Raw genomic sequence first — 72,089 nt, forward strand, 5'->3', positions numbered from 1 at the left:
CTCTTCTCAATTATTTGACCTTATGACCTCTAACGGGTCCACCTTTTATGTATAAAGAAAATGAATATACATCATCCCAATTTAATTTGGTAGGTATGATCTTTCTAGATGATCATATCTAATGAAGATTAAATCTATTAAAACTTCATGCAAAATAGCTTGAAGTAAATCCTTGAAATCTGCCTCCATGTGGACAACCCCTCTACAGATTGTGTCCATCTTAAGATAGATGGTTCATTGTAAATATTATTGTAAAAGTTGATTACAAATAACGATAGTAATTAACCTAGTTAATTATAATAAAATTCAACGTATCAGCTACTACAGATATCTGCATATGATATTCTTTACTTGATATCACAATATATGTTATCTAGACAACAAAAAAATATGTTTGATAGTGATGACATATATTGATAACAGATAATTCATGGTAGTATACAGCTTGATTTTGATATCAGATATTGGTAAATAGATAATGGCAATTGATACTAACATCATTAAGCGGATACAATTTTGTTTCGATATCCATTATCATATACCATTTAGAAGTGTCACTGAATGAGAATGATTAAAATTTAAAATTGATAATATAAAAATAACAGTTAACTTTTATATTATTAATATTGTTAATTTGAAACTATTAGTTGTCTCGGATCAGTTTTTGAAATATAATACACTAAAAATAAGGGTGATAGTTGTATTAGTCAATAGAAGTATTCGTGGCCGGCAAGCCAATCACACATTCCATATCTCGTTCCATATTCATTAATAGAATGCATTCAGTATAGTGCACTAGTGATGCTTATAATGAAGTATATGAATACATGATCAGACTTAACAAATTATAATGAGATCATAATATTGAGATCACAAGTCTTTAAGCATGTATTGTAAACATTCAGAATCGAATGATACCAAAGAAGGACATCGAAGTGTCCGGAAATAATAACACTATCTAGCCTCACTCAAATGATATGGCCAGTATCATATCCATTAGTGTGGATCCACTAAGGATGAATAATAGGTGTTCTTTAGGGGAAAGAGTTCATTGAATTGATTCGTAAATATACATGAATGCTACTATACCAAACTGTCGATCAAGTTGATTCATGTCACACTTGTGTAAGTGGTTCTCAGACCTAAGACACCCAAGTCATCTTCTGGACGAACGATTATACTTTCGTTATGACCTATGAGTTCCTAATCAAGGAATTCTAAACAATCTTAGTTACGGTGCATCAAGAAGTTTACTACGATGATTGAATAGTTAAGATGGGATCGTCCACCCTCTGTTGCGTTCTAGGGCTTCGACATAGATAAAAACTCAGACCATTCACAGTGGAATAATTTAAACAAAATTGTAATGGCATCAACAAAAAACATGAAATGAATAACCTCAGCACAGATTGCATTCGTGATTCCTTCAATCCTCGAGCGAGTCATGTGGAGTTGTTCACGTGTTCAGCCTCTAGATGTATACGTGCAATCCTTCTAAAATTGAATCTCCTCCTTCGATTGGACAAGCTTGTTTCACCCTCTTTTATTGTTTTTACGCCGTCCCGATTGCATCAAGAATGAAGAGGAGCTGTACGAGGAAGGGAGAAGAAAGGAAAGGCCTCTAAACAATTTTGGCATGGGTGAATTTCATTCAGGTCCTTCATCTATTTATATTAAGTGGATTATTTCATAAAAGCCCCTGATAGAACCAAAATGTGGCATGCAATCATACACACTCTAAGGTCATTTTGGGATCATTTGATGTCTATTATTGCCAACTTTACAAGAATTTGCATCACGCGCACTAAATAGAGCAAGTGATAAAACCATGCATTTTTAATGTAGTTTTCACATAATGTATGAGAGCAAAAATTTCTTATTAAAAATATGTTTACAACATTGCTAATTATTATGAGATTAATGCTCTATCTAGTATGTCAACGTATATTTTTTCAGGTAATAAGTCAAAGTTGAAGAAGAAAATAGGAGGGATAGATAAAGGAACAAAGTACATACACATAATATACATATAATGTATATAAAAATATATAGTAAAAAACGTGTAGTGGCCAGAAGAAGGGAGTAGGAGCCGGTGGCACTCAAGCCAGCCGCTGGACAGTGAGTGCACAACTGCTTCAGCTGACCAGTAGCCGGCAAACACCACCAAACCAATAGCCCAACATCAGGCCCACACGAGCCCGAGGGAGTTATCTTAGAGAGGGAAGTAATTTATTTTCAATTTTTACTTCTCTCTAAAATTTTAATAAACTAAAATTTTCTTGAATTTTCCGATATGAAATCTTATCCCATAGTTTATTAGCTCTACATCGGGCTGGGCCGATGACCGACAAAATGATTGCAGCCCAACGGGCCGCGATCTTATGAAATTTGAGAAGGAAGTGTGACTGGGCTTCAATTATTTAAGATCTCATCTGTCTGATCTTTTTAAAGAAGATTGGATGGTGAGATCTGCTTTGGCTATTTAATATTTTTTTCTTTCCATTTACAAGTCTCTCATTGGTTGTCATGAATGAGAAGGATGATTGGACCGCACAAAAAATGAATCATGACCAAAGCAAAGCACTAATGGGGCAGTTGAGGAGGCACTGATGTGATGAGGATGTGGGTACACAATGATGAGGCGCTGGTGCAATTTAATTGCAGCTGTTGGACATATTATAATAGAAAATCTGACAACTAGGGGCTGACCCGTCGACGCCATCATTGGACGATAGTTTTTGGTTTTTTTTTTTTGGCGAGGAAAATCGAGGCCATCAAACGACCTAGGAGGACCCTTAAGGACGTCCTAGTGCCTTGAACCGCCGAGGAGGTCCCTCCCAAGCCATTAAAATGGCTCGAAGGCCCCTAATTGTTCATCTCCCGACCAAGAACCTCAGCGGCGGCGGAGATCCCATCTGGCGGTAGTGAGAGCAGGAGGGGCATGACAACCCTTTGACCACTCTTAGAGCTCCGGGTGGCACTGAGGGAAGTATGGAGTAGCCTGGATTTGCACCAGGATGAAGGAGAAGAACAAGGGAGACCGTGCACCGAAGCTAGATGTAAACAATCGGTGCCACCACCCTTGTTCGTCGAATGAGGACAATTCAGGTGCATTATTTTGTGGTTGAGTCCTATGTGTTACTATACTCTGGACACATAATTTTTAGTTCAATACAGATAGTGATCAAGTTTTCGATGAAATTTGGCATCGTGGCCTCTTTGAGGCATTTTATCAAACAGATGCTATGCATTGTGGGACTTTCTCAAATTTTCTAAAGTTATTATTGCTTTCACTTTATAAAAATCAAATAAAAAATTATAAATCCACCATGTATTTTGGTATCTATCAGGTATTTTGTCGAACACCTCGAGGGTGTTCGACAGAACTACTCCTTGACTTTCAATATTCTAAGATAAAAAAATATATATAAAAAATATAAAAACATATTAAAATAGATATATTAACTATATTATAAATAATACAGCTATATAAGCCATATTCTGCAACCATAGGTGACCCTATAGTAGTATATATACTCTTAAGTACTCTTACTAGTGCCTTTATCTACTCCTTATTTCTTCTATTTCTATAACATTTCTTCTCTCTCTTTTATTCTTCCTCTTACTCCTCATTATAATAACTATCTTTATTAATTAACTCTTTAAATCTTACTCAGAATAACATTACTCTTCACTAAATACTTAAAACTCAATACTCATTATTAATATTGTTCGCATGTTGCCCTCTGGGTCTATGCATCAGTCTAGTTACGACTCCACGGCCCAATAAGCTTTATTGGCCTTCTAAATTTAGTTAACTATAATTTCGAATTGATTAACCCAATCGATAGGTTGAGTCTCCAACCCATGGGCCATCAATCGATACCTTGTGCTCTAGACAATATAAAGGAGTGAGTATCAACTCACTCCTGGAACTTGTTCATCATTTGTTACCATGTACATATTGTCCATCATCCAATTGATATTCCTAGGATGACTTAGGGTATTGATGCATTCATAAATTATCGGAGAACTTTTCTCCGATGATGTTTACTACCTTGGTAACGGACTTCATCGCATCCTCTTCCTTGAGGTATCTCCTCTTATAACAGGGGCACATGATCTCATGTTGACCAGTCAATTGTCTTCATGAACTTCTTGATGCACCTAAACTAAGAGTGATTAGAATCTCATGATTCGGAACTCATAGGTCATACACAAAGTACAACTATCTGTCCATAAGCTGTTTTTGTATCTTAGGTCTAAGGACCATTTACACAACCATGATGTGAATCAAGCTGATTACCATTCAAGGATCTGTATGGATCAACTAGGTGAACTCTTTCCACTAAATATCACCTACCTTATATCCTTAGTATCTCATCATATGCGCGACCAGTCATTCTTATCACATGAGTGAGGCTATTATCCTTCAGATATGACTATTTAGAACATATGCTTAAAGACTAGTGGCCTCCAAATTACTTCAATCTCATCATAATTCACTAAGTCTGATCATATATTCATGGACTTCATTATAAGTATAACACATGCAATATAATGAACATATTATACTAATGAAGATGGAACATGACATGCAATGTGTGATTGGCTTGTCGACCACATAAATTTCTATCACCCTCGGTATGAGAGATGACATCTCAAAAGAGACACAGTGATGAAGTTGATGAAGGCAAATTGTGTGTTAACTTTTAATGTCATTGCAATTTTAATTTTATTAAAATAAAATAAATTTGATAAAAGATGTAAACTCACTCAAATGTATAGTGGGAGTGAGATCGTCTCCACATGGACTGGCTTTTAGAGATGTATTTAATAATTGATTTAGTAGATAATAAGTAATAATAATAGGGATAATAAGTATAAGAAGAAATGAGTAAGTTCAGGGAATAATAGGTGAATAAGAGAATTAGATAGGAAAGAATATCAGATATTGTATATATATATCAAATCACCTATAGTTGTAGAGAATACCTTATACATAGTTATAATATTTATTATATAATTAATATATCTATTTTATATACTAATATATATATTATATTTTTTATAAAGAATTTTTGGATGTACAAGGGGTGATTTATTCAAACACCTTGGAGATGTTCGACCAAATTCCCGAAAGGATATCAACATATGATATATATATATATATATTTATGTATTTTTTATATGATTTTTATGAGCAAAAATAGGAGAAATAGAGGTAATTATGTCAATACCTGAGAGGAGTTCCACAAAATGCCTCTGTGAGTTCGAGATTGGAGCAGGTAAGTACGTTTAGATTTTTTATAATGTTGATTGAAAAGAACTTATATAAATTGATAAATGCCTTGAATGTGCACAAGGCGCTCATTAAAATGCCTCATTGAGGCTGCGGTGAAGAAAACACAAAAAACCTCGATCAATCTCTAATTATGAATGAAATCAAGCATCTAGGATAAATGAAAACATAGATCTCAACCAAAGAAACTCATAAAAGAAACTGAATCACCCTGACTCGATGAGAAAGGGTGGTCATGTCGATCGCCGCCACCTAGCTTTGGTGTGCAGTCTCCTTTCCTTATCTCCTCCATCCTTGCACGAATCTAGGGTGCTCGAGACTTTCTTCGATATCGTTTGGAGCTCCAAGAACAGTAGAAGGGGTGTCACACCCCTCCTTCTGATCTTGCCACCGTCAGATGGGTCCTCCGCCGCAGCTGAATCTCAGTCAAAGGATAACAGAATTGAGCCTCAAAATCATTCTTTAAAGGGTCGAGAGAGGTTCTCTCAACCCATCAAAGGGACAGGCTTGATCGAATGGCCCTCTAGGGGCTGTTGGACCGGCCTGCGGTCCCCTTGTCAGCGACCTCCGTCGGTTGGCTGATGAGGATGAGGGGGGGGGGGGAGAAGATGGACATGATTGCCCCCTGGTCGTCTGACCCCGATTCAACAGCTGCAATGTGGACCCATTCTTAATAGTGTACCTTGCCCCTTCCATGTCATCATCCCTATCAGCAAGCCCCGTCCACTGCCTCGTCACCACTCTTTCTTTGATCTGTCCAACAAGGGGTCCGGCAATCCTCGTCACTCACAGTAGGCAATAGGGAAGCCTGAAAAAGGAATAAAAACAGATTAAATAAGACAAGATAGATCTCACTGTCTGATCCTCTTAAAGAAGATTGGACGGATGAGATACCCCACTGTTTAAAATAAGCCCAAAATGACGTGAGCTTCGATCCAGGTCGACTCAAAGCACAGTCATGATTTCACTTTAAATGTCATGAGAATGGAGCCCGCTAGGCCACAATCACTTTTGTTGCTCATTGGCCTAGCCTTATACGTGTCTGAAAGAAATAGGGAAACATAATCCCATATTGGAGAAATCAGAAATAACACATGCTATATAATTCATATTTTCCCTCTTACTTTTGAAATTGATTCACTCTGGTGTGTGTGGACATACTTCTCCATTGTCCTTAGGGGGGCCTACTTTTGGGCCATTGGTGTATTAGTTGGGCCTTCTGCCGAAAGCGACACCCCTTTGCTGGCTGCGGGTGGGCATGAGCGACCTGCCTTCACCTGCCTATGGTTGGCTTGGACGCTGCTACGATGGGCTCGGGCCTAGCAGTCCACAATAAAAAAATTTATTTTATTTATGTAAAATTTCTTGCTTTCTCATTCTCTCTTTTATTTTCTTCTTGAATCGTGATTCCACCCCTGAAAAAATATAGATAGCATACTGATGGCGCATGCCATCAAGGGTCATCAACGACATCGTCCAAGCCACCCGCCATCGTCGTCGAGGACCGGGTTAAATAAATGCTCGATTATCCCATTTGATTTTCGTTGTTTTCCTAGTCGTGTCTCGTGTTTTCTTCTCGTTCGTCACATTTTCTTAGCACGGCAATGTGCCCCGTGTTCGTGTTTTCACTGTAAGTGAAGGGATCCTCAATCTTTTGGATCCCCTCATTGCCCCTTGTCTTGCCCTTTCTCTTCTTGTTTTATTTAGTTTCATTTTATGCCCTTTTATCCTATAATGAAGGGGCCCATTATATAAGGGTCCCCTTAATGGACTCTTTTCTTCCCACACCTTTTGACCCAATTTGGGGGCCCATTGACCTCTCCCCTTTATAAGGGAAGAGAGGGCGCCCTAGACATTTCAGACCAGGAAGTTTAAAGGAATGGTGTTTTTCTCGTTGACGCTTGGTCTCCCTTCCTCTTCAAGAGAAGATGAAAGGGGAAGGAGGAAGAGGGAGCAGTGGGGAAGAAAGAGGGCTTGGGGGTGGGAAATCAAATTTCCTCCTGCCCCTAATCTTCAACTTGCTCGTGAAAACGTTGCATCTCCTCCATGGGGTGGATGATTCTCACGATCAAGGCCTTTTTCCACTCCCAACGCGCGACTGTAGAGGAGAAGATGGAGCGTCTCCAGTCAATCCTGGTCCACCGGACGCGGCATCGCACATCACAAGGGGGGTGGTAAGCTGACGGTTCCCCCCGCAGGTCCACTACTAGGCGCACCCAACTACTAGTGGGCGCTCGGGAAAACTGTCGTGAACGACAGGATTCCATCGGCAGATTTATCAACCCATCATGGTCGAATTCCGTGCCTGTGTGTGAGGGTTGACTTGATCAACACTCATGTTCTAGAAGCTTTCAGAATGATCTAGAATTCTCTGGACTCTTCTAGAATATTCTAGATGCTTCTACAACCTCATCGAGTCCTCTAATCCATCCTAGAAGCTAATGGATCTTTCTAGAAGCTTGTGGGTCTTTCTAGGTGTTCTAGAAAGATGTGGAAACCTTCTAGAGAGGGAGGTTTTTAGAAGCTTCCAAGGAGCTCTATAAAATGAGGTGTCTTCCTCATCATGGGGTGAATTCTGAAGGAATTCTTGAGAGCATCATGTGATCATCCTTGGAGGATTGATGACTCTAAACATGTCATAAACTTATTAAAGATTCACTGGCATCAAAGTCTCATTTGCATACATTTAGTCCACATTTGTCATATTTTATGTGCCTTATTTTCATGCTTACTAACCCCACTTGATTCTCTGAATCAAGTGGATTAGATCTCACTTATGTGATTAATGAGTTCAGATGTGGATCAAACACAAAGGAGAAAGCATTTGACCAAGAGAAGCTGGCAAAATTTACAAGGAAGAAAAGCCCTAAAAAAACTCCAAGAAGCACAAAAAAGAGAGAAACCTATAAATAGCCTCTTGAGAGAGCATTTTAGGTTGTCCAGAATTTCTGTCTCAACAGGTTAGGGCTTGGAGAAGGAGAGTTCTGCACCCTCTAAGAGCTGATAAGTATTGGAGCTGGAGAGAAGGAGCAAGCTGAGGAGTAGCTTGGGCTAGATGACCTACACCTCGCCGCAAGGGTCGTGACACAAGGTGGAGTGATTTCCCAAGCTTCAGTGACTGTGTAATTCTCTCTCTATCAGACAGTCTAGGTTGGGTTGGAAGACACACACCAGTGGTCTTCCAACAGTTCCAACTGATATTGTTCTTCGTTTTAGGTTGATTTCAGGTTTATTGTTTGTTCAAATCGATTCTCTTCTCTTTTTCCCTCAAATCTACTATTTTCCCATCGCATCTAGCTCGAATTTTACATCCATAGCAGCAGTCAAGGCCGCTCACAGCAAGGCTGCGCACAGCCAAGGCCGCCCGCAACCAAGGCCGCACGCAGCAAGGCTGCGCACAGCCCGCACCGCGCGCAGGCCACACCCGCGCACAGTAGGTGCCACGCACAGGCCACGCCCGCGCACAGCAGGTGCCGCGCCCGCGCATAGCAGACGCTGCGCGCAAGGCAGCTGCGCGCAGGCCACACCCGCGCGCAGGCACGCTCGCGTGCAGGTACACTGCATGCGCGCTCGTGCCGCACACAGACGCACCCGCAGGCACATCTACACGCAGCTAAGGCCGCGGGCAGAAGTCACTACAAGTGCGCCTGCTGAGTGTTTGTGAAATTGCCCCAAAGGACAGGCGTGAGTCTGTAAGTAAAGAAACTCTTTACTGAAGATTCTGCTAAATTGATCCTATTAAAGAACATCCTGTAGACGTCAACTGAAGATAATTTAACTGATTGTTGAGACCGAATACAGAGATCTGATAGCATAGATTGAACTAAAAAGAATTATTACTTTCTTATCTGCTCCCTATGGATCGACACCTTACTCGCCCTATAGCTCAAATCCTCACACGATTAACCAGTTAAAAACCACATAATTTGAACTTATCAAGGATTCAAGCTTAGCTAATTGCAGAGTTGAAGAAGAGTTAGGGACAAAGCATCTTGCAAAGAGGCTTTTGGAAGAAGGTGACACCATTGGAGTATCTTTTTATTGGTTAGTCCCTTTGGAGAACTTGTTCTCTTTTCTCCTTTTGTACTTGCTATTTTGGACCACTGTTGTGAACACTTATCATCCTGTTCAAGAAGGTTATTTTCTCCAAATCAGTGTGTGGGTTTTGTTTACTCTCATCCCTATATTCTTGGTGGATTCTTGAGTTACTTGGATACATACTTAAGGCTCCATTAAGATAAGATCCTCAACAGTGTGAGCCTCAGTTAACTTGGTGGATCTCCCGGCAGAGTTGAGGGGTAATTCGATCCAGCAAACCCCCCCCCCTTGAGTCCCACTGTGAATGGCCAAATTGTCGGATTTGGGAATCATAGAAGGCCCGCCGAATCAGTCGAGGATGAGCAGGACCACAGACAGATCGGTCGAACTCGATTGGCAACTCCATACCTGTGGAAAAAGGCCGTTATTGACGATCCCAACTAGGGGAAACACCGCCGCCCCTCCACCGCGGTCTGCTCACCGCCTCTCTGCCAAGTCGCACGGACCTCCGATAGTAGCTTGTCTCCACATCCCAGGTTGAATTGGGAATCTTCGCGCGCCAACTGCTCGAATGGCGACCGTTAGGACGGGGACTCCCGTCACCCTGGACACTCACCTCCAACTCTCGCATCCACCGCCGTGGATCAATCTACTGGCACCGACGTGTCAGAACCATCGCTCGCAATACTTTTTTGAACCCACACATGCTTGCCCGACCATAAGGGTGTGCCCGATTTAGGAACACGCCTGAGATGGTTTGTCGCGGCCCCTACCGTATTCCCTCTTCCTCCGACCTTTACCAGGAGTTCCAACATCTTTGTTTGCTCGTCGAGCCGCCGTTCGCTCTCCGACGTCTCTCCGCTCCACCCGCTCTGAATTGTCGCCGACTGTCAACTAACTCTGCACCTCGAGCCACGTCAATGAGGTACGTCGTCCTCTCCCGTCACTCATTTATTTACCGCTTGCAGTTTACTTTCGTCTTGACTCCACCGCGCTCAGGCTAGGTAGGTGAGAGGGGCAAATTGAGAGAAAACTATGACATTTTGAGTGTCTTACCGGTACAGATGAGACCGTCCGTTATGTTCGAGCCCTACGGATAGATTTCGTTGGGCTGTAGACGCCTTCGTCACTCTGACGAGGTTTGAGAGGCCACCGTCGCCATTACCCGGCGACCCTGTCCACGCTTGGAGCTCGGCGCCTCCCTCGAGTCGGAGCCTGCACGCACGATACGTAGGACATTCATTCACGCATCGTAGTTATATCGACCCGTTAGGGTTCATCCGTCGGACGACGACACCGTCGACGTTCGCAACCATCATCCCTTATCGGTACCGAACCATCATACTCGGTGCCAACCAGACGACGTCCCCGACGATATCCGACATCACATACTAAAAAAGAGCATTAAGCTCATAGATATTAACAGTGTTTTAGATATATTTTTACCAAGAAATACTTGGGCTTGTAAAATATATAAAAAATGCATTGTTTTATCACTTGCTCTATTTAGTGTATGAAATGCAAATTCTTGTAAAGTTGAAGATAACACATAAGATGTACCCAACATGACTTTAAAATATCTATGATTGCATGGCACGTTTTTGGTCTATCAGAAGTCCTTTACCAAAGTAGTGAAATGTCGAAGAAAAGTTCTCCGATAATCGTTGATAGTTGACAATACCCAAAGTCATCCTAGGAATGCCAAGTGGATGAGGGACAATATATACACGATAATCAATGGTGGACAGGTTCCATGAGAGAGTTGAGATACACTCTTGTGTCATCTAAAGCAGAAGGCGTAGCTTGTCACCCCACGGGCTAGAGACTCGACCTATCAACTAGGTTAAATTGATTCGACATTAATGAATCTATATGATGATAAAATTAATCTAATTTGGAAAGACAATAAATGTTATTGGGGCACTAGAATTATTAACTAGTCTGATACATGGGCCTAGGGGGGTCATACACAAATAGTTTTTTGGATATAGGAAAACATACTTAAAACTTGGGGATTTTTATAAAAACATACCCACTTAGTATGAATAGGGTAAGGCTCTAATGAAATTCACCAAGACCATAATTTTTCAAGGGTCTTCCTCTTTTTTTCCCTTATCCCCATAGCTCCTCTCCATTCTCGATGTGATCGGGATAGCATAACAACGATGACAAAGCGTACATGGAGCTTGTTATGGTGAAGGAGGATCTTCGACATATCAAGGATCACATAGATACATCTAGAGGCTATACACATGAGCATGTTCACACAACTTGTTCGAGGATCCAAGGAAGCATGGATATGATCCATGCCCAGGTGATTCAATTCATAGTTTTTTTTATGACGTTGTGATTCCATTATAACTCTTGCACTACAAGGAATCATTGTGTTTCATCCACGTCAAGGCCGTAGAACCTAATATCAATTATATGTGACCTTATTTATTAGTGTCAATAAAACATGTAATTAATGAAAACATTTTTATCAAGGAAAGTTTTCCCTTTGAAGTAAAAAGTTTAAGATGAAATGAAGTATGATGATATGACTAGGATATAAGGAACAAGGTTCTAGAATAAGGATGTGTTTCGAAGAGATTTAATGATCAAGTGTTTTTTTGGGAGAGATAATAGAACTAGAATCCTTGGAAGGTGGGACCGAGGTCACAAAGTGCTTAATTCAATGAGCCATTTGTTACATCGCGTGTTTCCCTCACTGAATGGGTCAGCTACTAGGAGGACAATGCATTTGACTTCACATTAGATCATGGCAACCATTGTCGGTGAGAAGTTGTAATTGCTACAAAATATTCTATCAGCCCACCTGATGGAGTTTGTCTCAATTCCACAATGAACCATTCTTCCATGCCAAATCGATGTGGAGCTTGATTATTAAAACTACTAGAGCCAAGTCAAAGAGGCCTCCAAGGATGTGAAATTTTACTTTGACATTAATATATGCCCTTTGCTCTCTAGAAATTTAGTTATCCCTCTCATTTTACCTCAAAAATTGCAGAAAAGTAGTATATTCTTCCAAACTTATTAAAATACCAAGATATATCATGTAATTGGCGATTTATCATGCAAAGAAAATTGAAAGCACTTTTAGAGCCCCATTTTTCATGTTCTCCACTTAATAATATCAAGAAAAATAAAGAAAACCAATTAAAATCTAAAAAATTCAAGATAATATACTGAAGACAAATTTATTTTGTTTTTACTATGATAGCATGCAATAATAATCATTTTAGTGAAAATAAGATGCAATATGTATCAAATTAATACTGTAACTGCATGTTATCAGTAGCACCCCATAATCGATTCTATAATTCAGATACCCCTCCTAATATTTGATATCGTCATTCAGGACTGTCTTGTGTTTTACCGGAAATCTGATGTTGGGATGGATATCTGAGGGCAAACACTGTTGTGTTATCCCAAGGGAACGCCTCAGCCACCCTAGATGATGGTTCTTGGCTTGAGTATTTTTTTAGATTTTTTTAAAAATAGATTCTATAATTACTATTAAGTTTGAACATTATTTTTCTTATAGATTATCTTGTTTATAATGTAGGAGGCATGCATCTTTCCAACCTCATAGCATAATGAGACTTTGTGTTATCTGTTCTAATGCATTCCGTTCTGCCCCACCATAACCATGTCCACATGAAAATCAATAAAATGTCACCTAATTATTTTAGTATTTAAATATAATTTCAAATTAATATTCATATTTTTCAATATGAATTACTGCTACTAATATTCTAAAATATAGTGGTGACTAATTAAAAGTAATTAGAACTGCAATCATAAAAATGACATTTACTAGATCTCAGGTAATTGTCATATTTAATAAAATTTTGTAATACTTTAAAGAAATCTGCTACAAGTAAATAAAATTAGGAAATAACAAACTTAGATAATGTATGAAACTGATAAATCCAAACATTATTTTGTATATATCAAATATAGACCTTTTTTATAATCGATTCGAAGAACTTAAATGGTGACAGAAAGAGAGAGAGGGGAAAGAAAGACTGATAGAGAGAGAGAGAGGTAGAGAGAGAAAACAAGAGGGCAGTGAGAGATAAAGGAAGGGGGAGAGAGGGAGAGAAAGAAGGGAAGAGAAAGATATAGAAGTGGGAGAGAGAGAGAGAGAGAGAGAATGGGAGATAAAGGCAGAAGAGAGAGAGTTAGAAGAGAGAGACGAGGGGAGAGAGAGGTAGAAGAGAGATTGGATGGGAGAGAGATTTAGAAGGGAAAGAGACAGAGGAGGGGAGAGAGAGGACGAGAGAGAGGTAGAAGGGAGAGAGAGAGAGGGAGAGAGATTTATAGGGGGAGAGAGAGAGAGGAGGTGAGAGAGAGGTAGAAGGGAGAGAGATAGAGAGAGGAGGGGAGAGAGATTTAGAAGGGAGGGAGAGCGAGAGAGGTAGAAGATAGAGAGGAGGGAAGAGAGAGACAGAGAGGGGGGAAGAGAGAAAGAGAGAGAGGAGGGGAGAGAGAGGTAGAAGAGAGAGAGGAGGGGAGAGATAGATAGAGAGGTGGGGAGAGAGAAAGAATAGAGAGAGAGAAAGAGAGTGAAAAAAATAGAGAAAAAAGAGAGAGAGGTGGGGAGAGAGAGAGGAGGGGAGAGTGAAATAATAGATAAAGAGAAAGAATAGAGAAAGAGAGAGAGCTGGGAGAGAGAGATTGAAGGAGGGGGAGAGAGGTAGAAGAGAGAGAGGAGGGGAGAGAGAGAGGGGGGGAGAGAGAGAGGGGGGGAGAGAGAGAGAGAGAAAGAACAGAGAAAGAGAGAGAGGTGGGGAGCAAGAGATTGAGATGAGGGGGAGAGAGAGGAGGGGAGAGAGAAATACTAGAGAAAGAGAGAGAGAGAAACAATAGAGAAAGATAGAGAGAGAGAGAGAGGTGGGAAGAGAGAGATTGAGAAGAGGGAGAGAGAGAGAGGAGGGAAGTAAGAAAGAATAGAGAAAGAGAGAGAGAGAGAGAGAGAGAGAGAGAGGTGAGGAGAGAGACCGAGAGGAGGGGAGAGAGAGAGGAGAGAAAGAGAGAGAGGTGGGGAGAGAGAAAGAATAGAGAAAGAGAGAGAGAGAGGTGGGGAGGGGGGGAGAGGGGGAGAGAGAGATAGAGAGGAGGGGGAGGGAGAGATGAAGAGGAGGGGGAGAGAGAGGGGAGAGAGAGCGAGAGGGAGAGAGGCGGGGAGGGAGAAATTGAGAGGAGGGGAGAGAGAAAGAATAGAGAAAGAGAGAAAGAAAGAAACAATAGAGAAAGAGAGAGAGAGGTGGGGAGAGAGAGATTGAGAGGAGGGGGAGAGAGGAGGAGGAGAGAAAGAGAGAGAGAGGGGGGGAGAGAGAGAGAGAGAGGAGGGGAGAGAGGAAGAGAGAGACGTGGGGAGAGAGAGATTGAGAGGAAGGGGAGAGAGAAAGAATAGAGAAAGAGAGAGAGAGGTGGGGAGAGAGAGATTGAGAGGAGGGGAGAGAGAAAGAAACAATAGAGAAAGAGAGAGACGGGGGGAGAGAGAGAGTGAGAGGAGGGAGAGAGAGGAGGAGAGAGAAAGAATAGAGAAAGAGAGAGAGAGAGAGAGAGAGAGAGAGGGGGGGAGAGAGAGAGTGAGAGGAGGGGAGAGAGAGGAGGGGAGAGAGAAAGAATAGAGAGAGAGAGAGAGAGAGAGAGAGGTGGAGAGAGAGATTGAGAGGAGGGGAGAGAGAAAGAATAGAGAGAGAGAGAGAGAGAGGTGGAGAGAGAGATTGAGAGGAGGGGAGAGAGAGAGAGATAGAGAGGTGGGGCGAGAGAAGAGAGAGATAGAGGACGGGAGAGCGAGATAGTGAGAGATGGGGAGAAGAAAGGCATAGAGAAAGAGCTAGGAAGGCGGAGAGAGAGAGTTGGGGAAAAGAGAGAGAGAGAGAGAGAGAAAGAGTTAGGGAGGGGAGACGGGAAGAGAGTGTGTTAGGGAAGGAGAGAGGTAGAGAGAGAGTGTTAGGGAGGAGAGAGAGAGATAGACAGAGAGAGTTAGGGAGGGGAGAGAGGGAGAGAGATTGTGTGTTAGGGAGGGGAGAGAAGGAGAGAAATTGTATATTAGGGAGGGGAAACGGGGAGAGAGAGTGTGTGTTAGGGAGGGAGAGAGGCAGAGAGAGAGTGCTAGGGAGAGAGAGAGAGAGAGAGAGAGAGAGAGAGAGAGAGAGAGAGAGAGAGCGAGAGAGAGAGAGAATCATCCACTACACTGTATCTTGTTTAACTTACAGTTTACAGTTTTTGCGCCGCAGAATTAAACCGACTCAGGCGACGGGAGCTGCAGAAAGATGGAGCTTACCCCCATCGGCGAGCTTCCGCATTCTGCCTCGCCCGCTCTTCGATCCAAACCCGTTCAAACCCTTCTCCCCTCCTCCCAGAAACAGCGAGAATATCATCCTCTCCAAAGCCTCCCTCTCCTCCTCCTCTCCACACGCCGGCAACACCGTCTTTGCAATCGCCATCTGCACCTCACCTCGCAGAGCCTTATCCTCCACGGCCCACCTCACATGCACCCTCCACATCTCCTCAAACCCTTTCTTAAACTCTCCGGTCCGCCGCCGCAGCGCCGCCCAGCTCTCCCGTACGTACGTCTCCCGGAAGCGCTCGCTTCGCCGTCGGCGCCCGTCGAGCCAGCCCGCACCAAGCAGCGCGCCCAGCGGGGCCCCCCGCGCGCTCTTCTGCAACTCCCAGTGCGCGTTCATCAAGAACAAGCTCTTCTGAGCAGGGTCAGCGTAGGACCCCGCCCAGACCCGTAAGTTCTCCTCCAGCGCGGCTACAACGTTGGCCATGGCCGCCGCCACGAGCCCCGGCTCGGGCTCCTCCCCTCTCCAGCACCGGCTTATACCGACCACCTGGTCCAGCGCGGGCCGCCGGGCCGGACCCAGCAGCTCGTTGCACAGCCCAACCACGGCCCGCACCTGCCTCGGCGCGCCGGCTCCCGGCGGCGGCGCGGCGGACCGCTGCATCTCCACCTGCGCCGGGATCTCCCAGAAGAGTCCGCAGGCGCCGTCCACGAGCCGCCGGACCAGCCCCCGAGTCGCGGTCCGGGCCTGGTCCAGCGACGGCCCCGCGAACAGCTCGTTGAACCCGGCTCGGAGCCCGTCTAAGGTCGCGAACATGTCGAGCAGCTGTAGAAGCTTATCGGGCCCGTCGCGAACAGGTAGAATAGAGGGGGAGACGAGGAAGAGGAGAAAGCCCGACTGGGAGACGATCTCGGCGAAGCAGAGGGAGGCGGCGGCGGGAAAGGCGGCGGAGCAGAGCCGGCGCTCGGCGGGGAGCACGTCGGAGACGGCTAAGGCCACGCGGTCGAGCCAGCGGGGGGCGGCGGCGAGCCGGGCGGCGGCGGAGAGGGCGCGCTCCTCGGCGAAGGTGCGGACAGCGAGGTCCGCGCGGGCGGTGGCGGAGAGGCGGCGGAGGACGAGACCCAGCTCGGGAGGGGTTGGCGCGGGGAAGGAGGCCAGGCGGCGGAGGACGGGAAGCAGGAGGCCGCCGTCGAGCGGGTCGGCGGGGTCGAGGGCGGCGCGGTCGGGGCGCTGGAGGAGGGCCGCGGCGGGCTCGATGGCTGGGGGGCAGGCGCGGGAGAGGAAGTCGAGAGCGCGGTCGAGGCGGCGGAGGAGGAGGAGGTAGGCGGCGGTGTCGTGGCGCGGGTCGGAGAGGAGGTGCGGTTCGAGGCCGTGGACGGCGTCGAAGACGGCGAGGACGGCGGCTGCGGGGGCGACGGCGGCGCGGAGTTGGGCGACGAGCGGCGGCGCCGCCGGCGGGAGTCGCGCGGAGATCTCGGCCAGGCGGCGGCCCGACAAGTCCAGCGCCGCCGCCGCCGCGGCGCAGGTCGCCAGCGCAGACTGCAGCGTCCTCCTCGCCGCCTCCAGCCTCTCCATCGCCCACGTCAACGGGCATGCAGGAGAGAGAGATCCAGGAGGAGAGAGAGAGAAGCAGAGAGATATGTATGGGTGTAGCTTATTGCGATAATTTGGATGTATGGATCGATAGTTTTAGCGACGGAGAGTGAGAGAAAGATGTAATGGGTGTGTATTCTTTGCGGTTGAAAGATCCAGAGAGGAAGCTAGAGAGATAGATGGATAGTTTATTGGGGGGAGAGTGAGAGAAAGTTGTAATGGGTGTGTATTCTTTGCGGTTGAAAGATCCAGAGAGGTAGCTAGAGAGATAGATGGATAGTTTAGAGGGGGAGAGTGAGAGAAAGATGTAGTGGTTGAGCATTCTTTGCGGTTGAAAGACCCAGAGAGGTAGCTAGAGAGATAGATGGATAGGCAGGCATGGATAGATAGATTGACAAATATATAAATAGATAGATCGATAGATAGACAGGTATGGATAGATAGATTGACAAATATATAAGTAGATAGATCGATAGATAGACAGGCATGGATAGATAGATTGACAAATATATAAGTAGATAGATCGATAGATGGACAGGCATGGATAGATAGATTGACAAATATATAAGTAGATAGATCGATAGATAGACAGACAGACAGAAAGATAGAGACCGAAAGAAAGAGAGAGAGAAAAAGAGAGATAGAAAGTTGTAATGGGTGTGTACTCTTTGCGATTGAAAGATCCAGAGATGTAGCTAGAGAGATAGATGGATGGATAGATAGTTTAGAGGAGAGTGAGAGAAAGATGTAATGGGTGAGCATTCTTTGAAGTTGCAAGATCCAGAGAGGTGGCTAGAAAGATAGATAGATAGACAGGCATGGATAGATAGATAGAAAGATATATAAATAGATAGACCGATAGATAGACAGACAGACAGACAGGCAGGCAGAAAGATAGACACTGAAAGACAGATAGATAAATATATATAGTTATATGGATATACACATAGATACTAGATTGATAGACTGATTTATAGATGTATAGATAGACAGAGAGAGAGATAGAGGGAAAGAGAGAGAGCGAGAGATCACTGGATCTGGGCAATGCCATAGAGGCACTGCAACTGGGAAGAATCAAGAGAGAGAACTGGGCATGGTGAGATATTAATTGAAGCTGGGAAGCCAACGACGGTTCCTTGGCGGTAGATAGATAGATAGAGTGAGAGAGAGAAAGAGAGAAGACATTGGATCTGGGCAAATGACATGGAGGCACTGCAGCTGGGAAACATCGAGAGAAGGAAATGAAGTTGGCGCGATATTAATTGAAGGTGGGAAGCCAACGGCGGTTCTTTGGCGGTTTGAGCTAGAGAGAGACGGTGAAATTTAGAAAGAGACAAAGACAATCAGAGAGAGAGAGAGATAAGGTTGGTCGGTAAGGTGAGAGAGGAGGGAAAACCAAAGGGGATTGAGAGAGAGAGAGAGAGAGGAGGGAGAGAGCAGGTGACGGTGGAGGTAGAAAAGCGTGTAAGTCAACACGGCACTTGATGGGTTCGTAATAAATATTTCGGATTCTTATCGGATCCACGCCACGTGAATGTCGTTTTCTATCAACTGCCCGACAGTTGTGGAAAGGGAAAGGACTGGGAATCCGGTTGGACTCTTGAATAGTTTCTGAATTGAGGTGGCCCAGTACTTGTGAAGAGAGCAACATTGAATAAGGAGAATAAGAAATCTGCAGTGATCCAATTCTGCCTTAACTATTTTGGCCATACCCTGATAAGCTCTCTAAGATTCAATGAAGCCCATGTAGAGGTAGTGGTGGAGCACAGCAGAGGAAGCTGACGGGTACCCTAATGGTATCGTCACGATATCTACAGAACTTAATATCCCTCTCTTTGACTTTCCTATTTTTCAGTCTTTTGGGTTCTTATTGTAATTCCAAATGTCACACGGAGAAGGCTATAAAAGCCCCCCTTCGTCGACATGAACGTAGGTGAAATTTGAATAGAGAAAGCTTCATTTTCACACTTGGAGCGCGCTATGACGAGTCATTGATGTCCTTGGCGTCCTTTCTACCGTCTGCAAGTCGTTGTCTTCGTTTTCACCACCTCGACCACTGTTCTCCGCAGCCGTCCTGCATCAGGTAGTGACTGGTGATATGTCTGAATTACCGATGTAAAAGTATCTATAATAATGATATTCCTGGATATCGTCCATACAAACCAGGACAGGTATAAGTGCCTTGAAGTGTGGAAATGTCACAAAAGAAAAGGAGAGGAAATATCTTTGTATGCAATGATAAAACTATGCCACATCAATAGTTATTGGGTTTATACTAATGAAAAGTCACACCTTGAGAAATGAATTAATAAAGTGGACAAGAGTTCTAGTTCAAAAACATTGTGAGAGACCCCAGTGATGTTCACCCTCTCAAACTATCCGTAACAATAAATTAAAATTTTATGGTCTATCCTTAAGGAAGTGTGATGCTAGAAGAGAATGATTTCCTCAAATATTTCAAAAAACAATAGAGAGTACTTTATTTTACACTTCAATCCCCTTAAAGTTCTAGGGCTAGCAAAATACACACAATCTAGATATCCCCTTAACCCTTTGACTTGTGAGATAGAGTTAATTTTTTCTAAGGTTGACGGGCCATGAGTGACCCATTTGTCACATGGTCAAATCTAGAGCAAAGAACAATGTTTGAATCAAATATGTGCTGGCATCAACGCTTGGGCAAGAATATTGAGCAGCCTTTACTTGGCCGGTGGAAGTCTCTTTGGACAACTTAAGACTGCTTGGAGGTTAAGGAGAGAAGGTAGGGTTAGGCACTTAGCATAAAAATTTTGTATTATAAGAAGCAAAATTACATCAGAGGTTGTAGCAATTACAAAAGGAAGGCCCACGACCAACACAAAAGTAATGAGATGGGCCACAAATACCATCTTTGGGTAGTGGTGCTCCAACGCCTTGATGCCCATAGCTCGAGTGCGTCCCTGGGGACACCGCCATTACAAATGTGTCCCCCGGCCAGGCATCATGCAGCCATGGACCATGGACCGCAATGCGTCTGTCAAGTGGTCATTTCACACACCCCGACGTCCAATTGAAGCACACCTGTGTTAAGTGCCCAAGCTGTGCTCAATGCTTAGTCTTGACACTCCATGTGCCACTAACACTCACACTGACACCTCTATTGATTTGCTCAACATATACATCAATCAAAGAAATATTGACTTAACCTAATAAATAGGTTGACTTATAAGCACGTCTCATGATCTTGAAGATACAAAGGGGTATTTCATGGAACTCAATGTCATCATTTATTATTTAAATTTAATTTTTCATCCACTTGATGCTCCTAGTATAACATAGGGTATGGTCACCTAATTGATCATCCCTTTGTATTGTGTTGGCAAATCATTGGAAAAGTATTCTATAATATCCAATTGTCTAGTCTAACTAATTCATTTCTTCGTCTTCTTTTAGTTGTCTCCTTTTATACAAAGGGAAGATAATTGCATCATGATCACTTAACATGTTAATGAACATTTTATTACATTTAAGCTAAAATGTTTTAGAATTCCAGGATTAGGAACTATTAGGTCACAATCAAAAAATTGCACATCTATAAGATATCTGTGGTGTCTCAGGTCTTAGGACCACTTACAAAACCTTGACACAAATCAAACTAATTGGCATATAGGTAAATATGATTTCCAAATTCATAAGGATCAATTCCATAAAATCTTTCCTTAAAGATAACCCACTATTTTTCTTAATGTTTCAACAATAATTGTTGTGGGATCGTCCATATTCATAATATGAAAGGGACTGTATAGTTATCTTCTATCATGATATTTTGATGTGCTTCTAAAATATCTATCCAATACAAATATTTAAAATTCATGTTTAAATATTAAAGATCTTTGTATCATGATCTCATCCTAATGCACTTAATCATATCAGGTACTCATGGACTTCAATGTAAGCATCACATGCAGTCATAAATATATTATATGAAAGAATATTTGAGGATATTTAAAATGTGTGACTTGCTTTCTGGTTACATATTTTTCATCAGACATTTGATTTGAATTAAATTGATGAGTGAGGATGAATCGGTGGGTAGGTTTTGAGAAGATGATGATAACATAAGTGCAAGTAGACTCAATGTAGATCCTCAATCAGGTTAGATGATTCCACCAGGATCAAGGCTATTTTAAATACTGTGAGACCCCTCTACTTCTCTTTTGAGTATTAACTTGTATGAATTATGGACAACAAGGAAAATTGATGAATTGCAGAGTAACTTTTATTTCACTCAACCAACACATGGAGGACCATTCTAAGATACTTTTTTTACATTGACAGAGTGATCCATTAATATAAAATTTATATTGAGGGATATAGATAAAGGTGAACCCAAAATTCAGCCCAATAATCCTTTTGGAATGCTAGATTTAGTTCTCTTGAAGTTGGATCTTTCCAAGCCGTTGTGTCACAATATCATTTCACCGAATGTTTATCATTGATTTATGCATTTAACTATCAACCTAACAATTGGAATTTGTGAAAAGGTGTGCCTTCAGACTCTTCAAAAGATCATCCTTGTTTTTTGTTAAAAAACATTTGCCTACCACCTGATGTGTGTGCCTTCTGAGCCTTTGTAATCAAATTATTTCCACTAAATCACTGAATTGTGCATTTATGACTGACATACCAGTTTCTTAGACTTCTAAATTCAACTTACTTATATTAATATCATAGAATGTTATTATGTTGACATGTCAATTGCACCAACAAAAATTTATTATGGATATATTCCTCATTTTTATCGTGCTAAGTATCCAGATAGAATAATATTATATAGTTCCACTCATACGAAGAGTATGGTCAATCATGGAGTGATTACAATGGATTCATTGACCATCGAAAGTGGGTGTTGTCTATTAAAAAGATTTTACTGAGTTGGTCTGTATTAATCCTGGAATGGTATGATACCAAACTGTGAAGCAGGTTGGTTTACGTGACAGTTGTGTAAGTTGTCCCTCAACATGAGACACCAAAGACACATTTTGGATGAACAGTTGTGGTTCAAGTATGACTTACAAAATCATGGAATTCCAAATACTTTTCTCAAATGCAGAATAATTTAATGAAGATAATGCAATGAATTCCTTGGCCAAGGTAGTGAACTATCAAAGAACAGTACTCCAATAATTTCTAGATACTTCAATTTTAACTCGGATGACTGATTAGGTTCGATAGTTGATCATACCCCTCAGTAATCAAATGACCATAAAAGGAATGGGCTCTATGAGTGCACAATAACTGATAAATCAAGTTACCATCATCTATCATTTTTGGTTATTGAAATAGTTCATATTGATAAGATCTTATACCATGAGGTATCCCATTCCCCAAAAGTAGGTCTACTTGATTCACCTTAAAAACATAAAAAAGTAATCCTTAGAGAACAATAATGAGGAGTTAAATTTTATTTAGGAATAAAACTTGGGTTTTTATAAACAAAATTGAGTCAAAACTGGGATGAGTGATTTCTGGCATTAATAAGAAGAGTAGATGTATCCATTTTAGGCATCCAAACACTTAAAGTAAAATGTCTTAATGCTTCAAGTCATGCAGAACTTAAATAAATAGAGAAATTAAAATATATTTCCTATAGTCCACAAGTGTATCATTGTGCATTTAATAAAATTTGAAGATCAATTCTTAGTGCGTTTTGATGAAAATTCCCCATTTTTTTAATGAATCCTCAAGAACTAATATGCCATGTTATCCCACAGTTAATGGATTTGACTACAAATGACATGTGCTTAGTCACATTAGCAAGAGTACATAACCAAAAATAATTTATGTATGCAATTTATACTTGAGTTGTATTTAGTGAACGATGTTTAATATTATTGAGGTCTATAGAATTTGATTTTACTAATAAAGGGAAATAATTAAAATAATGCATACTACATGATATATTTTTATACCAAACTTATTTGGCTTTGGTTTTTCCACTTAGTACGTTAAAACAATATTGGGAAAACAGCGATGAATCCGGACTGGGTCAAACATTAAATTTATATTTTTTTTCTAACTGAGAATGAAAGAAATAAATTTACAAGTAAAAAATATACTTGAATGATTTTTTATAGAATTATATGCAATTTTAGTTCCAAATTTACCCATATAATATAAAAAATTCTGAAAATTATAACACAGTATTGAATAACTCTAATAAACATTGTATATTAAAAATATTTTTTTGGATTATATATGTAACAACTTAAATTCAAAGCAAAACCACTCAAGAGGATAAATAATCTTTGTCGTGAATTTTTTAAGCATGTTTTAAGGCTTAAAAAATGAGAAATGGTACATGTGGTTTTTAATTTTTTTTATTTTTCATTTATTTAAAAAATTGTAAATAATAAATAAATTAAATTTTGGACATTGTATGTGACTGCTGGTAGCTGGGGGTAGTGAATGCTTGGCTAAAATATGGAGGAGTAAAGTAGTGGATGCTTGGATGAAAAAAGTATGCATAGAGCACAGATCAACCCGGAGTAACACAGACTTGGCTAAAATATGGATAAAGTCACAAACAGAAATGAATGGGATGCAATGGTAATAAAAGTTTTTTCAAGGAGTTGGAAAAACTGTGAACAAAGACTGACCAACATGAGAACTTGGAAAGGTAAATGGAAGAACTTTCTATTGAAATTTTTGGAGTATAAAGTAGAGATAATTGGTAACATTACTATATATAAAATTCTGGATTGTAGACAGACAAATGGTGGAAAATGAGAGAGAATGATGTAAAATGAAGGATAATAAAAATTCAGATCTAGATTCCTATACTATTGTTGCTCATGTTTTGATTCCAAAATCCCTATTCCTACACTAGGCTCAAATGTTCTCCTATGAAATAAAAGTATGAGAAAAAGGAGAAAAACTTACAAACATTTACTTCAAGTCTTCTGAATGACCAGTATCCTGTAGAGCCCTGTCCAGTTGGATGGTCATTCCAAGAGAGAAATATAATTCTTATAAATAGTTAATGTTCTAAATTACCTTTGATTTTTTTTCTTGTTTTCTCTCCTTGTCATTAATTTCCTTTTATGATTGTTTGAATTTGATTTTGTCAATCAACTCATATAGAAAGCATATGAAATTCTTAACATATGAAATTTATATATTCTCAAATAATATAATAATTACATGATAAAATGAATCTTATTTATGTTTTATATCATATTGAAAGCATTTAATTATAGGGACACTTATCATGTTATCAAATATTTCAGATTTTTTAATAAAAAATATTTAAGTTATTTTAAACAAATAATTTCACTGATACACTTTAATTTCTTGAAAAAATTAAATTCATGGAGAGACTAAAATTATTTACATTTTAAAATAAGGCCTTTGTCTCACTGAAAATGTAGAATGATAAAATTTCATAATAATATGGTTTACTGCGGCCCTACTTTTGCTCCCCAACCAAATGTGTTTTGTTTTTCCCTGTATGGTTCAAGGATGGATTCTACTGTTTGAACTATATATATTGCTTGTTTTATTTTTTTCTCCATCTAATTTTCCCATTGAAAATTTTGCCTCAACAAGCCATTAAAAATTTTTATGCTATAAAATTATATGAGCTAATTCTTCTCTGAATTGAACTAAAATCTTAATCCCTATGATCCAAAATGCAGTTCCAGAGAAAATTTCCTAGATGTAGGGAAAACGTTTTTTTATAGACATATTGTGTCAAGTGGCAGTCTCAGGAAAATTAAATTTTGAATAATTTTATAATCTGATTATGAATTTTAATTCTAAAGCAATTATTTATGAGGAAAATCCAATTCATATTATTCATAATTTATTTGGCTAATGCTTCATAAAGTTCGAGGTGAACAAGACTATCTTCAGAAAATGGTGTCATCAGCAGCTTATATGATATTAGTATACCAATAAGAGTTCTTCTCCCTCATTTTGGGTTTTTTATTGGATAATTCAAATCCCTATTATCTATAGGCGTGTATGTTGGGGTTAGGTAGGTAGATCAATAACCATGGCATATTTTGAAACACAACATTCACCTGCCCACTTATTTATCCTCTCGAGGTTAATCTAACTTTTCGAAATAAACTTAGCTTCAGTAAAACATTAAATTTGTATTTGGGTGGGCGACGACTTAAGGAGAAAAAAATAGAAAAAAATCACAAAATCTAAAATTTAAAGGGATGCACCTGAATATTTGGGATCTTATTATTTCATAAGTATATTGGTCATTATTTATAGCTTAATTTAATCCAATAATCAGTTTAGAGAATATATGAAAAAATTTCACAATTATTTAAATTTAAAGATTCTATAATTAAAAGAAAAGTATTCCATAGACTATTATTATGGAGGCTTGAATACCAAAGTTAGATTCGTTTTTTGTCTCATTCAAGAAAAACTGGGGGCTGAATAAAAGACTTGTGTCATTGAGAAGCACTTTCAAATATTCACAATTCATGGTCAAAATTGGTCATTAACATGTTAAGAACCACGAAGTATTAGTATGTAAGAACTTATATTCAAATCCAGACGATTAACTTATCACAAATCCCACATGATCCTTCATCTCTTCTTCTCCCTCTCCATGTCCATAGGCTAGCCCCTTTCATCATCCCTCCAGACCAAACATCACATGAGGTTTGAGTTCCTATTCAATACAGATATATGCGTTAATTTATTTATATTATATATAGTAATTAACCCAAAATTATTTAAATATTTTGTATGCCGTCAAGTTAACATTAAGGCCATTCTAATCCCCTGTTATGAAGTATCAATTTCCCAACTATATGCCCATTTTCACCATCAATACAAAAAATTCCCCACTGAAACCCTTTTTCTCCATTCATATCAATTGGAAATAATACTTGAAAAATTAACCAAACTACTCTCCAAAGAATGAAAAAGAATCCTTAATAACTATAATATATTCAGCTTATACTTTAGACACTTTGCACTTTTGCAACTGGCATTTCTGAAATACGGATTAGTAACTTAGTTATTTGTTTCAAAAAATATTTACTTTATCAAAGATATTCATAAGTACAAGAAACTCTACAATGGAAGATTTTCTAAAAATGTATGTATGAATTAAAAGGGATATTGGCATTTGTTTTTGGTTTATTTGACAACCCTAGCTTCTGTGCATAAGCTCAAAATATGACCAAATACAATTTTCAAATATTCCTGTCGACCATTTGTTTCTCTAATACATTCACTATTTTTTGAACCAAATAGAGTTTTCTTTAAAATAATTTAGGTATTGCATCAGAAATTACTTAAATGTTTTATGATCATAAAACATTCATTAAGATTCTAACATCATCTTCTGGTTGGAATATTTATTCTAAAAATATACATCAACAAAAATTAGTGATGCGTCATTTAAAAAATCAATACTATTAAAAGATGCTCCTAATTTCAGTTCAATCACGTCCCTACCAAAATCTATTTTAAATTTTCTGAAGCTCGGGAGTGTCTTCGTAATATTTTTGGTGGAGAAATAAAAAGTTCAGTAATATCTATAATTTTATAAAAAATTAATAATCATCTTTTGTATAAATATTTTAAATTTGTATCATATCGCTCAAAGGTAGGTTTGTTATCCCCTGGAGTTTCACATTCGGCTCCATGATCCTTAAACTATATCCCTGAAATAATTAAATCTCTTTATCTCTTCAATGACATTAATCATTCATATCTTCTAGAGGATTCAACTCTTTCTGGTCCTATCCTTAAGATAAAGTAAAAAAATTAAGAACAACTGGAATAAAATTCCCTCAAAACATAAATATATGATGACATAAGTAAAAGTATATAGATTATCTCTTGAAAATAAAAATGTTAATATTATCCAGAAAAAGGTTTTTGATTGGGTATATTCATTCTTAGAGATGTACTTGATATCTTTATCACTTCATTCTCATGTTGTTAAATTTACAAGGTGAATGGATAATCCAAGGGTTTCTAGAGACCGTTGCTAAGGGATTAGAAACTATTTAATTTGAGGGGTGTAAAAGCAGACGTTCTTAATCGGATAATCTGATGGTGTTTACATGTTTATCTGAAATAAATTAGTAACATAGGCATGTCATCAATCCTACAATGAATAAATCTAATTCAGGAATGTTTTTTCCAATTTTATGAATTTTGAAATAGTTCTACAGTGTTTTCGTCACTTCATATTCTGAAATAAAATAATTGTTGGAGTCAGAATACAATTTTTCCCGATTTTTGTAACATCATATTGATAGACATATGATTTTTCTAAGTCGATATATGTAGATAGATTGATTTATATTTTTATTTAATATTTTATTGTATTTTAATTATGGATTTATTTTTGGGTCTGAATTTTTCTTTTTCTTGATATTTTTGCCTCTTTTCTCCATGGGTTGAGAGCTTCCCCTTGTAACCTTCAGCTTCTTTCTTTGTTAGGCTTTTGACAGCCCAATGGGCAGGCCAGGTCATGGCCCACATCCCTCTGATTTCTCTTTTAAAGGACCACAGCACCCTTTGCTCCTTTCAAGCCCCTTTTTGAAATCACTTAACTCTCAAAAATTCTCCAACTCTTTAAGAATTGTATCTTCTCATTCCTGTAAATTTCTGCATATGTGAAGCTATAAAATACCTATCAGTACTGAAACTGTTTGACTTCAACGAAGTCAAGGATGTTAGTAAAAAATAACCATAATGTAAAAAAATTAAAATTTATAGCTAATGCATGTATATAGTCAATTCAAATAATAACATAATAAATTCTAAATTAATTATACCAAAATAATATAAAATGTATGTAAATACCCATGCATTTATCATGTTATCACACACGTAGTATGCATTATTTGTGGTTGAAAAATACATAGTTTATTGAATTTATTGATTTTAAAGAATTGCCCCATCTTAATCTATTCAACCAAATGAATTATTATTATTTTCTTGGATTTTTATTAAAATACATGATTTAGATAAATAAAATATAAGTTATCGATGCAAATGAGAGATAAAGAGAAACCTAAGCCCTCACTTGGATCATAATAGGAGGTCCACTATTCATAGATGAGGATAAATTGGCCCACTTAATCCTCTTTAGAGACTAAGTCAAAAGGAACTGTGATTTGTAGAACTAACTACACAATTTGAATTTAGAAGCTACTTTCGTATTAGAGGATAAATGTGGAATGATTAAAGCATGATTTCAAGACATATTAGGCCCCTAATTCGTTACAACTTGATCCAAGGTTTGAGAACATTTCAGCTCCTCTATTGAAACTTGTCCTCCCCTTCTTTGTACCTTATTTTTGAATTATATCATAATACATATTTCAAAGTCTTAATACATTGTTTTTCTTGATTCCATTCCTTCTTCAGGTCTAATATTGAAATTTCAGTGATGCAAATCTGTTCATCTTGAGAAGACAAAGAAAAACAAAGAACACCATCTTGGAACCTAATCTCAGTGACAAAGAGGTTTGTGAGTTCTTTTAGGGCTCAAGAGAATGCATGTATAGCTCAGGAGAGAATATTTAACTTTGAGGAACTTAGATCCAAAGTTCCTTTTATTTTTCACCCATTTCCCCTTGATACACATCGCCTCCTTCACCATTTTTTTACCTTTTCTATCTCTATCTTCATTGTGACATCATTTTCTCTCTAGAATCAAACATTTCTCTACCTAAACCTTCAACCCAATCTTTAGTTAATATTCCTAAATTTTAGTCAAAAAAATATAACCAGTTGTTTCTCTAAGTTCCATTCCCATCATTTCCTTCAGCATTTTTTCATTTTTTATCTTTATCTCCTCATTTTGATCCCGTTGTTTCCATATAATATGTCATTTTTCTCTCTAGATGCCTCGACATATAGTATTTCTCTCTCTAGACCCCTCTATATAGTATTTCTGTCTAGGCCCTCTATATATAGCATTTCTCTCTTTAGAAAAAATAAAATTTCTGCCATTTACCCCTTGAAAACGAGGATTACTCCATCATCTGTCCCTACTTGTGGTTTAGTGGGCTTTAAAGGTAGAAAAATAGCAGTAGGCTCACATCCTTTGTCTTCTGGTGCATGCAAAATTCAGCACCTCATCTTCTTTTTCAAAGGATGCTTGCTTCAGTCCAAACATAGTCAAATTTTAGCCTACTACAAAACTAGATGACATGAGTGACCATCTCAGCAACTCACATCACAATCTACTACTATAAAAGTAAGATATAAATTTAATATTAAAAATATTAGAAAATACCTCTCCTTATTTTTCAAAGGGTGCTTGATTCAGTGCAAAAATAGTCAAATTATATCGTACTACAAAACCAGATGAAATTAGTGATTATTGCAGCAACTCACATCACAATCACCAGCTATAAAAGTATCATATACATTTAACATTAAAAAATATTAGAAAAGTTTATTCAAAAATATGATATGTTTCCAATTGTCTTACAATCAAAATAAGCTCTGTAAGATTATAGAGTATTCAACTAGAAAATCTTGATGAATATTTTTGGCAAAGTCTAAACTAAAACCAAAAAATCGTACTTACTGGAACCAGCCCCCACCGCCACTCAAAACTGTAGGGCACATGAATTTTTTATTATTTCTTGCCCTAAAAAATCCAAAAGATCCATATAAATAAAATAAAACTTATGAACATTATTCATCATAAATATTTTATTTGTATTATTATTAATTAGGTTGATCACGTTTTTATTTTATTTCATTATTAGACAAGTATAAATAATCCAAAGTACAAAACTCCTAAATATATATAATTTTATTATAATAAAATTCATTTTTTTTAATAGCTTGTCTCTATAAACATGACCCTTCACCACTTCATGCATGCTAACGAATTATAATAAATATTTTTTTCCAAAAATGAAATTTCAAAATTCTATTTTATACTTTATCATGTGCACCCACCAAAATAAATTCTAAACATAATCTCAGTAGAGATTTTTTATAATAGAAAGGAATTGGCAAAAACACGGTGCCGAGTACGCCAAACCCAAGGGTTGTGCCAGTACAGTAATCTAGTTGTGCCTTGGACGCCACCCAGGGAGGTTTTCTATGTTAAATGAAATGTTTATAAGCATTTATAGGTGCGGAGCCAGCATAAATGTCCCAAATACACCTAAACCCTACTCGTCCACATCCAAGATGCAAAAAAAAAGAAAAATATAGAAAGGTGATACTAGTGCAGCTCCCAGAGAAGGTTGCGGGCTCCCATAGCAAGCTCGTGTCCCCCGAAGGTGGTGATGCATGGAGTATAAATTTGAGGGGTATTTATAATATCAAATAGATGAATGAATAATTCTCCTATAATTCCATATTTATTCACTAAAATTTTACTTAGTACACACATTACTCTTGAAAAAACATGTAATTTAATTAAATAACTATTTAAGGCTTAATTTGTATTATGTTTGAATAACTTGATGTCTTGAGACTAAGCCCACTTGGCTCCATTGATTTCAAGTAGTTATTTTCTCATGTGTTATTGTATTTATTTGAATGCAAGAACTGAGGCAAACTTATGGAGTCAAATAGTAGAAAAGGAGAAACCTAAGTCACCTGGGACAAAAGAGGAAACCCATGCCATGACCTGGACCCGAAAATGAGGCGGAATGCACAAAAAAGAGTAGTTAAGGCACAAATCAATCACCTTTAGAAAACAAGTCAAATGGAGGCATGTTTCATAGATAAGGAATATTGTGGATCTAGAAGTCGTTTTCCCTGTTAAATCAGCAATCCAGGACTTTAAATTTAATCAATCAAATCATTGGGCAAGAAACCTCTATTTTAAGCCCTTTCTCTCATTCGTGATTCTCATCCATACTTTGATCCCAACTACTGTTGTAAATTAGTAAGGGATATAAATTTTCAGAGAGGCTAAAATTTAGTGATAAGAAAAGCATAGAGATCCCATTAGATACATTGATTGAGAGCTTCATGTAATTATCCATCCTTTTAACCCTAATATTCTCACGTATTCTGTAAGAAATTGTATGTGTAGAAAAAGGTAGAAAATTGTATATGTAGAAAAAGGTATGTCCAAAACACTCCATGATTTAATCCGCTATTTATGGCCACCAGCTGCAGCAGAAAGGACCCACAACTTTCCCATGAGATGCCCGCACTACCTATCTACGGCCCGCATTTTCCAGGGTTAGCTATGTAAAAAAATATATTGAAGAATTCCTAAATCCACAAATGAAGCCCCTAAGCTTGCGAGCAGGTCAACTAGTTGATCCACACTTGTGCACTATACAGTAGTGTCTGCCATTTCCATGGCACTACTCCCAAAAAATTGTCAGCCCACCCAAGCACCAATAATATCATTTTGTATTCATTTACACTTCAATGAATACATACAATTTACCATTAACATATATAATTCCCTCAAATTATGTTAAATATGACTTCATAATTTTTTAATAATTTATTTTAATTAAGTTCCTAAAATTATGAAGTCATAATAAATTTAATGTAATTCAATTTTTAATGCATAGTGTTCATAGATTTGACCCTTTCTCATTTTTTGTAACAAAAAATTATATTTTTGTGAATAAATCTCATCAATGGTTTCTTAAAGTTAATTTTTGGTCTATCAAGAAATCCAGGGTTTTAATTCAGTATTTCATGTAGCACTGGACCAATTCAATGACTGGTGCAATGCCAAGCCACTCTTCATCTCTAGAGGTTTAGTTTGATACCTCTCTACACTCTCACCCATATCCCTTACATTTCACATTTCTTTGAAATGATAAGATACGTAACTTTCCAACTACATTGTTGATTTAAATGGCATTAATGAAGACTGAATGCCCATAGCCCCTGTAATACGTGTTAAACCTTTTTTCCTAACATAAAATTGTGATCAAACTTGCCCTAATTTTATCTTAACACCCCTAGTTCTTCACTTCAAGGCCCACTAGTGCAGAATTTGGACCAAATACTTGCCTATTTAAAATTCAATTTCAGAAAAAAAAATTCAGCCCAGAAGACATATGGATCAACTTTAAATAGTATTATATCAAAAAGCAAAGATTGGATCCTTCGTTCCCTATTTATGAATATACATTTTGTTTGGAGCTTCTAACATAAATATAGGGATAAGACCCGATGGGTGGATTTATCCAAAAACCCAGTATAATTTTATATTAAAAATAGTTTCCCATATAAACTCTAATTCCAAGCTCCTCAATACTCTAAAGGATTTCCGGCATGCTTAAGTGTCAAACACTAATTGCCTATCTAGTTGGGACTAATAAAATGAGATATAATTTAAAAAACACCTTACTTCATTGACAATGAGTTGAGTGCATTATCTTTCCAGACTCTTTTTTTTTCATTAGTGCATATAATCACACATTTGACCAAATTGTCTCCTTGATGAACATATTACTATGCATGAGCAAAAACTGTTTATGAGTCATAGGGATAATGCACTCTTTTACCAAAATATTTCTTGGTTTATGAGTTTTAAGACCATTACACAGTTGTGACAAAAACCAACCTCGTCAACATTTAGATACTATACCATCCAATGATCCATACAAATCAATTTAATGAAATCTCTACCAAAACAGCATGCACTACCCCTTAGTGTCTCAACATAAATGGTTACAATATCAACCATCTGCATCACATGGGACATAACAGTAGATTTTATATTTTTATGGATATTTTGATATCCTTCTTGAATATTATTAGGAAAGGAATAGTTAGGATACACCTTCGTAGTTAAACAATCGTCATGGTACAATCTCACTATAATCTGGTGATCATTATGTGCATTTAGAGTGAATTAATGACACTTTAAGAGAATAATAGTGAATATAGGGTTATTAAATAATTTGAAAAATATTGAGTCTCTATGATTGGCTCACAGGTCATAAGTTGAATCTATGTGTTGAATATGATCCGCAAGGGATCCTTTGTTGGGCAGATCGAATAGATTGACCTTTTAGGCTGAACAAGACCAGGGAAATGTGATCAACTAAATCTAGTCTGTTATTATGATCAGGGACACCAAATGGATCAAAACGTTTTATTATATTTGACTTGAACAAAATCTGTTTCCTCAACAACCTTTATTAATGACAATATTTACACGTGTATAGATTTGAGTTTACATGTGTACTAGATGAGCTTCTAGTCTAGGTTTTCTTAAAATATTATCACTTCATTTGTTTCTTTATGCATTAAAATATTGCACTACAACATCCCTTTTATCCCTCATGAACACCGACACCGTTAGTTTTCACCTCTCTAGCTTGCTATTTTTCTCTTGTTGATATCTTTTTATCTACACAGTCATCTCTCTAGAGTAATAGATGTTTGGTGTTGATTACAGGCATTAATTCATGGCAAGGAATATGGTGACCTTAATTTTCAGACATGCGCTTGAGTTTCATCACCCTAATTTGTTTTTTCTCACTACATCGTCAATAGATAACATAAGAATGTATTTTTTGGCACTATTAGGGTGATGAAACAAATTAAGGTAATATTTATGTTGCTTTTCTTAAAACCAGGATCTTGGGGCAAGCTAGTTCTACTTATACTGAAGTAATTGATAAGTTCAACTTTATGGGTTTATAACATTGTTTTAAATTAAACTTAAGAAACAATATTCATAATAATTCCTCCTTTCATGCTATAAATAATAGACTAAGGAGTTGATCCACAAGGACACACATCTAATTTCAAAAAATTTGTACAAATAAAATTTAAATAAATAAGCCCACAAGTCAAAAAAAAATATTTTTAGGACCTTTTTTGGGAACTTAGATAATCTATGTCCGGAAAGAAAGCTAAGAAAATGTTAAAATATTTAACATATATTATCCTAAATTTATTTTATTTAAAAATAAGAAATATATATTTTGTATTTTTATAAATTTTCATAGAGTTACATTTAAATAAAACCCACTACAAATGATAGAAAATGCTGTTCTCAATTTGTTTAGAATTCATTTCAATGCTAAATTAAATAAAAATAATAAATATGATTTTATGTATTTTTTAGTTTTTAATGTTAAAATTTATCTATATATATATCATATTTCGGTGTAGGAATGGATCCCAGGTCAAAAAGATCCCCTGGTCAAAGAGACAATGCAGAGTGACCAAATTGGGCCTTGTCTATACAACATAACAGTTCGGGGTACCCTAAACTGAGTAAATTTTGAAGGGGATTTGAATAGAGATAAAATGGGATGCAACATTGGAACTGTAAATGACTGAAACTTTTTATGAAAGTTTAGGTGAATAAACTAGAGAATTTTAGGTTTGTTATGAAAAATAGAAAGAGAAATGGTGTAAAATGGGTGGATAGAAAGAAAAATTAATGTAAAACAAACGTTAAGTAGGGGAAATTGATGGGGATAATGAAACTTAAATCGAAGTTCTTATAGTATTGATGGTCATGTCTTGAGACCCCAATATCTCTTCTTAAACTTGGACTCTTATATTTTGTCAGGGTCAGGCATGTTGCTATGCAAGAAAAGGATGAATAAAAGGAATACCACTTCAAAATACTTAATTCAACGTGGTTGAACAACCAGAATCCTGGATGGACGTGCTTTGCTGGCAAGCCACTGCTAGAGCATGTCTAGAATGAGTTAGGGAGATAGAGGAAGATATCATAGGTCATGATCTAAATGCCCTTCTCAATTTTCCTTTTTTCTCTCATCTCAACTTCTTACTCTCTTTCCATTGGTTAAATTTGAATTTTTGGAGCTCCATTTGAATTTTTTTCTCCTCATCACAAGGGAGGGATCCAGGACATATCCCACACCTCTCTAGATGCTTCTTTAAAGTCCAAAACTAAAGATGTTTTTATTTGGCTCAATAGCCCAAATAAATAGCTCTAAAATCACAAGGGCTGCTATAGTCCGTTGATCACTACCCAATTAGATAGTTCACATATTATACTTAAAAATATTCAGCAGTAATAAAAACTTCTTGACATAGAAGTCAAGCAGAGCTAGTTTAAAATGCCCAAAATGTGCATAAAGGGTTATTTATGTGAAATTCTGAAATATTAAAATAATCTGGATAATAGCATGAAAAATGTGATTTTGAATGATTAAATTTATATAAATTTCATATAATTATAGGCATATTTATTATGTTATCATTAATCAATACGGGGTTTGCAAAAATTAAAACAGAATAAGTGGTATGTATCGCAATTAAGGAAGAATAATTTAAGATAATCAATTTTGATTTCCCCATGAGGCCCAATTTTATCAGATATTATTTGAAAGATAACAAAATTTCTACATGGCCCATTAAGCTGGGCCTATGTCAAGGTCTAATGATCACATGGGGGAACATGTGGCCTCAGACAACTTATGATGATGTATGCAATGGAGGGTTGATACAGAATGACACAAATTCGGCAGTTCACAGTAAATCTTAAGAAACAGGAAATGATGTAGATGGTATTATTTTATGATTCTCACTGGTCCCCAATTGGTGCGCCGCCTGTTAGAGTGAGAGCACCCACACTTAAGATTCACACTCTGGGTTCAAGCTGACTCACGTAAACTTTGTCAACTTGACTGATACAAGCAATGAGAGTTCTGGAAAAGATAATGCAAAGTAATGGCTCTTCTCTAAATATACCAAATTATGTGGTAGCTTGTATTATTAATATCTAAAGTGAATGATAATTCAAGATGGGATGATTGGGCGGTTATGGAGGGCTTTCACCCTCATCCCACATCCCTAAATTTTGGGTCATGCGCACTCATGTGAAGCAATGACTTTAGAACTGGTTCCGATTAGAGTTCTTTCAGAACCAAAGTAAGGCACGTAGCGATTGATTTTAATCAGAAGTAACCATTCTTCCTTAGGCACCCCGTTTTTTCTCAAATTGATATTTCAAGGTCTCCTTGTCATTCAGTTGTTACTTTTTGTTCTCCAAAGACCACTCTAACCCACGTGGGATCTGACCTTTGTGTATTTGTCACAGGGAGGGTTTGGCAGTCCTGGTCTGGTCCTAGTTATGACCATCGATCCATCATAAACTGGCAGACAGACAGTCATACTTCAGTCTGACCGGTCCCCGGTCCAAAATGGCAAACCCTAGCCACAAGTGGTAAGGTCAAGGCTGCATGTTTACATAATAATACCAAAGACGGCGGTGATTCGCAATTACAAGATAGTTATTCCGATTTTACTACCTTGAAGTCAAGTACAACCATGGTCATGAAATGGGTGCTCAAGCTTAAGATTAAGATCATAATCTACTCTGAAGTATCAGGACAGAATATTCAAGAAAAAAATAATGAAAGGGGATGCAGCCAAATAATAATAATGTTAATATTTCGTCCAACCGTCATCGTCATCGTCATTGTTATCGTCATCGTTATCGTCATCGTAAGAGAAGTTATATTTGAATTTTTCATGGGTCAAGGTTCAAAGGTCGACTTGGGCGTAGAGGAAGGTGGCGGAGTGATCGTCTTCCCTCCGTAGAATACGAGATGGCGACGTGCCTCGGCGAAATTCAAGGGTAAGGAACCGCCTTCTTCCAATTCTTCTCGCTCTCCTCTTTCGGATCTGGGTTTTTTTTCATCAGATTATATCTTGTTCACTTCCGGATTCTATCCTCAATGCTCGTGATTGATCCTTCGAATGCTGTTTGAATCGTCTTTTTTCCCGTCGGAGTCGCAGATTTGCCGGGTAGATTTGGAAATCGAGGTTCCGGAGCTGCTTCTGGAATGATATTAGAGAAGAAGATGGTATCAGAGCCCTCGGATGCTCCGCCGGCTGGTAAATTCTTCGTCCCCAGACCTTGTTTCGATCTCAAATTCGCTAGGTTTTTCACATTTTCGGCTTCGAAATCGTCTGTCCTGGATCATTCACTTTCGTAATCGTAAATTCGTGATCTTTGGAGCAACAAAGTTTGATTTGGAATTATCCAGGATTGGGAGTGAATCCACTGAAACTCGGGGAGATGAGCGTGGAAGAAAGGCGGAGTCTTGTACGGGAGATTCATCAGCAGGCCGCCGCCGCCGCGCCGGAACTGCTTCAGTCGTGGAGCCGTCGTGATCTTCTGGAGCTCCTCTGCCTGGAAATGGGCAACCAGAAAAAGTTCACAGGCCTGACCAAGTTCAACATCATCGACAGTCTCTTGACCGCCATCGCCGGAGTAAAGAAGAACAAGGATAAGAAGAAGAAGAAAAAGAAAAAGAAGAAGAAGATGGAAGGGAAGAAGTCGCCCATGGTGATGAATTCTTCGGTTAAGTCTGTTGAGGAAGAACCAACTCCATCAAATCGGCGCCGGAAGAACCCTAACCCTGGCCGCCTTCCCCTGGAGAAGATTCTTGCCTGGGAATTGGCCGACAAAGGTAAATTCTGCCGGAATCCTGGTTGCAGAGCTGCCATGAGAGGAGAAGAGAGCTTCTGCAGGAGGTGTTCTTGCCATCTCTGTGGAAAATTTGACGAGAACAAGGACCCAAGCCTCTGGTTGGCCTCCAAATTTGATCATCTCCGTGGCGAAACTTCTTACCATTTGGAGTGCGTCCTCAATCATCCAGAGTTCTTCCATGGCAGAGTCAACTTGTTGGGGTGAATTCTTTATCTGTTCATTGTTTTTTGTGCTGTTCTTGGTGCTGATTGATTGTTCTGGCAGGAGCTTGAGGGAGCAGTTATCGGTGGCGAGGAGCGCACGGAGAGTGGGGGCTCTCTGTTACAGAATTTCTCTGAGCAGGAGGATCATGGCCATTGAAAACAGGCTCAAAGACCTTTGGGATGCAGTGGAGATGGCGGCAAGGGAGCTCGAGGCAGAGGTTGGGAACCTTGAAAGCCTTCCGGAGGCGCTACGAGCCAGCGAGGTCCATGGGCTCTCCTCTGCCAGAGAAGTCCACAGCCTCTGCACCGCCGCCCTCGCCATGGTCTCATCCTCTTCGTCTTCTTCCCCAGCTACCCAGGGTGAGTGATCTCTGAATTTCTAATTTCTGAGGTGCCCTCTTGCTCCTCTAGTCAATGGTGATCATTTGCAGATGAGTTCTGGTTCAAGTCAAGGAGCGGCGAGTCATGGAATTCTTTGCCACAGATCGCAGACATGGGAGATGAGGATGACGATGACGATGATGATGATGATGGTGATGATGATGAAGAAGAAGGTTCTGTTCAAGGGAGTCACAAAAAAGTGAAGCTGGATTTGAACCGGACACTTGAAGAAGAACCAGGGAGCTCGTCAAAAAGGAAGGGGATGAAGAGGAAGAAGAAGAAAGGGGAGAGAGGGTTAGGGTTAGAGCTGGAGGGAGATTACGAGCACTGTGTGAAGACGATAAGGAGGTTGGAGAGGGAAGGGCAGGTGGAGACGAGTTGGAGGGTGAAGTTTCTGACATGGTTGAGCTTGAAGGCAAGCACAAAGGAGAGGAGGGTGGTGAGTGCCTTCATCAATGCTATGGCTGATGACCCAGCAAGCCTTGCTGGACAGCTTATCGACACCTTTGCCGATGGGCTTTGCATTAACCCAACCCCGCCATTGCCATCCGGTTTCTGCACCAAACTCTTCCATTGACTATCTCTATCCATAGGTTCTTCCATTGACACTCTCTATCCATTGACTCTTCTGTTGACTCGGTCTAACCGTTGGCTCTTTCATTGACTCTCTCTCTAATTGACCCTTCCATTGACTCGCTCTCTTGCATTGATTGTCTCTCTCATTGACTCCTCTCTCATCATATCTATATCTCTCTTCCAGTATATCCATTTCTCTTGATTGAATATCATTTCACAGTATCCGGCATCCCTAGATTCTGTAACAAAAGCCCCCTCCATGGAAAATCATGATAAAATTAAGTAATTTACTTAAGATGCAGCGCAATATTACGTATCGACCAATATATATATTGCCAAAAAAGCAAAAGAATCAGTTGTGACTTTCTGTTTACCAGGGCTTCCCCTCTCTCTATGTCAATTCCTATTTTCCATTGTATTTCTCTGTCCCTTCATTGAAGTGACAATGGGTTGTAATTATCTATGGGACTTTGTATTGTTAGTGTCAACCTATGATAAGCTTGTTACAGCGACTTGGTTGTATCCCCTTGATGTATCATAAATCATGTTTGCAAATCAACATTTTTTAAGGGTTTATGAAGTCATATAATGAAATGAAGATACATTTTTATGCAATTATTCATCCATTATGTAAAATGTCATATTTTTAACGAGTTTTTGCATTGTTAAAAAAAATTATGAAATTTGTTGATTAAGTAGAAAAAAAATTTAAAAAATAATAAAAGAAAGATAATAAATAAATATGAGGGGCTCCCGAGGAGACGCCGAGGCGTGCAGTCATGGCTGCACCGCAGGTGCCACTCGCAGTCACAGCCAATGCTACAGCCGCAAGCGCAGCCGAAGCCGGCTACTCAAAGTGGCCCAAGGTAACAGCATCCCGTGCCCAAGGTAAGTCACGTTATTTCGATTTATATGGATATGAATCTCGAAATGTATATACTCTGTGCTTTTTCTAAAACAAGCAATATGGGATTGTTATAACACATCACTTTTCAGAGGATTGGGCTGGGCCATAGAAGGGCAAGAGTGTGATCAGGCCATAATATACATAGAAGGGCCGCAACCTTGAGAAAAATAGACACAAAACCAAATCAGGCTTCTAGCCAACCCGGCCCGAAGCCCGTATCCGTTTGGGCTTTTATTAAAATAACGATATAATCTTGACTGTCGATCTTCCTTTTGAAGATCAAACGGTCAAAATCAATTTTTAATCTTTTTTTCTATTTTTTTTTTATTTTCAGGCGACAGCAAATCACGAGCACCGACGTAGATAAATCAAAAGCAGGCAGGTAGACAACTGAGGCTGACGTGGCCGAGCTGTCTAAGCAGGGTCCACCGGAGCTTAAGAGGGTCCATGGCTACATTTAATCGTAACCGTTGAACCATCTTATAGAGGATCGGACGGTCTAGAACAAACTCGACCGATTTCCTCCTTCCGCTGCCGTCTCCATTGCCAGAGACATCACTCTGGAAACAAGAAGGCGGATTTCTGCCGATTCGTTGCCGGAGACCGTGGCAGAAAGATCCCAAATCAGTCAGGAAGGTCTTTGAATTGTTCCTGACCTATAAAATTTATGTAAGTTGCCGAAAAAACAATCTTTGGCCGCGGAAACTCTGAATTAACCTTTTGAAATAAAAACGACGGAGGGGAAGGTCCTCCGTCTTCTTCTCGTTTCTCCTCAGTCTCTGGTCAAGGGTGGTGACAGAGTCATGATCTGAAGACGGATTAGCGAGGGAGAAGACTGGAAGAAGGAGATGAAGATTTACCTAAAGGACGATGCCGCCGGAACAAGATCAGGAGTTGTCGGCGACCCCGAGCTGCTGCAGAATCGGGTAAGTAATTCAATTTTTCTAGTTAGTAGTATAGTGTAATATTAATTGAGGATTGAGGAGTCATCCTCAATCCATCTCCTCAAAATCAAAATCGAGATGATTTGATTTCGAGCAAAAGTCTCCATCAAGGTATTTATACAAACACCCTTCATGCAAATCCTAAAATTGATCTTTTAAAAATCATTTTTAATATTTTTAAACCAATTACAAATCTAAAATATATATATGATAAAATCTAGGAAGATATACTTCCTATCCTATATGCATCTTAAGATAAAAAACAGTAAAATTCACTCTCGTTCCTTAAAAAAAATACATATAAATCTGTTTTATTCTACTAGGCATTTTATCGAACAGCTTATGTGCAATATTTGAATATCAAAATTCTCCTACCAAACGACTTCTCAAAATTCTTCAAAAAATTTCTAAAATCACTAATATAACTCTACTAAAAATATGTAAATTTGAGGTTAAAATAAAATCGTTAGAGAGGACTTCCTTTATAAATCACTGTTAAATTATTTCTTGTTCTCTCTTAAACATTACAACAAACACCTAGCGGTGTTTATTTGCTCTCCTACTCATTAGCTAACTTTGAATTTAAGAGCCAATCCTTGTGGAGATGACCTTACTCACAACTATACATTCCTGAGTAATTTTACAAATTAAAATTTTTATTTGATCAAGGTGGAAATAATAACAAAGACAAAATTACACCTGATTTTTGCCTTCGTCAAATTGACTCCAAGGGACGCCAATCCCCGGCAACTTGGTTGTATCCCCTCTTTACACCTTGGAATTAGGATTAAATATGTCCTGTAAATAGATGGATGGATATATTAATTAAATTTAGGATGTGAAATGGGATGGGACCAATGGTATCATGTCATTTGTCCTATTGCCATCCATCCCTAGCATTTTTTTTCATGTTCCATCTAGCATCCCATAAGAGTGAAAGAGATGTGGAAACATCTCTAGTTGGGAATCAACTAAAATTTTGTAAAAGGGTAGCAATGATTTTTTTTGTAATGGTATTTCTCTCTCTGTAAAACCTTTCCCTCTATCACCACCTTCAACCCATGATATTCCCACAGCCACTGGCATGGATAGCAGGTGCTACTCCAAATCAATATTATTTGTTTAATTGATAATATCTAATCAATAAAAACTCCCTGGGTGGCATCCAGGGCACGGCTGGATCAGTCTACCGAAACAACCCTAGGGGTTGGTCGTACCCAGCACTGTGTTTTTTGCCCAAAAAATCAATATAATCTATCATTTTATCTATATTTTTATATACATTCTGTACAATTCTGTCTTTCTTTGTCTTATTGAAGTGCCCTATTGGGGACACTTGGTAAGAAGTCACTTTTATCTTGTTGACAAGTCTATGAAGACGGTTGTTGGCCAAACTCTCTATGTCTTACCCTAAATCTCTCAATAAATCCTCCCTGACACAATAATATATATAATTCAACTATAGGGGTATTTATTTTTAGACCTTTGGTGGTGGAGCATGGTAGCATAGGGGTGGAATCCAGTAATGTGTGGGAACCGTGTACTAAATAAAGGAGATGGTTGTGACCAATGAAAATAATATGAACCATATTTTCTTTTTTTGTGGAAACTGAATCAAATAGATGGTCATTAATAATTTAAGATTTGGGAAATCTGATAACGTAGATGGTAATAAAATATTTGAAAATTAGTGATAAGAAATATATATGGTAAGAAAATACTGCATTTTCGGCTTTGAAATTTGATCACATGAACATCTCAATATACTGTGATAGTAGGTATCGTGTTTCTGAACTTGAGAATATATTTCAATGAATTACATGATTGTTACACTATTTGTTGCTCAAAACTAATCTACATGTTGATTGGGAACTGTGGCATTGATCAAGTGAAACACAGACTTAACCAACTTTATTTATTCTTGATTTCAACTTTTATCATACTCTTGGGAATTGTAGCCTGGATCAACTCAATCTGAACTTGATTATTTTGCAGAATAAAAGGGATTTTAAAATCCAAAACGTAGACCACGTCACCTTTGCATCTTTCCATGGATCAAATCCTAAATTTATTTTTTCCTTGAATGAGTATCTTCAAAATGTTCATATACCCCCCCCCCTCTAGATGCATGCACTCAATCTTTAGAGTTGTGGATATCATCTTAGTGCTCTGGAATTGTATCATGGAACCTTTATCATCATTTGCTACTATATATGTAATAACTACAATAGACGCCCCCCCCAATGACTTACTATATGGATGACCTTAAAACTATATTATCGTATTTAGGGACTCATAGGTCATAGTAAAAACACACACATCCATTCACAAGGCGTCTCTGGTGTCTCAGGTCTGAGGACCACTTACGCATGATGGATATTATGTGGTTGTCAAGCCAATCACACTACCATATTTCTTTAAGTTCATTGAATAAAATATGTGCGTTCATTATTATTCTGTGTGATGATTATAATGAAATCCATGAAAACCTGCAATGACAAAGTGAATTATGATGAGATCATAATGCAGTGATCACTAGTCTTTAAACATGTATTCTAAATATTCCTATTCGATGGATAGTCGAGACAGACATTGAATTATTGAGATAGAATAGCACTAACTGATCCTACTTATACGATAAGTATAGCTGATCTTGTAGCTATTAGTGTGGCGACACTAAGGACAGATAGTTGGTGCTCTTTGGAGAAAGAGTTCACTGAATTGATCTGAACTAATCCCTGAATGGTATTATACCTAATCGTCAATCAGGTTGATTCAAGTCACGATTGTATAAGTAATCCACTGACTTGATACACCAAGGACATCTTGTGAGTGGACGACTACATTTAGACTATGACTTACAAGCCTCTAATCATGGGATTCAAATAAGTTATAGATTGGATGTAGTTAGAAGCTTACGTAGATGATTGAGTGGTCAAGATGGGATCATCCGCCCTTGGTATAAGAGGAGATTGGCTCGAGGAAGACGATGCAGAAAAATCCCTGGCCAGGATAGTGGAGATATTGGAGAAGGCGTTCTCCAATGATCCCTGTTACGCATCAGCACTAATCAAATGACGGATTAGGTTTTGACGATAAACCATACCCTGAGTCGTTCAAGAGTCTCACGCGGATGATGGATTATACATATACGATAACCAATGACGGAAAAGGTTCGATGAGAGAGTTCGAAACTACTCAACATCTTCTAACACATGAGGTGTAGCTTGGCACCCCACAAGCTAGAAACTCAACCTATCGATTGGGTTAAATCAATCCTTATTTAATTAATCTATATGTTGATATAGTTAATTAATATGGTTGGTCAAAAAATGTTATTGGGCCATTAAAGTTATTTACTAGAATGATACATGGGCCTAAAGGGTCACACGCACAAGGTCATAAGGGCATTAGTGGATATATTTTACTTTGTAGGGCTTTTGAAAAAAACTTTAAGTGAAATATAAAGAGGGAAAGGGGTCTCATGTTAAGCACCCATGCAAGCCTGATTTGAGAGCCCCTCCTTTCTTCATTGTCTACTTCAACAAGGAGAGAGTCTCCAAGGAGTGTTGAACAAGAAGAGGTGGAGATCTAAGCACTGAGTGATCGTGTGGATACTTCTAGAGCCGGACGCGTGAACGGCTTTGGAAAAATCTCAAAGTGAGCATGTCAAGGGTAGAATAAGTTCCCCAAAAAGGTAATTTCAATGTTATGTTTTAAAGATCAATTGTGAACCAATTGACACAGTTCTGCATACATGGAACTTGTTTTCCATGGCCGAACCAAGGCATCGAACCCAACAACATGACTATTACATGAATCAACCTGATTGATGTTAGGTATAACACCATTCATGGCTTCATAAAGATCAATTGAATGTTCTCTTTTTGCTAAAGTGAAACCACTATCTGTCCTTAGCGTCTCCACACTAGTGTATATAAGATCAGGCATAATCATCATATGAGTCGTACTATATAGTGATCTTATATCAGGATATTCTGATATCCTTCTCACATATCCTTTGAATAAAATATTTATACTATATGTCTAAAGCATAGTGATATCTACTCTATGATTGAAAGATAATTCACTTTTTCATTTCATGTATTTATAGACTTCTGTAACAACCATTGCATGTGGACTATAATGAAAATATAATATCAATGAATTCTGAAAAGTATGTGAAATTTTTTATTGGCTTTCAGGCCTCATATAGTTCCAACACTTACATTAATGAATAAGGCATAGCTTGGAGTATTGACACTGATTTAACTTACTTCATGATTCATAGAAGACAAAGCTTCATGAAGATAACAAACTATAAATTGTGGAGTCTTGAGAGGAGGAGGAGAAGTTGAAGCCTACTGTGAAGAACAATAAATGAAAGTCAGAGTAGTAACTTGAAGATGAACTTGATCTCACAACCACAAATTCCATCAATGCTAAGGAATTGTGAGCAAGTGTATGGTGAACCTTATTAAACCTCTGTAGGAAATTCAGGGTGTGTAAAATAAATCTACAAGTTTGGGCCCATTGGAGCCGAACTCTTGAATGGTAAGTAGAGAGTGGGAACTAGAGTACCCAGACACAACATACAAGAGTGAGTTACTCCCTAAACATGGATAAAAATGAAAGTTTCGTTTACTTATATTATCTATCTTTCACTACATTAAAAAAATTGTTATTAATCTACATACTAAACTATTTAAATAATTATAAAAATTAAATCACCAAATTCTGACCCTTACAAATGAAAAATCACAATGTGAGATAAAATACATGGACGTGCAAGGGGTGAACTGTATGATCGTGTATCTTGAACCACTTATATATTTTCATCTTTTTCAGTGTCTTCTTAGATGAATCTATAAATTTGAGTATTACAAGGTTTGGATATCCACGTCTTGTTCAACAGCACCTACACTTGATCCTCCATGTCCCTCCTCCAAAACATATTTCTTAGGCACTTATCTTAGAGTTTTTCCTCATCCAAAAATAGAATGTTAGTAGAGAAGTGAAAAAATAATCTCCCTTTATGAGTTATTTCATAACTGATACAAAGGCTCATTATCAAGAGCCCCCGAAAACTCATTGTCTCTCTGTTTCATGAGCCCAAAAAATAGCTCCCACTATCTAGTCATGTCACTTGCAATATCCATCTACATCATGTCTCTATCTATGTATCCAGTAATAAAGGGGAATGTATATTTCTTCTCCTTATATTTTGTTCCTCATATTTGATGTAGCCTTAGTACACAAGCAATGTAGGAATAGAACTTGAATCCACAAGTTTTTCTCTACTTGAAGCAGCTTTTCTCCAACCCTTGGTTCTGAATGGGGGATGATGGAGAACCATCGAGAAACCCCTAGTCAAGCCCACCATCAACCGCGACGTGATGCCCAAGCCAGCGTGAAGAACTCCACTTTCAAGTACACAGCTTGACGATCAAATGGGTAAATTATGCAGTTTATTTTACACATTTCTTTATTTGTATGGACTTTTAAAGGGGCCTCCTGTCTAGGCCTTGTTTTATTTCTGATGTAATTGTTTTACTTTCCCCATTAGGGGAAGGTCTCTCACTTGGACCATTCCCCTAATGACCCAGTAAAGCATCCTCCTATATAAAGGGGGGTATGCCTTAATGTAGAGACAGATTTGTCATTTTGAAAGGTCAAAAATTCGGGTTATTGGTCTTGTTTGTTTTCTTTCTCTTCTAGTGCTGGGTTCCATCTCAGATCTGTCTCGAGAGACGGTTATAGGCAAAGAAAACAGTGAAAGAAGAGTTTGTCATCGCCAGAATTCCATCAGATCGTTCGTGAAACAAGATTCCTCTGTGTGTTCCTTCTTCTACATTGCACCCTAGTGATTGAGAACGTTGGACGAAGACTCAACGGTGGAAGAAGGGTTGAAGTCCTCCACTCGTCAATAAGGAACGATTGGTCTCTGTTCTTCTCCCATCCTGACCTTTTCATGGCCGTCCTTCACAACGCCAGGATTGCTCATCAACGGCACCTGGTGGTGTCATCAATTTTGGTCAAAATTTGATAACGGTGGAAATACTCTGAGAATTGGGCATTGTGGCTCTTGTTGAATCGATGAATAACTCCGAATAACCGCCAGGACGTATTCCCAAGTTTACCATGAGCGATTGTCTTCCCCCCGAGTGGAGAATCTCCTCTGCATTATTAGGTAATGCCCAAATCAAAGTTTCATCCTTGCCCGGGGAAGTATTATCGACATTCATCTAATTTCAGTGTGAAATCTTGTGTCCCTCACTCGGAGTGCTGTCACTTGCGGTGGATTCTTGCCCCCGATCGCTGGTTGTTCCGTCCGAACTCCCCTCTCTGTGAATTTGCCCGAACAGCACTGATCGTAGATTATCGAGCGAGAATAATATTTACTTGATCGTGAACTTGGATAGTTCTTTGATTGAACATGATGATTGCCGTTACCATTCAAATTCGTGGGGACCAATCTCTCCAATGTTGGAGCTTGCCCTTTTCCTGACAATCGGGTGAATGAAACTGTTTGGATTCTGCCTGAATAGGTGCTTTGTTTGTCCTCTATAAAGGACGTGTTGGTTATTCTGAGGCATCTATATTTGTTCTGATAAGCGTGTTGGAACAGTTTCCTGCATGTTGGAGGGCTGGCCTGTGAACGATGACTAATTGTGGGAATTAAGGGATCGAATTGATTGATTCCTCCTAGCTGCATAACTGTGAAGGACTCCCATCATCTTGAGCCTGCCAGTCTACTGTATCTGCCTCAACAATGTGAATTCTACTACTTCTTTCCAAGGGCTTCCTCAACAACGACGCCTCCAAATCAGGTCACTTCCAATCTTCCCCTAAACCCCTTTAAAAATTTACAGCTTAATTATGTTCATCAGTACCAATTTCAGCGTTCCTCCGTCGATTAGTTTATTAGGATTATCCATCACAATTGAATGAGAGTAGGGATTTATCCATTTTATTGGTGTTGGATTAAATTCGTCATCGACGAAGGTTGGGATGCCTTTCAGGCAGTGATTGCCTACCCTTCTTTGTCTGTATTCCAGCAGATCAGTCGAGTCATTGGGAGCCATCCATCCTATACCCCTTCGTGTATTTATGTTGCTTCTATCGATCTGGTCGGCGGTTTTCTGAGTACCAACGTTGTATCTCCTAGTTAACCATTTCATTTACCTTGGATATCTATCAACGACCGTGTGACGTAAACCAAGTCGATGGCTCCGTTGATTCGTTTTACATCAAGGGTTGTACTTGAGTCCACAAGAATTGAAACACTCTCTATCAAAGAGAAAACTTAGAGGGGAGACATAGGAGTTTCAAAAAAATAAAATAATTAAATAAGCATCCTTCAAAGGTACAAGGGGAAATTATATAGGCCAAAAAAAGTTGGCAGTACCGATGAAGAGACAACTCAAAACATTGAGAAAAACAACTCTGACAAGCTAAAACAGAACTTCAGGAGCCTGACAGGCCTCAACAGAGATATTCTATAGATTATAGGGCCTTTGAAAATCTGTGGCAGAGAAATTCTGAAGATTCTGGCAAAAGAATAATGTCTTAGAGGATTCTATGAGATAATTATCTGTTGGAGGATTCAGTCAGAGGATTTTGTCATAGAAAAATATGTCAAAGGATTTTGTGGGTCTCTAGGTACTTCTCTACAGATCTTGTCAACTTCTAGAAGGATATCCTCCTTGGGTCAACAGTTTCTAATGGGCCTCAATAAATGTGCTTGTAGATACATAAATGTTCTTCATTTCAAGTTATCTTTCCCTTTATCGTTCACACCTGGAAAAACTCATGAACTTTGAATTAGCCTGTGAAGTTATGCCAAGAATATTGACTTATTTAGTTTCTTTCATTTCGATCTTCTTGCACCATCATATATGACTAAAATCTTGTATAAAATTAATAAGAAAATGAAAAAAATAAGCTTATTATGTTTTGAAACTTCTGCTTGTATGGAAAAAGATTGTTCTGGCTCACATTTCCTTTGGCAACTTCTTTATTATCTCCTCATAATGGGCTCTTGCGATCAAAGTTTATAGTGACTACTCTTCTTCTCATCCTTTTTTGGAAAAAACAATTTAGAGCACCCACTGATAAATAAGTGGCTTCAACATTCTTTGATATTATTTCGTGTGTATTCTTACTCTCCAAGTAAATGTCATATGAAACACACTTTCAGGGGAAAAATACTTAAAAATCATACTTTAAATAATTTGTAATTTACGCCTATTGTTGGAAAATGTAGAAGGACAATAATTTTAAAATGGGGAGTTTGATTGAACAAATCAACGTCAAAATAATATTTTTCCCATGACCTAAAAAATGAAATCATGGAAGAGGAGAAGATGCCTACTAGTATATAAGCATATTATGTAGAATTTTAAGCCCATGTACTCTCACATGGATCCACAAAATAACTCTATGGTTGTTTGGAGAATATGAGAGTGTAGTCACCATAGGTGAAAATTTTAATGAGCGTCTCACTCATAAATGTCTTGCTTGCAGAAGAGAAGACGAAGAGTCGCTATACTTGGGTAATTGATTATTATTATTCTTATAATAATAATCGGCAATGTTACCACAATCTGATTATACATCAATATGTTCGATCTCGCTGTCAAAGATTCAAAAAATCTGGATGGGACGTCTGAAGTAGATCATATGTTGGTGAGACAATTATGGAAGAGAGCCTTTCTGGTGATTGTATCAAAGATATACATTATCTGGAAAACTAAGATAGGTCATTAATTAGAGTGGATCTAATCATCATGGGTTGGCCTGAAAATTTTCAAGCTAGTACTAACACAAAACAATATTAGTAGGGTCCTAAATATGGGACAGAAAAGGTTATTTTTGTCATCCATCAGGATTAAATATAATATGATTATTCGACATATTAGAAAAACAAAAGGTTTCAAAAAATACCTGATTGTAGGAACCAAAGCATAATGAATGCTTTTATGGGCAAAGATGAAGGTGATGTTGTAATGAATTGTATGATTTCTATGGAAAAGTCAGATTGAAATAATGCTAATAGGAAAATATACATGACACAGACAGATAGAGTGATTGGCCCATACCAATTAAGAGAAAGGTGCAATGAGGCACACTTGTCGCCAATCTCAAAGATGTTTGCTACCCAGTTCTGTCTAGGATAAGCTAAACAAACCCTAAGGGTCATATGATTATTATTGGGGTTTCCAGTTCCCTGCTCAACCTGGGAAACTCTCTCTTCTCTATACTGCTCCAAATTCCACTTCTACTATCTCTGCTCTACCCTCATCAGCTTCCCGGATTTCTCATAAAATTTTATTTACAATCTCTCATAGTTCATAGACTTCACCATGAAAGTCGACATACCCTTGATACTATGTTATTTGGTGCGTGGTGGTACCAAATTAGAAGTTATATGAATCCTAAATGTAGTGCTCTTCACAAGCTTCACATAAGTTTCCAGTGTCACATAAACCTTTTCTATAATATAATTTGTAATTTGGATATTGTACCTACACATCATATCTCATATACATCTATTTCTTTAAATGTGTATATCTCTGTCTATTTATCTATCTTTCTGTCACTCTAACCTCCAGGAGGGATTTTGGTCAGTCCCGTTTGGAATACTGGTTATGTCAATAGTGTTGATATACAGGGCACTGTATGTCAGTGTATCATGCTTGACTTATGATATTGATGGTGATGACCCTTCCAGAACATCTTATGATTTAGAACAGCATTGATGGTGGAAATTTGGATGTCTGACGTACACGCATACATATTCCTCTGATTCTTCTTAGTGTTAGCAATGTATCATGCTTGATATATAATGATGATGATGATTATGATGAGGATGGCAATCATAATGATGATGTTGGAAAGGTCTCGCAGCATGTGTTTGCGGACTATCCATTTCAATAAGATTGTCAACAAGATACAGTGGGGAATGAGTCGATCAGAAGTGATTCTAAGAAAAGGTCTCTAAAGATGGGGGTGGAGAGCAACATAATCTGCAACCTCCCAAGAACATCCCTTATTAGTCAAAAAGTCACTCCATTTGTTGACTCAGGTATGTGGGACCCACACTCCCACCTGAGTTCATGCGCATAGCCTTATTGTATTTCATTGTATTTTATGGTTGAGTTTGACAGATAAAGGAATTGTCCACGCCTGGCAATATTTTTCAAAAAAGAAAAACTTAATCTAAGTAATGCAGTCTAGGTAGGAATGGAAAAAAAGTTCCGTTTGGTCACATCACGCGCGAATGCTCATAAACTGACATGAATATGAACTGCAGAAAATAGATGCAAACAGATAAACTGTTCGTGAACAGGTGGGAATTTTCTACAGTAACTAAAAATGGTAATATTGAGGATAATTTTTTTTTCTTGGTGATGATGCAATCAGCTGTGGCTTGGGGGCCTCCAAAGAAGTTTCAAGACTGATTGAGGAAGACGTTTGTATGTGTGCATGATGAAAAGGGAGAGAGAGAGAGAGAGAGAGAGAGAGAGAGAGAGAGATGGATGTGGAAGACAGTACTAATAAGTTCATTATATGCTTCCTTTTAATCATTCTTGTTACAATACACTTTATTTGTTGTTTGCTTCTCTTACGAATAATCTCTACCAAGGCTATAGACAACTTCAGAGTTCTCATAGTTTAGAATTTACTATACCTTTCATTTAGTCATCTCCATCTCTGAATATCTCTCTCTGACTCTTGCATTCAATGATGTTATACTTGAGAATGAAGAGAAGGAATGGAATATCAACTTCTAAGCTTGCCATTTCTTTCTCGTTCATTCAAAAAAAAAACCAAAGGATTAATAACGGATGTGTACATGAAGATCGGCTGGTCTCGGACACAGCATAAGCCTTTCAAGACCAGACTCTCTCACTGAACAGCGGTCCAATCTCGAACGAACCGAACACAAACACAAAAGGAATTTATCAGCCGTTCCTCCGACAATGAAAACCAACTTTTGATCCCCAAGTCCAGGAGTATGAATAGGACTTTTATCTAACATTTCTCATATTTCATGGATCTCACCATGAAAGTCTGACATCTCCTTAAATACTATTTTGTTGAGGATGAGAGAACATGATGGGAGACTTTTGTGGAAACAAATTAAAAGTATATGAATCCTAAATCTAGCGCATACTTTTCAAGGTTCACATATTTTTACTGGGTTGCAAAAACATTACCTTTATATTTGCCACCTACCTATCAATCCCACCTCTTTCTTTTGAAGAAAAAAAATGCGGATCCAACCTCATACATATCTCCATCTTTAGCATACGAGTCCTTAGGAAAATTGCCATGAACTTTCCAGGTTCTCATCTTAGAGAGAGCGAGACAAATAGACAGATGGAGAAATAGATAGAGAGAGAGAGCGAGAGAGAGAGAGAGATGAAAGAGATAGGTTTTTTGAAAAATATGGCCAGGCCTAAACCATTCATTTAATTGACAAACTGGACAATTAAATACGATGAAATACAATAAAAACATGAACTTGGGTGGGAGTTTGGATCCCACATACCTGAGTCAAAGGATGGTGGTGGGCGTTGACTAAAAGGGGACGTTCTTAGGGAGGTTGCGGATGACATTGCTCTTCATCCCCATCTTTAGGGATCTTTTCTGAGATTCATCTCCAGTGCGGCTCATTGCCCGCTGGATCTTACTCCTCACAATATCCTGCTTGGATTGGACTGTCGCCAGACACATGTTTCGATACCTGCCCAACATCATCATTATAATCGACATCTTCGGCATAATCATTAGCATAATCATCATCGTTACATAACAAGCATGGAACATCGCTAAAGAAGGCTAGCAGGAATATATATGAGCGCACATCAAACATCATAATCACCACCATCAACACGGTTCCAAATCATAGGATGTTCTTGAAGGGACATCACCATCACTTTCGTAAATCAAGCATGATACACTGATTTATAGCGCCACCTATAAGTTAAACATCATCACCACTATGAACATAACCAGCATTCAATACGGGAATGACCAAAATACCCCCCTGGAAGGTAAAATGACAAGAATAGCCCTAGATTGAGACGATTACGTTGTAATCACCATCATCGTCCTGGAAGCAGATGAATGATGGTAATGACAGTAAAGTAATTGTATCTCGTCAGCAGAGAATGGTTATGAGACAGATAGTGACGAAATGAGATGATTGAACAAAATCACCATGGTCATCATCATCCTACCGGCAGACGAGACAATTAGGACGATGATTCTGTTACCATCGTCCCCCTGATGCGGACAAATGATGGGGATGGTGGTGTTCCATCATCGCCCTCTTGCCCTCATCATCGGTGACGGCAAACACTAAATATTGCCCATAAAGCATTAGACATCAGTAACAAGAGTAAATTAAGAGAATAGCAAGGATCTATAGCACCATCATCACTCATTAAGGAATGTTAGAGAACATATCATCAGCAACGTAAGAAAACATCTGGAATATACAGCACAAACAAACATCATCATCATCATCATCATCATCATGTTCATCAGAAGATAGAATTGTACCTCAAAGCCAAGGAAACGTGAAGTGGCACATTCCCAGAGGCTGACGGACGGGGTTTCTGCCTGTAATACCGCAAGAACTCGCGAGACCCGAAGGTCTTAACCAACACCCTGTTTTCGCTTCTCTGGGTTATAATGAGCTCGGAGCCACCATATCCAAGCTCGATGTTCTGGTTGGCCTCATCCGCAACAACAATTTGATTTCCATTCTCATTTTCGTAACTATAGGAAAACCATAATGCCTCAGCCAAATGCAACACAAAAAAACCACATGAAATGATAAATATATTGTTGAACGTTGGGGTGTATTACAACAGCAACCTTACATTATGTTTCTATTGAGGAAGATCTTGGAAGGGGGAATAGAGTATGATAGATAGAAAAGATAGACATTAGTGGTCGCCCAACCGATATCCGTCCGTCATCCGGTATCGGACAACTGATATCCGATATCCGAGAAAAAATGGGACGGTGCCAGATATCGGATATTGGACGATATCCGTCTCTGAGGGGTAGACGGATATCAGTACCGGATACCGTAGGTAGAGGGACGTGACGGATACCTGATGTCGGATATCGGTTTTTGATATCCAGATATCGATACCGGTATCGACCGACAAAAATTAAGTTATCAATTTCATTCATTTGTTTATTTAAATATAACAACTTACATTTTGATATGTTATTAACCTCATTCACATCATTACCAGATATCAGTACCGGATACCGTAGGTAGAGGAACGCGACGGATACCGGATGCCGGATATCGGTTTTTGATATCCGGATATCGGTACCAGTTTTGACCGACAAAAATTAAGTTATCAATCTCATTCATTTGTTAATCTAAATCTAACAACTTACATTTTGATATGTTATTAACCTCGATTAATATATACAGTGTAATATTTTTATTTTCTTCCATATCGGATAACAGGATTCGCAGTTTGCATTAAAATTCGAATCCTGTTATCCCATATGGAAGATATTTTAAATCGTGCGCTGCATATATTAGGTATATATATTAATAAATCAATATTATATTGATATATTTTCTTTATATTATAATCGGCTTTTATATAATATATATTTATGATATTAATGCTTCGTCTAATAAATACAGGCCGAAATTTCTTTTATCTTCCATATGGGATAAAGTAGGCAGAGTTTGTTAATCTCAGAATCCTGCTGTTATCCCATACGGAAGAAAAAAAAAAGTTCAACTTGTATATATTACAGCGCCAATAAACAAATTAAAAGCTCTAAATACCCTCTACCGTAGGTTGATTCGTCTAATCGCTGTTCAATAATGAATTAAATATATTTTTATAAAATATATCGGTGTTGGATATCGAAAACCGATATCCACACTTGATGTCCGACATCGTCATCCTTCCCCCTGAGACGGAGACGGATCTCGACATCGAGACGGATATCCGTATCGGATATCGGCACTGTAGCAAACGATATCCAATACCGATATCCGATATCTGGATATCGAAATGAACGGATACCGGAAATTGCCTTTCCGGTATCCGATAAAACATCCATCCCGATACCGTCATCCGGTACCGGTATCGGGACGAGCGAACACTAATGATGACAACAAAAATAGTTATCGTCATCCAAAAACCTTTCCTCATTATCGCCATAATCTGCGGATTGAGTGATGGTGTCAGTTTTATCATCGTCGTTGTTATCCTCCAGCGGGCAGATGACGATTTGGTCATCACCTATTGTCATCTGACAAGAGATAATGATGACTTTGTCTCGTCTTTTTCATCCTGGCACTGAAGAAAGATAATGACGATGGAAATTTTTTCATCGTCATTGTCATCCTGCTGAGGATAATTCCATCATTATCATGGTCATCACCACCGTTAGAGCAAACAGTAACCACTACATGTTGCCCTTTCAAAGGACCTCCCATGGCAGAATTATCCCTGCCTGGGTAGGGGATACTAACATATTACAAATGAAAACGATAATTCACCTGCTGCTGTAATCGTAGAACTCTTCCAACTCCACTTCTTCATCATCTTCATCGTCATCACCATTCCCATAGCGAACCTTACAGTGACCTTTTGCTATCATATGCTTCCTCACTGCCTCCAGGCTCTGGAATGGGTGGCATCTATCATTACAATACAAGCACCTGAAGTCTTTCATAACCTGAAATATTTAAAGGGATATATCAACAACATTGCCGAGAGTAGCATTTGCAGCGATGAAAAAATCATCTTCATTGTCCAAAATCCTCATCATCATCACTGCCAGCAGCTAAAGTGTTCATGACAGTTTTTTGATCCTCGCAACCATCGTGGCCACTGACGAATGATGATGACATTAAAAATGTTGACATCTAATGTTCACCGAGGCAGAGAGACAAAAAGGGATGACGAGAAAAAACATTTTTAGCCATCGGGGGAAATAAAAAAGAGTGCCACAGATGAATCATAGAGAAAATTATAATTAGCCGTCATCCTAATGTTATCATCATCAGTGAGAGCGACACTAGCCAAAAGGTAGAGTGACAGAAGGAAAGGGTTTTGATTCACCTTAAGAGCGAGGTATGTGAGGAAGCCTTCAACATCCTTGAGATATTCAATGTCGGGTATGAAGAACCCATGCTGTTTATGCATATGAACCACGCAAGCTTCAATAGTTTCATGTTTTGAATCGCAAATGAAACAACAAGAAGCATCAAAAACTTCATCCATTCCATCATCGTCATCAGTTTCATCCTCTTCTCCGTCCAGATTCATGAAAGACTCATCATTGGAGTCGATCTCCACCCATTCGTCTTCACTTTCTTCATCTTCATCATGTTCTATAACTTTCTTAAGAGCTGATCTTCCTGTAGTAGCATGCCCGCCGGATGAGTGGTTAGGAAGAGGCTTAACATTAGTCATCTGGGAAAAAGACGTTGATCCTTGCGACGCCTTTACGATATGAGCTTTTGATTTTAAATGTTGATCCAGAGCCTTTGAACTTCTATACTCTTTTCCGCATAAGACGCAACTGTAGGACATAGGCTGTGCATTAGCACTGTTCTTCTCTTCAGCCAGTGCCAACTGCCTAGCCTGGAACAAGGCCTCCGTCACTCCAGGTAATCCTGCTACCTGATCAGTTGCAAGATATTAAGAGATAATACAGAGAACACAAGCTCATGACAAGTATTATAAACAGGCAAAAAATTTAAGCCAAAACCAACAGAAATTAGAATAACCGAGAGAGATATAAGCCAAAACCAACAGAAATTAGAATAACCAAGAGAAATATAAGCCAGACCCAACAGAAATTAGAATAACCAAGAGAGATATAAGCCAAAACCTATACTCTACTGCTAATTTTTATGATCGCAAAAGAATATCGAGAGAGTCATTCATAAACCAAGATGTTAACTTTAGAGGGAATGGATTCAGCGATATCCCTTCGTCAGAAAACCTACATGAAACACGAGTTACACAAGTATGAAATTGAAAATGTAAACCCGAACCTAAGTAGCAGAAGCCTTCCACGCACTCTTCAAATCTTGTTTATCACGATTTTATCATGTCAATAACATGAACGAAAATCGTACACACTTTCACGATTACAGGATAGGGCTAATAGAACTTAAAGTTACAATATGCGAAGGGGAAGGATGGGTATAGTAAAGGACCGTGATTCATTAGAAAGTTCTCTCCGATAAAATAAAAAACATATCTTCTTGGGACCAAAGTATCAGTAATCCCAAAATTTGGACAAACTATCCAGAAATTAGGTTTCCCACAAGCAAAGATAATCGTCACACACAAAAACGAGAAAAACCCGTGAATAAATCGCAACAGACGGGCCAAATAGAATAAAACAACGAAAAAAAACTGCACAGGGAACAGGAAATACCTTTCGCTTGAGATTGTAACGGTGCCATTCGGACTTGTAATGGAGTTTCTGCTGCGTTTCGTCGACGAATTCCTTGTTACAGGCGTTGCAACTCAATACTCCAGGCATCTCTACTCCCAAATCGACCAAACTCTTTTCCAATTTCCTCTGAATCTTCGCCCCTCTTCCCTCGAACTCTCGAAGATTAATCGATCGCGCAGAATAAGCTTCCGAAGAGGCGGTCGTCTGGTTATTGGGCGGTCGTCTGGTTATATAGGAACCGTTTCTATTGATTTATTGGGCTTCTCAGGCCCAAACTAATGCAACAAATTAGATCCATTATCTATCTCAATAATAAACCTTAAAAATAAAGTGAAGTTTTGACTTTGAAATCCTAGCAATTAATTTCTTGATGGCTTTGAAATCTGCTAAGTCTCATAAGAATGATCCAAAACTAGATAGAAGCTTCTTCTTTATGGGTCAGAGTGTCTCAAAGATTGATGGAATAAGCCCAATATGGCCCATTAGAATGGTCCAAACTAGGGTTCACTATATGTCATCTTTCAAGTCACATCACATGTGATAAACCGGTGATGGTTTACGAAGACATGAAGGGAGTCTGAAGGCGATGCCACATGAATGGTGATGTAATGGACAAACTGGATGACATGATCTGACGTGACGCCTGAAAGTGGGACATGTGTCGCGATATGTTATAATGGTTGGATGGCAATAGTGACAGATTCTTATAGGACAATGGAAAAAATAATCATTACTTTGATAATTATTAATATAATTAATCGACTAGGATTTGATTCATTTCTGAATTATTTCCCGTCTTAAAGGGTAACACACAAAGTACTCATAGCTAAATAGGTGATCTTGATACATATTTTTAAAATGAAACACTATAATTTTTAAATAAAAACAGCACATTAAAGATGACCAGAGCTCACATGCAGCAGTGCAGGGAAGAGCTCGGTCACGCACAGCATTAGGACACTCATCACACAAAGGAGGCTCCAAATGAAAGGTAGGATGGGGTTGGAGAGAGAAATAATTATGAAACATGAGGTCCTAAATATAATGATTTAGTCACATTGTGAGGGGAAAAGCTACTTGCCAAAACAGAAAAATGCCCTCTATTCCAATTGTGTTTAGATTACGATCTAAGAATCTGTAAACATGATATCCTAACCAATCTTAACTCTGATGCAATAATAAGTCTACTAAGTTGATTGAGTGGTCATGATGGGATTTTATGCCCTCAATATAAAATGATTTAGCTCAAGAAAGATGATGTGCTGAATTTCTTGTCCAAGTTATTGGAATATTAGAGAAGAGTTCTCTAATGAGTTTTCAATACATAAGTACAAATTAGAATGTCTGATTAGGGTTTGATAATTGACCATAACTTAGGTCCTCTTAGCATCATCAAATAGATGGGGGATTACACATACACTGCACAGAAAGATTGGAAGATTCAATGAGAGAATTGATATAATCTTTTGTATCTTCTCGAGCATGAGACATACATAGGTCGGTAACTTAAAGAATTGATTGTGTTAAATTTATCCTTTTTCATTTAATATATATGTTGATATATTAAATTTATTAGATTCTTAAATTTATTGGCTAGATTGAAACATGGACCTAGAGGCTCAAATACAAATGATAATTTAGACGTTGGAAGATATGCTAAAACTTTACTGGTATTTATAAAAATAATAATGTTAAGTATAAATAGGAGAAAGCCTAGAGCAAAATTCAACCATGCACGAGTTCTTTAGGTGTCTATCCTTCTTCGCCCTTTTCTAATTGTGTGTCCTCTCCTCGTATGATCAGAAACAATAAAGTCGGATCAATAATGGGTTCATTGAGATGAGGGAGATCAAACTTTCTGAGGATAACACATATATGTTTAAAGGTAGGAAACTTGAACATTTCAACATGTCTCTCTTGAAGAACCAAGAAATTGTGGATCTGGCCAGTACAAGGATGATTTGATCATCTATTTTTGAATTATTTTAAATGTATCTTTTGCGCTGAAATTTGTAAATGGATCATGTTGACCATGTCCTCAAAACCCAACTAGTTCAACATGATACGGGTTCTAATTAGGTTTCAACACTTTCTATCATGTCGTGAGAGGCATGACAGGAAACAAAGACATGATGGAAGATGTTTTTGGGAGTCTATAACAGTAATGGAATACACGATGACTTGGATGGATGAATGTGTCATGACAAATGTCGAGGGGTAAACACAAATGAAGTAATACAACGTAACATATTGATAACGTTTATGACAAGTATTCAAAAAAATAATAAATCAAAACATATTTACTAGTCTTTAAAATGATAAGGGAGAAAGAAAGGTCAAAGTACAAAATTTTATTATAATTAATGAAATACTACTTCCGTGAAGACAATACACTCTATTAAGTGCTTATTAATGTGTTTATAGGAAGATGTATAAAAAATGATATAACTTATTATCTGTAATTCTATCATGCAACAGCAATATTCTAAATGGTGAGTTTTACATTTAAAGAAGGATATAGCAGTGAGCTTGGAAGTATATATAAGACTCCTGTAATTTTGGGAAGAAAAATAACATCAAATGTTGTAATAAGAAAGTTCAATTTATGGATTGATGAGAAAGTATGAATAGTTGTGGACAATAAATATGATACTTCTAATGACAAAGCACCAGTCTAGTAGTCATGAATTTCAAAATCCCTATAATTATGAAATGACGGTTGGGCTGTTAATATCATTGGGTATTTTCATAATACTCAAAATAGAGGAAATATTGACTCTCATGATATACTTAGGTTTCAGGAACCAACTGTTATGCTCATTTTCCTACCCGACTTCTCTTTTAACATATTTTAGTCTTAAATCTATTAACATATTTTTTAGATGAGATAAACTTGTTTTTATATTTTTTAAACATAAATTTACCTTATTCTCTTGAAAAATGAAATTTGTGCATTTAATATGCCCCATGATGTTTTCTAAAATACACAAAAAGTGACCAAGTGTTATTGACTTTCCACGACAAAGATTAAGTGATATCCTTTTATAAAAACACAATGGAAAGAACCAAAAAATCTACATTATAGGACTCCCTTATTTGTGTGATCATGATGCAGACATACCCTGAAAAAGTCGATAACAAAAAAATGTAGAAGTTTTACTCACACTACTCATCGTCATCAGAAATCCCCTAGTCCTCACTAGCATGGAAACATTGTGCATTGTCAGCACCCAACCAAAACCTCACATAGGCAAGAAGCTCAATATTTTCCGCATTAGGGCATGACGTTTTGAACGCGATGACCCCGTCCAAGTAGAGAAAAAAGGCTAAGATGGGAATCTTATTTTGCTTTCCCTATTGTTACTTCTATCTTCTCTTGTATACTGATGTATATTTAATCTTTCTCAGGATCCAGTTCACAACCAGTTGAAGACCTGTGAAACTCAAGATTCTTCATTTTGGACCTTGTTGGACTGCTTCTTGAAGTTTCCTCCTCTTGCCTGTAACTTCCAAAATACTGAAACAAAATTGTAACTAAAATTTCCACATAATCCTGAGAGACGAAATAATAGACATAAATGGATTTCATGATAATTATTTTGATAAATCTTTTGTAAATCATCTATCAAGTTACAATAGGTAATTTTTTGAGCTCTTTCACAAGTAACATCATCACCTTCGTATTGTTTATTGAGGTATTTTTCATTGCAAGAGCAGAAACCTACGTTGAAAAGTGATTTTGTCTTCAAGGCTATTATGAGAAAAGGGTGACAGGGGATTAGGTTGTTAGCGACCTTCAATTTCAGCCAAAAATCTTCAAATGAACGGAGCACAGTTATGCTCATACTCTCATTGTTGTGCTTTCCCACAAGCTCTTGAGTTTTAAAGACATCCTCACATAGATCCCGTCGACTGTCCATCTTATGAAGAATGATACTAAGTAGGTTGTGTGAATTATTGGTGGTCCATGCATCACTATCAAAGACACCTTAGGGACATTCACTAGAAAATCTATAAGCTTCCGCCTTCATGACCCCTTTATTTTTTGTGTAGCAGCTTTTAGTGCCTTTGAGGCTGGCGATTCAACACTCATCTCAATGTTGTAATTCCACCTGATCATGAACCCCTCGTTACTGATGATTATCTATGGTGAGTATGCGAGATAGATGACCTAAACTATAATTTCCTTAGTTATCTCTAGGGTCTTCATCACCTCTCTACTCTAGCCATACGTGTCATGGATGGAGTGTTTTTCTCTTGTGTTCGTGGTTTCTATGATGGTTGAACTGTAGATGTGGCCAAAAAATTTGCGTAGGTCTGTCTTTATGCCTGATCAATCTATTAGACAATAGGTCAGCTTTTTACTCACGCTTATTGGGTAAGTACATTTTCGCTTTCTTGTACTTGGCTTTCTTTCTTTCTGTAGTGATTCATATTTCTACCTTAATTGTATGTTGTATATGTGACTTACAGGATGAACAGGGGAAGGGTGGATATTCATAAGTATCATTCAGAGACAATGCTTGACCCAACTATGTGCACATCTTACAAGTGAATGGCATATTAAATTATATAGTAGACACGCAAGATAAACAAAAAATGAGATAAGCATCTATCCTCAGACTGCCAAAAGTAAATAGTTACGTAATAAATTATTAAATAACAATACGCTGCCACATCACCCTGGCCCACTGGTCTGGGTTCCCCCTCACTTGTCACCTATATGATTAAATAAATAATAACAAAAATAAATAACACTACCTCATGTCATCAGCTCATGGGCTTTGACAAGAACATCAGTTATGGCATCTACAAACTCTGGCAACAGCAGTTCCAACATGATAAACAACAGTAAGGACTAAATTGACTCAGCAATAAGGCCCACAAACTTAGGTCTTAAAACAACTAATTAAGACAAAAGAGATTATTTTATTTGTTACTATGCCCTTACATTAGTGTTCGCATGTCCCTATACCGATACCGGATGCTGGTATTGGGACGGATGCTGTATCGGATACCGGAAAGGCAATTTTTGGTATCCATTTTTTTGATATCCAGATATCGGATATCGGTTGCTACAGTGACAATCTCCGATACCGATATCCGTCTCGATATCGGCATCCGTCTCCGTCTCAGGCGGGAGGATGACGACATCGGATATTGGGTGTGGATATCGATCTTCGATACCCGCATCGAAAGGATACATAAAAAATATTTTTAACAGATAAATATTCAGCGATCAGAATGGTTTAGCATGGGCAAGAGAGTAATAAGAGAGCTTTCTGATTGATTATACATCCGATTTAATATATACAGCCAAATATTATCAATTTTTTCCATATGGGATAACAGGATTCGGGTTTGGTGTTAAACTCAGAATCCCTTTACCCCATATGGAAGAAAATAGAACTTTTCACTTCTATTTATTGGACGCTGGGATATTATATTAAATAATAAATAAATATAAGGGCTATTAAATATAGTGAGTATAGATTAAATTATAATTTTACCATATAATGTATTGTCGAATTCATTTAATATATACAGAGAAAGATTTCTAATTTCTTCCATGTGGGATAATGGGATTGTGAGTTTACATTAAACTTCGAATCCTGTTATCCCATATGGAAGAAAATAAAAATTTTGCACTATATATATTAACTGAGATTGAAAATAGAATAAAATTATTCGATGCTAATGCAAGTAAGTCATAGATTGATATGTATCGGTTCCGATATCCGGATATCGAAAACTGATACCCGGCATCCGGTATCCGTTGCGTCCCTCTACCTACGGTATCCGGTACCAATATCTGTCTACCCCTCAAAGACGGATATCATCCGATATCCGATATCCGGCACCGTCCCATTTTTTCACCGATATCGGATATCGGTTGTCCGATACCGGATGACGGACGGATATCGGTTGGGCGAACCCTACCTTACATGATGGTTGAAAACGCGGAGTAAATGATATGACAGCAATTGACATGTGACAGAATATGACAGAATTACACAAAAGTAAAGGGCATGCGACAGAAGGGAAGATTTGGCGAGCTACATGTCACACTCTTTCATGTCACGTCTCATCAATCGTGATGTCCCATCTGATCGATTCGGGCATACCGAACCCGACATGGGATGAAAAACTGTTGGGTATGTGTCAACCCCCATCACGAGAATGTAAGAAAGGGTGAGGGGTTAACAAATGCAAGAATACTCTCCCCTTCCTTTGGGTGGGATTTTGATCTGTTCTTCACAAGAACGTATCATCGGCTTTCCAATAGAAGAATGCTATGATAGCACGTGCGAATGTTCGCACATGTGAATCAGTTTAAAAGAGAGGAGCAACCCACGTCGGGAGGGGAGGCATTTTCTTGGAAGTCTTATCGGAAACCGGGAAGAAGCGGCGGAGCGCCGGAGGCTGGAACAGCGGAGGATCCATCCGCGGCCGGAGAACTCGTCCATCAGGGTTTCCATTTCTACCTTTCTTTTCATCTCTCTGTCTCTCCCAACACAGATTCATCAGTACATTCTTGGACATTTCATGATTTGATGGCAATTGAGCTTAATCGTGTTATTCTTGGTTAATTCCTTTTGTGATACAAGCTGGATGTATCAGATTTGAACCCTAATTGGAATTACAGTTGGGGGGGAGTTTTGCCATAGTGAAAGAGAACCTCTGTTAATTCCAATATTTTTCTTCATTCTCTACATTATCTGTCCCTTGTTTTGTTCCTCCTTTGATTTTTCCCTTGTGATTATCCCTTGTATTGATGACAAGCACACGGCCAGAACCAGAGACTCAGGTTTTGAAAACACACCAGTCACATATGAAGGTCTGAACAATTTACAGTAGCATCCGGATTCCTCCCTCCCTCACTCCCACAAAATGGTGGATAAAATCTGCAAAATCCAAATTTGAATCCCAAAATAACACTTACCATGGTACTCCGGGTAATTGGCTCCATCAGATTTGTAGTTATTGTGTACAAAACCTTGCGTTCACAAGGAAAAAATTAAGATTGACCTGACATCTCGCACTAACAAAAGTTAACCAAACAAAGAAAACCCAAACCCAGATCCCAGGATCCGATAATGCCGGGTCTGCGGGTCAAGCCTCAACCATTGGATCTGGATCCGGTGAATTTGCTGGATCCGAAGGCATGGTGTCGGGCTTCAGAAGAGAATTAAAGAGAACGTCTTTGATGACCTATACACAAAAAAGGGTTAATTTTTTAACCGATAATCTTATGGAATTAAGTTAATGCCCTTGAAAAGGGAACCCACCTGAGACATGAGCCCATGAACTTGTTCTACAGTGATTTTGGAACTATCCTTGGTGATCTTTGCCAGCTGGGATTCTTCCTGCAAATAAAAAAGGACACAAACCGTTTTAAAAAGTATTATCTGTCATCTTGCATCTTAATCAGTAATTAGGAGATCGTCTAAATATAAATATTGGATATAGAAAATGGGCTCACATCCTTCTTTTTCTGGGAAGCCATGACCAAAAATCCCATGCGGGTGTGTGCCAACTGATTCTCCACTTGCTCCAGTTTCTCAGCTAAAAATCACTCAGAGAGATTACAAAACAAATTTTCAGCGAGGAGATAAAATAAGTATATTTATAATTGATAAAAATAAGACCCACCCAGATCAAAAATCTGCCCAGCTACATAATCTCTGTTACCCAGGAGTGGGGAGGAAGAAAGTGTGTTCACCCAGTACTTGTTCCACAGCAAATCCAAGAGATGGCAGTCCAGAGAAGACTTGAAATATGTAATATCCAGAGAATAATACTGCATTGGAACGTAATGATTCTTCAGAAAAAAGACAGAAAAAACTCAACACAAGAAAGAGGAGCAGGTTAAGTAGACTTTACTTGTTTACAATGAACCCCAAAGTCTTCGATTTTGTTCAGTGGGATAGTCTGATACTCAGAAACAGGTTCATCTGGCGGCTTATATCCTTGTGGATATGTTCTGAAAGCTCCGATATCTACCTTTCCGGCGGATACTGTTCTTGTGGGATCGATGACGAGGGCAAAGAACGGATCCTGGAATTGCTGATTAAGCATCTGAGTCGAAACGTCGATGCCGGATAGCCAGCAGCCGTAACCAGGGTGGGAATGGTACCAGCCCACCAAATTCTCTGGCCTTCCAGCCTATTTTCCAGGAAACAAAAATTTAGGTAATATGAAAATTTTCATTAAATAAAGCTTTCAGACTAGGATTCTGATACGATTCCCAAGCCCTGTCAGTCATGTTTTTATCACTCTCTTTCAAAAAAAAAAAAATTTTTTATCATTCTTCCTTAGAGAAGTTCCATTTAAGTACTTATAATCTTCCCTTAACCTGGGAGAGCATGTTGAGTATTATTTGAGGACAATGACGAAAATATCAACGTCGTCTAAAACCCATCATCATTCGCTCCTTGAGAGTCTGCAAATGATTCTCAATGAAAAAAAAATAAAATGATTCTCAATGATGATGACAATTTTGTCATCGTTTATCGTCATCCGAATGAGGTTGACAGAAGAGGTGACAAGAGGAGATGAGAACAACAATGACAATTTTGTTATCATCGTCGTCATCCAGGTGATAATGAATGACGAATCATCATCATTGGTGATGACGAAAACTCCTGTCAAGGTCAGTGAGCCGAAACCCGAACAGAAAGAAAAAAAATGCTAGAAGCTCGACAAGCTTCAACAAGGGTAGCTTGACGATGAAGAACTGTCAGTGTTGTTGTCATTCCCACATATAGTCATCCAATTTGCTACGTGGCAAATGATGAGATGATTATGGACAATGGCGAATTTGTCCTTGATGTGATGATACGAATGATGATGATGATTTGTCATTTTTCATCCTTGTCGTCGTCATTATCTAGAACATGATTAAAATGAACAGAGACGAACCCTGAAGGTTTGAGTATGAAATCCCACTATTTCAAGAAATAAAATGGAAAAAATGTAGTCTCATTCGACCTAAATGACCGCTAATATTACATGATTAAGACATATTTACGTCGATAATTCCTAAGAAAAGGCCCAAGTTGGAAGCCTTTTTTTAATCATCAGAGATGTACTTTGGAGAATAATTATCATGAGAAAAAATCTCTCCCCAACTTAACATATATTTGCCGAGTAAGAGTTCAAAATACAATTGAAAGTAATTATGGAATACACGATGAATCCTAAAAAAGTTTGAATTAGGGTTTTCCAAATCATTGCTCATATTCTTCCCCCTCATACACAACAATGTTCAAATCAGAACTCCAATCCGGATCCATTCCGAACTACACGCGCCGAGTAAGTATACTGGGGTTTCCTCGATTGAAAAAAAGTAGATGACGTTGAATGACCGAGATATGAGGACATCCTCTAGAATTTAAATATCAACGGAACAAATTCACTGCACGCAACACACGAATTAGGGTTTTCCCAATCACTTCATGAAGAAGAATGTTCCAATCATAGCTTCATTTCAAATTCACTTCGAACTACACGCTTCGATTAAATATATTGAAGTCACCATGATCGGGAAAAAAAATCCTAGAAAAAAACTGATAGAGAAATGATCAATTCTTTCATTATTCAACAATCGGAAGAACCCTCACCTGCTTATTGGTCTGACAATAATCGACCATATACTCATACGCATCAGCCTGGGCGTTGACGCGAGTTTCAGTGCCTTCAACCGGTAAAGCAAAGGCATCCATCACAATAAAAGTATCGCCATCAGTTTTCCCCTGCATCACGCCCATGATCTCGATCGTCCCACCGGATCGAGCATGAACGACCATCTTCAGCAGAGCAAGGGCGGATATCTTCACCCGGCGGAAGAAGTGGGGATCGCTGGTCCAAGGCTTCTCCTGCTGCATCTTGCTCTGCGCGGCCTCGTCGTAGAAGTAGATCGAGTCGGCATCTGCCCCTTCCATGGTGATCACGTTGTTCTCCAGCTCCCACGTCCTCTGAGCGATCGATGAAGAAGACGACGCCTCCATCGCTCGATCTCCGATTGCTCCCGCTCCAAATTTCCAAACTTTCCCCGACTTCGCTGCCTGCTCTACCCGAGACGAGAAGAACAGTCTATTTATAGAGCTTTTTGATTGACAATTTACAAAATAACCATTAGTTAAGCTTAACTTGCATAATAACCTCATTAAGAATTACTTGTTGAAATTACTTGTTGACTAAAACCTAAGTAATATCTCCAAGAGTTAATTGACCTTGGATCCAGGATGGATGCTGGTAGCCCATTAGTGATTTGTCATAGAGTCTCTAGAGTTGTTACGTTACCATTTGAGTTAAGTGCTCCGAGGCGGACGGGACGGTTTTTCTATTTTTTTTTGGTTTTGTTTTGGGGAGAAAAGCCGCCCACGTCTGCAGCAGGCATGGTTGTTCTGTTCTGTTCTTTTGAAAAGAATAAAAAAAATTTGCACAAAAGAACCGCACAGGGCCTTGTTCTTTGGTCTGTTCTTTTTTTGTGCAAAAGCGAACAAAATTCGCACATTCGAACAAAATTCGTACATTCGATCAAAATTAGAACAAAATTGCACAAAGCAAACAATAGAACTGCACATGGGTCTGTGCAATGATCTGTTCGAATTTGATATTTTTCTGTTCGGAAAACCGAACAGAATGAACAGTTCACACAAATTCGCACAAAGGAACCGAACAACCATTTCTAGTCTGCAGATGCTGGACGGACACGTTAGGAATGTAAAATTTTCATTTTTTTGTTTTATTTTAAAACTTTTATGAATCATCACTCCAGCTCCTTTGAGAGGAAGGCCACATTGGACTCCGTCTTGGTAGTGTCACCACACGCCATGTTAAATTTCGAAACATAGAACAGTAGGTGATCAATACATGAGATGGTAAGTCCAGTTTTTAGGCCACTTTGCCAATCTTCTGCAGAATCTTGAAGGATCCATAGTATTTGGGTGCCAGCTTCTCATTCACCCTCTTTGCCATGGATTTCATTCAATAAGAATGCAACTTCAAGAGACCACATCTCCCTCCTGAAACGTCACATCCCTCTTCTTGTCAGCCACCAACTTCATCAACGATTGATATTTATGGAGATGTTGGTGCATCATCTTCAGTATCACATCATGACTGAGAAAAAATTGATCGATAACATCGATTGGGGATGTCGAGGAGCCATGGCACAGGATGGTGGGAGGGTCCTTCCATTACAGAATGCACTTGTGAAGATTTGGACGTTGTTGGAGATGATGGTCTTGGGTGTTCCATAAAGATGTATGATTTCCCTATTGAACACTTCCAAAGTATCAATTGCAAAAAATGGATGACGTACCATGATAAAACAAGTATACTTGCTAAGGCGGTCCACTATCACCAATATTGCATTGTACTTTACAGATGACGGTAACCTCTCAATAAAGTCCATTGATAGATCATCCTGAAATCCCTCCATAATTGGTAGGGATTTTAATTACATGCCAGGTGTGGCTATCTTTGACTTGTTTCGCTGGCATATGTGGCATGAGTTCACATAATCTTTGATGCAGATCTTCATGGCCCCCAAGTAGACTTGTGCTTTGATCTGCATCTATATCTTCAAAAATCATCATGGTCATCCTTCGAGGAGTCCTAGAATTCATGCATGACTTGAGGGATGAATATGGACATTATATACAACAATTTGCACCATTTGTGCCGTTGGCAGCCATTGGACAGAGTGTAGTGGGGAATGCTGCTAGGTTGTGATTACACTTGTGTCATGATGCATTACAGCGTCGGGTCTTGCAGCTCTTCCTTTCATACATGGGAGCCTTCTACAAAAAAGGAAACAGTTACCTCATGAAATTGAGTGGCACATGATAGGACATCTGCCTCTCATATCTTGCTGCTTACCTTATACTAGATGTCAAACTAGAAGCCTTAGATTAATCCCAGCCACTTGTGGTATTAGGAGTGTACCTACTTTTGCTTTACCAATAATTTTTAAACTCTATTGATTTTTCTTCAGCACTGATAAAATCAAAATTAGGGGTAAAATTATGGCATCATGAAATTGAGTTCAATCAATTATATTTATAAACAGTTACTCATAAAATAATTTAATTAGTTAGTAATGAGTAAGGATCATCTCCACAGGGAACAGATATTAGGGAAATAAATCTCTATCATGTATGTTTGAGAAGGTGAGAAGGATTATGTATTGCATAAGAGATAATGTAAGGGTGAAGATAGCTACGAACGGTGGTATGAGACAAAATTAGATTTCATGATAAAAAGTAGCTTATTTAGGGTTTTATAGAGTATAAGAGGATGGGAAGATGAGATGGGATGAAGATGATGGGTGTAGGACGTGGTGATAGGGGTAGAGAGAATAAGGTAGAATGGGAAGTGAAATGGGAGAATAGTGGTTTAAGTTTTCTTGAGCAAATAGGGAGGAGACTCTTTATTTGATTTTGATGGCATAGGTGACATGTGAGATGAATGAATGATGATAGATGAGGATGATAGTAGATGGAGGTGATAGATGTTGATGACAGATGAGTTACCTATATGTGTTGAAGAGTAATCAATGTAAGGCAAGAGATTAACCTTAGATGCCTATTTTTTTCAGGATCACGGCATTTTCTTAAAGCAAATCAATCTCTCCACTTCTCTGTTAACCCTCACCAAGCACTAAAGATGCCAAGAACACCCTTGATGGACCTTCAAAACTTCACTTTATGTCAATCTGCCTCTAGAGGAAGAAGTGAGCTTAAAGATGTTTTTTTGCAGAAATTGGGCGCTCATTTTATATATCCTACTATATGGATAGATAGATGGCATATATATGAAGCAATCATTAAATTTCAGCTCAATCAATTAATGATCGTCAAATATCAAGCCTAGAAGTTGGACAATTCATAGCTGTCAATTTAATAGAAATATTTCTCTCTCCTCGTCCTCATGAGTGCTATCATGTCATTTTGTTAGGGTTTTGTCTTGTCCTGGCATTTAATGTGATGATTGGCGCAGATTCTTCCTTGTCATCTGCGATTGACGGCTCTCATCACGCCACATGTCGCCCTAGGGAAAAAGACAAAAGTTAATGGTTTATTATTTAAATATATATTTTAATAATTGGTAGGGATTTTAATTTAATGCAAATAAACATGTAAATATAGTCGGATTAAACTACTAAAAATGTGTGTTATCAAGCACGAACATCTTGAACATCAAATAGTGCTTCCATTTGTAGATAGCCAACATAATAACTATGAGTTCACACTTGTATGTTGGTTTTGCTCAAGCCAAAAGCATAAGAACTTGGCTGAAGTATGCTTTCGGTTGGGTGTTTTTCATTAGTATTGTGCCCACTCCTTCCCCTGATGCATTTTTTCTATCTCAAACAAATCTTGAAAGTTAGTTAAAGCAAGTACTAGGGTGGTGGACAGGGCAGCTTTGAGAGTCTCAAAAGATTGTTGTGCTTGAGTGCTCCAAGAGAACATGCCTTTCTTGAGGAGGGCATTCAAGGGTGTCACATGTGTTGTGTATTGATGGATCCCCCACATTATGGGGAGGTGTCCTGCACTCAACGAGAGGATGCTCATTGTGGACAGAGGGGTGGTAGTGGAAGCAGCCCCTCATTAAGGTGGGTGGCTTCTAGGATACCAATTTGGTAGATGCCAGATGGGGATCTCTATCAATGTGATGTAACCTTTAGTTTCATCGAGATGAAATCTGGCTTTGATAAATTTGTCAAAGGTTTAAGTGTAATAAGGTAGAGAGAGATAGAGATAAGGTAGAGATTAAGGTGAGACCGAAGACAAGAAGACCATTGTCACCATGAGATTGTAGAAGCTGACATCTCAGCAGGAAAGACCCTCTACAAGACGAGGAGGGATAGAGAAAGAAGTTGAAACCAAGAGAAAGAGCTAGGAGACATTGATAGAGATTAAGGGGACTCACACATCTGATTTTGCATGCCCCATTATGAACAATCCCCACTTTTTAAGTATCTAGGTGTGGGGTTGACTCGGACTGGGATGGTTGAATGGGCTAGTGTCATTCATAAACTTGGCTCATCATCATATCAGATTCAACAAGCATTTGATAATGGTCGACATGGGTCTGGAATGTAATTTTTTGCATGTCGTCTTTTTTCATACATATTTTTTGGTAGCGTCAAACACAATCTATCTTATAAAAAAACAAAAAATCCCTTGCAGTTCTTTGAATAGCTCATTGATAATCAGAATGGGGTATCTATTGGGCATTCCCAATTGGTCGAGGGAGCACCATTAGTTGTATTTATTTTTCAAAATGAGGGCAGGCCAGAATAAGGGTTACCAATGACAACAAAGCCCTGCTTCCTTGAGGTATTGCACATGTGTCTCACTCAACGATCTTCACCAGAGAACGTACCAAGAAAGAAAATAGTTAAGAATTTGGCGAGATGGATGATGTTGAGGTGGACGATAGCGATAAAAAATGGTGGAGTATGCGTCGCCCTGGGGGGGGGGGAAGATACCTGACAAAATGGACATCATGCCATGCCGTGCCCGAAAGGGAAATACTGATTGTAACTTCATGCCATGCCCTCCAATGAGGAGGGCTACATATTTAAGGGGAAGTGCAAAGATGAGAATGCCCCTATTGGGCTTACTTTTGGGAATGGATTGTTGATGTTGCACCCGCCTTTTGGTGATGTGAATGGCCTTCAGTGTGTAGGTCCCTACCACTTAGTGAAGTTCAAGAAATAAGTTATGATTGTGTCCCAGCATGTAGCATGCTCCCTTGGTGTGAGGTAGAGGGTGTGGGATGTGCCATTTTTTGCGAGCCATACTGTCCTTGAGGCGTAACTTGAAGAGAAATTTCTCAGGGTGTAGCCATTCTATTCTTATTATGGCATCAATGCTCCGAACAACATGCCTAGAAAGTCATGTGTGATTTCCAGTCCTTGGATGGTGCGTGTGACCCAC

The 72,089-nt window shown here is 38.6% G+C and overlaps 4 protein-coding genes and 3 long non-coding RNA genes across 11 annotated transcripts; 3 read left to right on the forward strand and 4 right to left on the reverse strand.

The window, feature by feature from the left end:
- Positions 1 to 15,606: 15,606 nt before the first annotated feature.
- Positions 15,607 to 17,220, reverse strand: LOC144709537 (exocyst complex component EXO70B1-like). Its single transcript, XM_078583117.1, has one exon. The coding sequence runs from the start codon at positions 17,218 to 17,220 to the stop codon at positions 15,607 to 15,609; it is 1,614 nt and encodes a 537-aa protein (XP_078439243.1).
- Positions 17,221 to 36,702: 19,482 nt separating this feature from the next.
- On the forward strand, positions 36,703 to 39,332 carry LOC144709580 (VIN3-like protein 2). 2 transcript variants are annotated; one of them, XM_078583156.1, is made up of 5 exons: positions 36,703 to 36,790; positions 36,952 to 37,050; positions 37,203 to 37,848; positions 37,913 to 38,211; positions 38,283 to 39,332. In XM_078583156.1, exons 2-5 carry the CDS (start codon positions 36,999 to 37,001, stop codon positions 38,807 to 38,809), a joined length of 1,524 nt encoding a protein of 507 aa, XP_078439282.1. In that variant the 5' UTR covers positions 36,703 to 36,790; positions 36,952 to 36,998; the 3' UTR covers positions 38,810 to 39,332. The 2 variants fall into 2 exon arrangements, with proteins under 2 accessions (XP_078439282.1, XP_078439283.1); XM_078583157.1 differs by having other exon boundaries at positions 38,263 to 38,582.
- Positions 39,333 to 40,060: 728 nt separating this feature from the next.
- LOC144709582 (uncharacterized) lies at positions 40,061 to 41,363 on the reverse strand. 2 transcript variants are annotated; one of them, XR_013583067.1, is made up of 3 exons: positions 40,576 to 40,732; positions 40,433 to 40,494; positions 40,061 to 40,371 (listed from the first exon to the last, which is right to left on the reverse strand). It is a non-coding gene; the product is annotated as an uncharacterized LOC144709582 (long non-coding RNA). The 2 variants fall into 2 exon arrangements; XR_013583066.1 differs by having other exon boundaries at positions 40,061 to 40,494; positions 40,576 to 41,363.
- LOC144709583 (uncharacterized) lies at positions 40,247 to 46,082 on the forward strand. 2 transcript variants are annotated; one of them, XR_013583069.1, is made up of 3 exons: positions 40,247 to 40,384; positions 40,492 to 40,641; positions 45,970 to 46,082. It is a non-coding gene; the product is annotated as an uncharacterized LOC144709583 (long non-coding RNA). The 2 variants fall into 2 exon arrangements; XR_013583068.1 differs by lacking the exon at positions 45,970 to 46,082 and having other exon boundaries at positions 40,492 to 40,798.
- A 244-nt stretch (positions 46,083 to 46,326) lies between these two features.
- Positions 46,327 to 49,486, forward strand: LOC144709290 (uncharacterized). Of its 2 annotated transcripts, none has more exons than XR_013582993.1 (3): positions 46,327 to 46,849; positions 46,915 to 47,489; positions 49,186 to 49,486. It is a non-coding gene; the product is annotated as an uncharacterized LOC144709290 (long non-coding RNA). The 2 variants fall into 2 exon arrangements; XR_013582994.1 differs by lacking the exon at positions 49,186 to 49,486 and having other exon boundaries at positions 46,915 to 47,207; positions 47,288 to 48,768.
- Positions 49,487 to 52,083: 2,597 nt separating this feature from the next.
- On the reverse strand, positions 52,084 to 57,346 carry FZF (Zinc finger protein 622). The gene is made up of 5 exons (XM_078582789.1): positions 57,115 to 57,346; positions 55,785 to 56,348; positions 55,220 to 55,398; positions 53,233 to 53,451; positions 52,084 to 52,411 (listed from the first exon to the last, which is right to left on the reverse strand). The coding sequence occupies exons 1-5, from the start codon at positions 57,220 to 57,222 to the stop codon at positions 52,246 to 52,248; spliced, it is 1,236 nt and encodes a 411-aa protein (XP_078438915.1). The 5' UTR covers positions 57,223 to 57,346; the 3' UTR covers positions 52,084 to 52,245.
- A 6,708-nt stretch (positions 57,347 to 64,054) lies between these two features.
- Positions 64,055 to 67,202, reverse strand: LOC144709679 (COP9 signalosome complex subunit 5-like). Its single transcript, XM_078583292.1, has 6 exons — positions 66,759 to 67,202; positions 65,020 to 65,301; positions 64,789 to 64,936; positions 64,619 to 64,701; positions 64,425 to 64,502; positions 64,055 to 64,347 (listed from the first exon to the last, which is right to left on the reverse strand). The coding sequence occupies exons 1-6, from the start codon at positions 67,143 to 67,145 to the stop codon at positions 64,249 to 64,251; spliced, it is 1,077 nt and encodes a 358-aa protein (XP_078439418.1). The 5' UTR covers positions 67,146 to 67,202; the 3' UTR covers positions 64,055 to 64,248.
- Between the last annotated feature and the right edge of the window lie 4,887 nt (positions 67,203 to 72,089).

Source organism: Wolffia australiana, chromosome 11, assembly GCF_029677425.1.
Source record: "Wolffia australiana isolate 7733 chromosome 11, ASM2967742v1".
In the NCBI taxonomy this organism is placed as follows: domain Eukaryota; kingdom Viridiplantae; phylum Streptophyta; class Magnoliopsida; order Alismatales; family Araceae; genus Wolffia; species Wolffia australiana.

Bases quoted from the DNA above. Each gene is read 5' to 3' on its own strand.
- FZF (XM_078582789.1), bottom strand. From the start codon at position 57,222: ATGCCTGGAGTATTGAGTTGCAACGCCTGTAACAAGGAATTCGTCGAC. The intron at 56,349-57,114 runs GTATTTCCTGTT...GCAACTGATCAG, and splicing joins GTTACAATCTCAAGCGAAAG to GTAGCAGGATTACCTGGAGT. The intron at 55,399-55,784 runs GTGAATCAAAAC...TAAATATTTCAG, and splicing joins TCACATACCTCGCTCTTAAG to GTTATGAAAGACTTCAGGTG.
- LOC144709580 (XM_078583156.1), top strand. From the start codon at position 36,999: ATGATATTAGAGAAGAAGATGGTATCAGAGCCCTCGGATGCTCCGCCG. The intron at 37,051-37,202 runs GTAAATTCTTCG...GGAATTATCCAG, and splicing joins CTCGGATGCTCCGCCGGCTG to GATTGGGAGTGAATCCACTG. The intron at 37,849-37,912 runs GTGAATTCTTTA...TTGTTCTGGCAG, and splicing joins GGCAGAGTCAACTTGTTGGG to GAGCTTGAGGGAGCAGTTAT.
- LOC144709679 (XM_078583292.1), bottom strand. From the start codon at position 67,145: ATGGAGGCGTCGTCTTCTTCATCGATCGCTCAGAGGACGTGGGAGCTG. The intron at 64,937-65,019 runs GTAAAGTCTACT...GTTCCAATGCAG, and splicing joins TTGGGGTTCATTGTAAACAA to TATTATTCTCTGGATATTAC. The intron at 64,348-64,424 runs GTGGGTTCCCTT...TTTTGTGTATAG, and splicing joins TTCATGGGCTCATGTCTCAG to GTCATCAAAGACGTTCTCTT.
- LOC144709537 (XM_078583117.1), bottom strand. From the start codon at position 17,220: ATGGAGAGGCTGGAGGCGGCGAGGAGGACGCTGCAGTCTGCGCTGGCG.